This window comes from Muscardinus avellanarius (genome assembly GCF_963383645.1).
Source record: "Muscardinus avellanarius genome assembly, chromosome: 2".
In the NCBI taxonomy this organism is placed as follows: domain Eukaryota; kingdom Metazoa; phylum Chordata; class Mammalia; order Rodentia; family Gliridae; genus Muscardinus; species Muscardinus avellanarius.
In genome coordinates, this window is record NC_137787.1 from 38,493,386 (window position 1) to 38,565,474 (window position 72,089).

The window sequence follows — 72,089 nt, forward strand, 5'->3', positions numbered from 1 at the left end:
TGGACAAATGCTAACCTTTGGGTGTGTTCCCCAAAGCCAAAAACTGCCTTAAAGTATTTAATGATAACTGAAATATGTGACTGCTTATGTGGCATGCTTTTAAATTAATTTTAAAAGTTTTGTTTTAGTCTCTTTTTAAAAAAATTATTAATTTAGGGCTGGAATGTAGCTCAGTGGCAAAGCGCTTGCCTGGCAAGGACATCACTCTGGGTTCGATCCCTAGTCCAAAAGACAAAAAATAAAATAAAAAGGACCCCCTTTAAAAAATTATTCATTTATTTTGTGGTACTGGGGATTGAACCCAGGGGTGTTCTAACTCTGAGCTACATCCCCAGCCCTATTTTAGTTTTTGTTTTTTGAAAAAGGATCTCATTGAGCTGGGCGTAGCAGTGCACACTTGTAATCCCAGCATCCGGGAGGCTGAATCTGGAGGATCACGGTTCACAGACAGCCTCAGCTACTTAGTGAGGCCCTCTGCAACTCAATGAGACCCTGTTTCAAAATAAAGAATAAAAAATAGGGCAAGGGGTGTAGCTTGGAGGTCAAATGCCCCTGGGTTCCACCCCCAGACCAACACACACAACACACACACACACACACACACACACACACACACACACACACACATCTCATTAAATTGGTGAAAGCCATGTTAAGTTGCTGAAGTTGGCCTCAAACCTGTGATCCTCCTTTCTCAGCCTCCCAAATACTGTGCCACCATGCCTGGCCCTTTTATTATGTTTTTGTTGTTTGGCTTTAAGGAGTATTAACAGGAAGTTTTCTTCCTAGCAGTGAATTGGTTATAAGGTTGGTTATTGAATTTGGTTACTTCATGTTTAAAATAAAGCCATGTGTTGTCTTCCTGATCTCTGAAATATAGAGGGGTATTCAGATGCAATATTACAAGAAGGAAGTTCAAAAGATAAGAGAGCAGAACACAGTCCTTTTGCCTTGTTGAAGCTTCTCAGCTGCCCGAGGTCTCTGCTCCCGATCAGATATTGTATTGCAACGTGCCTTTGAGAATCAGTAAGTGCAGAATGGAGGGTGGTGGGCTGGGCCGGCCTGTGTCCTCTTAAACTCATACACCTTTGCCGAGGCCACTCTGTGCCACCATGTGGGAGATTAAGTGTGTTTAGCCAGCCTTCCATTATAATAATTTATAAGCAAATTATAAAGAGAAAAGTATGGTGGTGCTCGCTTGTAATCCCAGCATTTGGGAGGCTGAGACAGGAACAACTCAGTGAGATCCTGTTTCAAAACAAAGAATAAAAAATAGAGCTTGGGGTGTCCCTAGAAGGTAGAATGCCCCTGGGTTCCATCCCCAGGAAGAGTCTATTGGCTCACAGTTTTGGAAGCCTCAGGCCACAAGTGTTGCCCTTCTTGCTTCTGGGCCCGTGGCGAGAAAGCACATTGTGGAGATGCTCAACTCATGGCAGGGATGAGGGAAAAAAGAGGAAGAGACAGGCATCCTACAGTCCCCTTTAGGGCACATCTCATTGACCCTAGACCTTCCAACAGGCAGCATTCCCTAAAGTTTCCATCACCTCTCAAGAGCACCAAGTGGGCATCCTCCCCTTTAACACTCGGGCCTTTGGAGGACATTTACTTATATAAACTATAGACTAAGGAAGAAGCCATTGAAGGAACTGATCGTGGAATCCCCACTGTGCCTGGTGGATTTCTTTACATGAGAGTAAACAGTATGGCAGGCTGCTCTGCCTATAACATGACAGGATGGCAGTCACCGAGAACCATGCCGACCTCACATAGGGTGAGCCAGAGCGGCAACTCAGTAAGCAACACATCTTAAACGAATATTCAATAGACTAGTTGGTTTATAAAATGGGAGGAGGGCAGAAGGATGTTTCTAGTTTTGACGATGGGATCAACTCTATCCAGGGTTTTCCAGGCAGGAGCGTATATTGTAAAACAATAGGAGACAAACCATCAGAAATCTGGACATTTTATTTGAAATGATCCTTAAATGGTTCTGGAATCAAAGTTTTCTTTGGGTGCTCTATTTCATTTAAGTTTTAAAAATTAGCTGAGCACTATTTGGGATTATTATCAGACTGACTCCAGTTAGACACCAGCAAGAAATCTCTAAGAGCTTGCCTCAGTGAATCTAGGAGCCAGTGATCTATCAGGGTCTGCACTGGCTCAGGAATTGAAACCCAAATGGGGCAGAGTGTTAATTATCTACATCTGATAGCATCTCTCCCACATCTTTACTTTTATTTGGGGCAGCAAGATGTACTCAACTAAAAGAATATTTCCTAGCCTCACCAATTTTTTTTGTTTGTTTGTTTGTTTGTTTTGGTGGTACTGGGGATGGAACCCTTCTTGGGCTATACTCTTGTAGGAATGTTGTAAAAGAAAACTCCCCATCAATAGAATTCAGTTAGAAAAGCCCTCTCCCCTGATAGGATTAAGATGGTAGGATATAGAGTTAAGATGTAGAATTAAGTTAGAATGAGGTCTTATTTGTTTTAGGTAATGTTAGGATTGACTTTAAAAGAATTGAGACATTTGGATTTAGGATTTAGAATATAGTTAACCTGTAAATTCCTGTTTTTCTATAACTGCCTGCTCAAGTTTTCATATGTCTGGCATCTGTCCTATAGTTCCTGTTTTTATTAATAATTTGCTTGCTCTAAGCAGTAAGTGGTAGGATTTTAGTTGATTGACAAGTTCCTGTTTTTATTAATAATTTGCTTGCTCTTGGCTTCTGTAAATTGCTTACACATAGAATTAGAGAATGTCCGGACATAGTTCCTTTTCATAAAAATGTTAAGAGTAACCTTTCATGTTTGAAATGCTTTAAAAGTGTCTGATGTTTAAAGTGCTTTTGGAATATATATGAATGCTATAGAAAGTTTAAATAGTTTTATAAGTTCCTTTGCTCTGAGAGGCTTGTAACTTCCTTAATTTATTAGAAAATATCTGTCAGGCAGCCCCTGAAGCACGGGTGCATACCCTGCCTCAGATTCTTGGCGGGCTCTGATGTATGTAACCACTCCCTATTCTGACTATAAACTCAGAGCCCTCAGTGAGCTCGGGGTGGAGCCTCGACCACACCCCCTCACCTGCTTAAGGGACTGCGGCTTGGCCAGGGCAACTCTCTGGCAGCCTACAACTCCCTGAAGGGTGCTGGGTGGTTAGTGTCTTGGTCTTGACCCCTGGCTTGCCGGGACAGAGCTGCAGCACAATAAACCCTGCTTGATTTTACATCTCTTGTGAGTCCTTCGTTATTTGGGTTGGTGGGCGAGTCTCGAACCCTTCACTCCCAGACCTATTTTATATTTTTCTTTGGAAACAGGGTCTCTTAAGCCAATGCGGCTGGCTTCGAACCTGCGTGATCCTCCTGTCTCTGCCTCCCAGGCACAGGGATTACAAGCATGTGCCACCATGCCTGGCTAAAATTTATATTTTTTAAATCACCATTTAAAGTTTTTGTTTCAAGTCAGGTGTGGTGGCACAGGCTTGTAATCCCAGTACTCGGGAGGCTGAGACAGGAGGATTTGCATATTCGCAGCCAGCCTCAGCTAAGTGAGGCCCTCTGCAACTTAGTGAAACCCTGTTTCAAAATAAAAAAAATAGGACTGGGGATATAGCTCAGAGGTAGAATACCCCTGAGTTTAATCCCAAGTACCATACACACACATACACACAAAAAAATAGTTGTTTTGAAATAACAATTTATAATCAGACATGCAATGTCTTAGGTGACCATTTTTTTTATTCTTTATTTTGAAACAGGGTCTCACTGAGTTGCATAGGGCCTCACTCACTAAGTATCTGAGGCTGGCCATGAACCGTGATCCTCCTGTCTCAGCCTCCCAAATGCTGGGATTACAAGTGTGCGCCACCACACCCGGCTTTAGGTGACCAATTTTGATGTCATATGGCACCCGCATTCATCTAAGCAGTATTTTGATGCACCTTGGCAGATCTCATCAAATAAAGAGACTGAATTTCAAGTGTCCTATGGCTTTTTTTTTTCCTCTAAAACTAGTGTAAAACATCTGCAATCACTGGTATACAGGAAGAAAGATTCTCATCCTCAGGGTCCTGTAACATAGTATTCATTAATTCACAACTAAAAACACATTATAAAAATATTTAGAAGGTGTCTCTTCTTCCTGGATCTCCTGATATCTTTGATAAGGTAGTATGTGCTGACTAGCTTCTAAAGTTAAAACAAGAGAAATGGTTACCCTCTGCATGTGGTAATTATTATTGCTATTCACCAAGTACTTCTCTACCTTCCAGAAACATGATAGAATTGTACTTCTGGATCCTCAGGGCTGAGTAGGACCCTTTTTTAGCTAGTGAACTGTATTGCTTTAAAGTTCAGCATTTAATTGCTTATGTGAGGCCCTTAAGAGTTGTATTTTTTTCATTCATCACAGTACCAAGTAATGGCTACCCATCAGCCTGCATCCAGGAAGAAAGAAAAACTACCACCCAGGTGTCTCCTATTGGACATTTAATAGGAATCAGAGCTAACGTTTCCTCCCCTTGTTTAAGTCCACTGAGATTTAGAGGTTGTTGCTGTAGCATAATCAGTGTTGTCCTAATACATCATATGATCCAGAAAAGGCCTTCTAAGGATGGGAGAAGTCACAGACACTGAATGGCATCAGCTGTGGTCCCAGCGATGATCAAAGAGTTGTGAGTTAAGTCTCCTGTACTTTGCCCATGCATGTCAACGTTTTACTGTTAACAAATTATATTCATTAGACCTTTCTGTGAAGCAATTTCTTATTACTTATCTATGAAAATCTGTCAGTAGGCAAAGCAATCCTCCCACTCTTCAGTGGCTGTGGACCCTATCAAACTTACTGCCAATGCTGACATTTAGATTCCACATGTATCAGTGGCTTCAGACCCTATCTCGCTAGGGCCAATACTGACATTTAGATTCCACACACAGTTAGCTCCACCATGTGGTATTTAGAGTAAATGACATTTATTATAGGATTAGAAAAGGAGGTCACATATCCAATACCTTATAATCCTTGAGGGAGGGAGTAGACATGATAAAAAATCACATCCAGCTTGCTCGGGTATCAAATCCAAAGCACCAGGGAAAATGTTCCTATTGTGTGAGCTAGGAAATTCAACAAAAGTAAAGCACTCATTTATGTATTCATCCAACTAATATTTACTGAGCTCTACCGTGTACCAGATACTGTTCTAAGACCTGGGAATACAGCAGTGAGTGAGATAGACCAGGTTGCCACCTTCATTTATAAGACAGACAGTGGAACAAAGTAAAACATTGTGCAATGTTAGAAGATGACAAGTGATATAAACAAACAAACATCAGGCTTGGAGCATAGACAGGGATGGGGGGAGGATTATTTTAAATAGAATTTGCAGAAAGAAAGGCAAAGCATCCCCATTTCCATCTTCCAAAGTTGTTTTACATAAATATACATACATCGCAGACTTGAACTATGAGCACTCTTCAAGATGTGCAAATCTTGGTTTTGAAACTTCATCATGCTGAAAAGCCAGGATTCATTGGAGAAGTGGCTGACTCCAGGTTTGAGACAGGAAATGGACAAGAATATCCTCAGATGTATTTTTATGCCAAGATAACATGGTTCTCAAAGACTAACATCAGGTCACTTTAGACTTTAATCTGTTGTGCAGATAGGTGATAGGAACATAGAGCCAAAACTAGGGGATATATAGCATCAAGAATAATAATAAACTTTAACTGATATTACATCAAGTGAATAAAAGTTCATGAGGTCACAGTAATATTTAACAAGAACAAAGGTTCAGGTTTCTGTTTTAAAGAAAAATGCCAAGTGTGGTGATGCAGGCTTATAATCTCAGTATTGGAGGCTGAGACAGGAGGATGCAGGTTCCCAGCCAGCCTCGGCTACTTGGTGAGGCCCTCCGCAACTTAGTGAGATCCTGTTTCAAACTAAAAAATAAATAGGGCTGAGGGTATAGTTTAGAGATAGAATGTCCCTGGCTTCAATCCCCAGCCTCACTAAATAATTAAATATAAAAATAAATGTTATAGAATTAAAGAATTACAATTTTCACAAACTATGATGCAACATTGATTCACACAAGGAACATCTTGTGTATTAATTTCTTGTTGCTTACAAACTAACTGGCTTACCACAATATAGACGGTCATTTTGCAAGTCTGGAGACTATAAGTCTGAAATGGGTCAACAGGGCTTCATTCCTTCATGAGGCTTTAGGGGAAAACCTGATTCTCATCTTTTCCAGCTTCTAGATGCTGTTGACATGCCTTCAATCTCATGGCATCACGTCGCTTCAACCTCTGCCTTCATCAGGACATCTCCTAACTCTGAACCTCCCATTTCCCTCTTATAAGGACACTTATACTCTCATTGGACTCACCCAAGTAACCCAGGATAACCTCCCCATCACCAGAGCTTTAGTCAAACCCGCAAAGTCTCATTTTGCCATGTAAAGCAACGTATTTACAGGTTTCAGGGATTAGGTTGTGGACTCTTTGGGGTGAAGGGTAGGGATTATTTAGCTTACCACAATTTGTGAAAGGCTGCATGTGAGCAAAGTATTTACAAAGTATTAAAGCATCGCTCACAGATTATTAGATTATTATTATAAAGGGCAATTCCTTTTATAACTAAGGACTCTCATTATCACTTCCTCAAAAATGCAAAATTATGTACCACCTGTTATATGAGGCACACAAATAATTTATAAAATATTCCTGCTCCAACTTTGTAATATGAATCTAATCAAGCTTTACCCCTAACGTCTAGCTTATATGAATGATGCCATAATAATCAAACGCAGGCAATGGAATATGCACTACATCTACTGCTCTAGACTCCTCAAAACTATACATTCTTCCAAAGGGATCGAAGAAGCCGGGCATGGTGGCGCACGCTTGTCATCCCCGCGCTTGGGAGGCTGAGACAGGAGGATCGCGCAGGTTCGAAGCCAGCCTTGGCTACTTAGTGAGGTTCTCAGCAACTTAGTGAGACCCTGTTTCCAAATAAAGTAAAAAATAGGTCTGGGAGTATAGTCCGGAGGTAGAAAAGCCTCTGAGTTCCATTCCCAGTACCCCACTCCACACACAGAGAGATTGAAGTTATTTCTAATCCTTAAAAAGGTACTAAAGATACATAACTAAGTTCAACATACAAACCTTAAGTAAATCTTGATTAAAAGTCATTTCATCTGGGCGTGGTGGCACACGCTTGTAATCCCAGCATTTGAGAGGCTGACAGGATTGCAGTTCGTGGACAGTTTCAGCTACTACTTAGTGAGGCCCTTTGCAACTCAGTGAGACCCTGTTCCAAAATAAAGAATACAAATAAAATACAGTTGGGGGTGTCACTTGGAGGTAGACTGCCCTGGGTGTTCCATTGCCAGTACCTACCGCAAAAAAAAAAAAAAAAAAAAAAAAAAAAAAATATATATATATATATATATATATATATATATATGCATTTCAAAGACAATTGGTGGAGCAGGCATGGTAGCGCACATCTATAATCCTTGCACTTGGGAGGCTGAGACAGTAGGATCACAGGTTTGAGGCCAGCTTTTGCAATTTAACACAACATCGGTTCAAAATAAAAAATAAAATAGGGCTGGGGGTGCAGTTCAGTGGTAGAAATCCCCTGGGTTCAACCCCCAATAATGTGTATGTGTGCACACACATGCAACACACACAAAACACTCAGTACAGCGTTAAATATGGCTTAAGTATTAGATGGTATTATGAAATAGATTTAGTAGCATCATTTTCTTATGTTTATATAGAATAAGGTACTTATTCTTTGGAAACACACATTGAAATTTTTAGGATTGAAGTATATGATGAGATGCTATCAAGCTGAGCAAAGACTGATACAGAGCTGTGTGCTAAACAGTTTGCAGAGATCCTATAGCTCAGAGAATTTGTCTGAGTTCCTTCTAGCCAGAATAGACATGTTTGTACTATTTGACCCATTTTAGACTTCTGGTCTTCAGAATTGCAAAATAATAAATCTATGTTGGGGCAAGCCACTAGGTCTGGGTTGTTTGTTACATCAGCAACACAAGTTAAAACACATTGCCGGGCGTGGTGGCGCATGCTTGTAATCCTCGTGCTTGGGAGGCGGAGACAGGAGGATCGAAGCCAGCCACGCTGGCTTAAGAGACCCTGTTTCCAAATAAAAAAAAAATATATATAAATAGGTCTGGGAGTGCAGCCCGGAGGTAGAAGGGCTTCCAGGAACCCCAGTACCACCAAAAAACAAACAACAACAAAAAACCCACAAAAAACACAAGAGATCCTTTTATGAATCATGGTTTGCAAAATGATTCTAGTTCTATACTACTTCTATTGGTATTCTTCTATATACAGAGCCCTGAACCTTCATTTTCCTTAAATAATATTACAAATTAATGGATTTTAGTCATATATAGCATATGAATTACAGTTATTATGTAAAGATCCGATACATGCTAATCTTTAAAATTGGAAGTACACTCTTGATAGAGTAACACCTACTGTACAAGACCTTATCAAAGTTCAGTACGAGCTTCAAAATGAACTACAAGTGATCCTAGTCAATGTAGCATGGAAATATTTGCCGAGTCAAACTCTGCCCAAATTCCCAATAGATTCATAATATCAAATTGTCATTTAGCCTACTAAATTTTGGATTTATCATATAACAATAATTAGAACAATTTTGTACATAGAAGGTATAACAAATGCTTGACTTTTAATCCTTATCAGTTTTCATATTAATGAAATTAGTTAGTGCCCTCACAAGTGTCAAAGCTATCCCCAAACATTTTTGTTTGGAGTTTCATTAGGAGCTGCTGGCTTCTCAAAACGTGTGCTGTACTCCGGTCTCTGTTACCTTTACTCCTTGATGCTCACAGTGGCCCTCTTCCCCAGCGGAGCCCTTTTGAGGCAGCCCCCAAAGTCCTTTCAACATTGTTCTCGCTATCTTTGGTAGTGTCTGCTTTCTCCCAAGAACATCCCTCAGGCTAATCTTGCTTATTTTCTGCACAAACCTGAAATTGATCCCAAAGATTGGTTCCTTTATTGAAAAAACACAAAGACCATAATCTAGGCATTAGACACTCTCCCTTCCAGCTTTACTGAGGTATAATCGACAAAAATTCACACTGATTCTAAATCACATATCCTCTGTCCATTTTGGAATCTTTGACTTAGAGATGCATCTTTAAATTGATACCAAGTGATAATTGGGTTTGCATTCTTATTTCTAATAATATGTGGCTTGCCTATTATTTTACGCATTTCATCTAGCATGTATTACGTCTGAGATTAAGTTACATGAAGATTAGACCTAAATTAGAATACCTATTAGCTTTTTATGCTTTATTAGAAATAGAATATTTCAGCTTATTTTTCTGTAACTTACTTTTCTTGCTATAAATCTTATCTAGATATAATTTGCATAAAACACATGAAATAACAAATTGATCCCATTTCAGCCGGACGTGGTGGCACATGCCTGTAATCCCTTCGCTTGGGAGGCTGAGACAGGAAGATTGCACAGGTTCGAAGCCAGCCTCAGCTACTTAGTGAGGCTACCAGCAACTTTGTGAGACCCTGTTTCCAAATAAATTTTTTTTTTAAAAAAAGGGCTGGGAGTATAGCCCAGAGGTGGAAAGCTGCTGGGTTCCACCCCCAGTACCACCAAAATGATCCCATTTCAAGTCCAGTTTGAAGAGTCACAACTGTGTAACGCCATGTAGCATTAAATCAAGATACCATTATGCTCAAGATTCATGTAATTTGAAGGTAATTCATTACCTTCAAACTTCCCTTATGTATCTAGTAGTCAAACCTCCCCACCTCATACACATCCCTCCCACTCTACTCAATCACAGGCAACCACCTATTTGTCATTACTGACTAGCTTTGCCTTTCCTAAAATGTCACAGAAGTAAACTTATACAATAAGTACAGTAATTACTTTTTTCAGGCTTCATGAACTGGTTTGTATATACTTTCATCTACTGAACATTTGGGATCTTTCCAGTTTGGCATCATTAAGAAAAAAACCTGCTATGAACATTTATATATGTCTTTATGTGTACATTTTACCCTCTCTTGGGTAAATATCTAGGAACAGAATTGCTGGATCCTGTGACAAGTGTATATTTAACTTTATAAAAATTTGCCAAGCTATTTCCCAAAGTGGCTACACTATTTTGCATTCCTACCATCAATGTGGGAGAATTCCAGTTCTGTATCTTTATCGAAATTTGGTACTGGCAGTTATGATGATTGGTATATGGTTTGAATGTCCCCCAAAGCTTCATGTGTTGGAATTTAACTTCATTGTGAGGTATTGAGAGGGTGGAAACTTAATCTATGATCTTTGAAGATGGGTGCTGGATATGGTCATAGGGTGTAGCCCCCGTGACTAAGTCCTAGTGGTTTTATCATAAGAGACAACACACCTACACTTGGGTGCTCCCTACAGCTAGCCATGTGGTGTCCTACAAGGCCACTCCCAAAGACAGTCTCTCAATCTTGTTCCTCCAGAACCAAGTCAAAATAAATCTTTTCTTGATAACTCTCCCATCTACGGTTGCATTATAAGCAAAACAAGATTAATTCGGCAGTTGCCATCATTGTCAAAATTTTAATCTACTTAGTGAATTTATAACAGATTTTTGTGATTTGTTTTCCTAATGGCTTGGGGCTTTGAGCTTCCCTGACAACTGAATTCTTTTACAAAGAATCGATTTGGATCTTTTGCCCAATATTTACCGTGCAATTTGATCTTTATTATTTAGCTTTATGCATTATGTACATGTTCTGAGTATAGGTCCTCAACCAGATATACGTATTACAAATGTTTTCTCCCAATTTTTGAACTACTTCTTGATTCTTACTAGTGTCTTTCAAATAGTTTTAATAAGTTCCAATTTAAATTCTAATGGTATTATTTTTATGTCCTAAGAAATTTTGCCTATCCCACAAGAACCTCCTGCTTTTTTCTAGAATTTCTAATTTTAGTTTTTGTTTTGGCCTATGACCCATTCTGTAATCTAAATTTTGTGCTAAAATTATGTTTGATATGGGTTAAGAGTAAAAGTTTGTTTCTTACATGTGGACATATCATATTCCACTTGTTGAAAAGATCACCTTTTCCACATTGAATTACTTTGGCACTGTTATACAACAAATCAACTGTCCATATAAGCATGGGTTCATTTCTGAACTCTCTTCTTTCCATGGATCATTAACAGTTGTCGTGTAAGATGTCTATTGGTAACAATTCTCTTATATTTTATCTCTTAAAAGCCCTTCATCTTCATTTTTGAATACTACTACTAAATGTAGAATTCTGGTTGACAGGTGTTTTTTTTAACTTTCTTTCAGGACTTTAACAATGTTGTGCCAAGCAAGGTCTCTCATTTGCAGAAGTATGTGGTCATTCTTATCTTGGTTTCTCTGTAAGGAATGTCTTTTTTTACTCACCAACTGCTTTTACAATTTTGTCTGGCTTTCAACGATCTTATTTTGATGTACCTTGTTTAGAACTTTTTATATGTACTGCCTTGATGGTTGAATTCACTGAATCTGCGTGTTTACAGTTTTCACCAACTAGAAAATTTTTCGGCCATTTTTCCTTAACATGTCACTTTTGTCTCCTTATTCCAACTCTATAACTCCAAATGCACAGAGACAACTATTTCCTCACAGGCAACTGAGGTACTGGTCTATTTTTTTTTCTTCCTCTTTGTGCTCTATTAGGGTTGAGTTCCCTAATCTTTAGTTCTGCAAAGGATAATCTGTTACAATTCTGGCCATCCTTCTTATCTTGCTAGTTCCAGAAAGTACCAAACAGCAGCAACGATTTTTAAAAATAAATCTTACACATTCTTGGATTAATGGTATAAATGTTTTGGCTATAATAAAATATTTAAGGACTATTAATATAGATTATAAAAAGTTTTTCAGTACCATATATCTGTAAAATCTGTATATGTACACATATAACATCAGAAATAATACTAAATATGATAACAATAATGTGCTGTTGTAGTTGGTTTTTTTTTTTTTACCTCCTTTAAAAAAGGTAATAACACTCTGTGGAAAATGCTTTATTATACCATGCCAATATACCGCAAAGAGTATTTCAAAATACAAAAGTAATCCACAGACTTGATTAAATGGAGATCAAATAATCTAAAATTTTTCTTCCTTAGTTTTTCACAGCAATTGTTAAAAGTTCATAAGCTGATTTTCCCAAGAAAGATTATTCTAGTAACTTTGAGTGTTCAATCCGAGAAATGGTCCAGTCAGGCTTTACTCCTTGTGTAAACTCCCTCTGAAATCTAGGAAAAAATGACACATAATGTGAATCTTACATATGCTCAAACACCTCTTGGAATACTACATAAATTGTAGATTAGAGGCAATTTTTAATGATAAGCTAATTCAATAGTTAACAGTAAATCAAAACAAAACATTAAATCTGCTAATTCAGTCACAAAAATATAACACTGAAATTTGTAGTATTTTTTTTTTTTTGGTGGTACTAGGGGTGGAACCGAGGGGATACTCCCAGACCTATTTTTTTTTACTTTATTTGGAAACAGAGTCTCACTAAGTTGCTGAGAACCTCACTAAGTAGCTAAGGCTGGCTTTGAAACTGTGCGATCCTCCTGTCTCAGCCTCCCAAGAACTGGGATTACAAGCGTGTGCCACCACGCCCTGCTCTAAAGTGAGTATTTTTAATGGACCGCTCTACTTTCAACATCTGCCAGCTCCTGAAAGAACATTAGATGTAATTCTGTTATTAAATACTAGCCAAAGCACATGCCGCATGTGAACAAAAATAAAGAGAACTCTACTGATGCAAAAAGCATTTTAAATGTATACTCTATTTGGGGGGGGGCAGGTCTGGGGATGGAACCCAGGGGCATTTGACCTCCGAGCTACACCCCTGCCCTGTTTTTTGTTCTTTATTTTGAAACAGCGTCTCACTAAGTTGTGAAGAGCCTCACTAAGTAGCTGAGGTGGTCCGTGAACAGTGATCCTCCGGTCTCAGCCTCCCAAACGCTGGGATTAGAAGCATGCGCCACCACACCCAGCTTAAATATATAATCTAGAATGCACAAAAACTCTTCTTCAAATAACTCTGCTACCAATTTAGTAATAAGTAGTGGAATTTGATTTACAGACATTAGATTAATCTTTAAGATATCAGTATTTTAATATCAGAAGAGATATAATTTAGTATTGGTAGTGATCTTTAATTATAAAGATGTCTTTACAAAGACAATACAGTAGATTTAACTTAAGTATTTAAATATGTAGAATATTTTGAGTAATTACAAATAAAGCAAACTTAAAAAACAACATATTTAGGATGAATGAAAAGAATAAGGATATAATTCTCTTTAGCCTTAGTGAAACAATTTTCTTTCTTAGCAATTTTGGGGATTTGTTATTTTAAGGCAAATCTGTATAATTTTTGCAATATTATAATAGTATTTTTATAATTATTATATTATGCCTCCACTGGTTTGCTCCAGTTGTTTCCTCTTCCAAATTTTACTAGCACAGAAATATAATTATTTTTTTTAAATAACCTGCTAACTTCCAACTAGAAGAATCTCTTTAAGGGCAGTATCCTTTCAATATTGCATCTGAACCCTACCAGAGTACTTGGCATCTAGGAGATGATGAATAAATGTCTAGTGACTGAATGGTCCACATGCCAATTAGGGCAGATTCTACTTTCCAAAGATGGCTGCACATTCCCCTCCCATGTGTTCTACAATGTGAAATTGCTCTTTGCTGCTCCATAAAGCGGTGGGTCTCTTCACATTCTTTAAATTGTGCAGATCCTGTGACTCTGACCAGCAGGATAGCAGAAATAATGCTATTTTTAATTGAGTGTGTGTGTGTGTATATATATACACACACATACACATATACACATATATACATATATATATACACATGTATTCACACTCTGAATATATATGTATTTATATTTACTGGTTTAGCAGTTCCCATTTTCTGCCCTTGAAATCCAATCAGGTAAAAGAAATGACTAGTCTGAAACTACCATAAGCCGGGTACAGAAACTACAGAAAGAAGTCCTGGAGAGTGAGATGTGGAGAAGCCAAGGAGCCACAGGTGAGGAAGAATCCACCACAGAAATAAATCCTCCTGCCCTACCACCATAGGTGATGTCAGGTGAGGCAGAGAAAACCCCACAGCTGAACCTTTCCATAGTTCCTGAGCAGTGATATAGCAGGCAAAATAAATGGCTGCTTGAAGTCACTGACTTGTTAGGAATAGTTTTTTATGCAGCAATAATAGCTGAAATAGTTTGATTAAACTCAGCAATATTACCTCTTTTTAGTTCTCAACACTACTAGTTTAATATCCAGTGTGTCTTTATGACCTTTTCTCTTCAATAAATAACTTGTCAAATTTCAATCCTTTTTCTTCCTAAAGCTCCCTTTAGTTTTCATACCTTCACATCGCCTTCCATTCTAGAGAAAGGAAACAATGAAGCGTGATTACACTTACTCATAGCTTGCACTAAGAAGTTGTTTAGTTTCCACGCTTTGATCCCCCAACTTAACCTGGAATACACTGGCTCCACTTATAGTTTCACTGGGGATGTTGGCACTGGTTAGATACCAAAAGCACATCAGGATGTTAACAAACTTCCTTCCTTAGAGAAAAAACACACACACACATACAAATACAAATCACAATAATCTATCATTCATAAATCCAAAATGAAATCAGAAATTGGCAAAAGTTATATATAGTTGTGTTATACATCAAACTTTGTATACAATCTGGTGTAAGATAATGATACAGTTTTTCTTTTTGGACACTTTTCTTAGAGTTTATGACATATTTGTCCTCTTCTCTGCATGTCCATACTAAAGCAGCTATTTACCAAAACATACTTTTCTAAGTGTGCTACATGGATTATTTTCAATTTATAGCATTTTCTAAAATTATATTAATCTATGGCAGATATCTGTTGTTAAGACAAAACAAAAAGGAGAAAACACCTTTCAATTTACCAACTACCCCCCAAAAAGAAGGCTTCTATTCTACCCTGATTTACTCTAGTGTGCCAGGCAATTCTGACAACATCCCATAAAGTATTCACCATGGTGCTGAGATGGAATTTGGCATTTTAGGGGAAAAGAAAATATTTATCAACAAAAATACCTTTACAAATGTTTCAAATTAGTAAGTATATGAAAAATGTTCAAATTATTAAGAGTCCTCTATCATTACTACCTTGGGAAGTATTAAGCAAAGGCTAGATTTCCTGTGTGCCTATACACAATACATATGCAAATATATGTAAAAGGAAACAATCAGTAAATTTTCAGGAATGACATAGGGAATGTGTATGCATTAGACAAAGAAAAGAACCAACAACCACTAATGTTCCTTCCAATGTTTTTCATTACCCCCAATTTTAATCTGGGAGTTCTACAGTTAATCTTTTTTTCACATTAGTCTTGAGCTAGTATTCTCTATTTTGATTTTCTTTTACTCTTTACTCTTTCTGCAAATAGGCAGTTAGAAATTGAAAATGTTCAATTATTTCTTCCAAGTTAGGAAATCTAAAGCATATTTTTTCTTTTAAATTTTGAGACATGGGAGCAGCTTCTCCTAAACAGATGTTCATCAACGTAAGTGATAATTTTCTTGACTGTGTAGGGGAAAAAAAATACATAGAGAAGCATTAGAAACTATCACCACACCTCAACTGCCTCACACTTGCGAGGCAAGCACTCCAACGCTAAGCTACACTCCTGCCCCAGAACTAGGTCTTTAAAGCACAGAAATATCATTTCAAGTTTTATAAATATCTTCTTGGACACACAAAACTCGACTACTTTGAGATTAATCACTACTTTGGCTTCTCTGAACAACGAATGATCATTTAAGGTTGACTATATGCCAACATTACCTTTCTCATCGTAGTAAATGGAGATGTCTCCTGTTGATGTATAAACAATTTCATCTATGTCAGCAGCAAGAGCATTTTTATGGTTATTAGGCAGTGAAGTGACCTTTTCTTTCAATACATGTAGCACCTAAGTTTGAAAAAAGCAAACTATTAGTGCACTAATCCAATTTTTGAAAGTATTTCAAAAAGTAACCTTTATCATGGAATGTATTTTTTAATCCTATTTTTAAAATTTACTACCATATCTAATGATCCTCAAAAGCAAGGCTGAAAGGCATCTAATTCTTTAATGAGGCAATTACCAATAGAACCTTATATATAAGAACATTATATTACATATAAATAAATGTAAAACATCACATTTACTTCTTATGCACTACATAGTAGGAATGAGTTTAGCTCTTATGTGACTATTAGTCACATACTTTTCTAAGTGTGCTACATGTGACCCAAAGTACTCATAAGGACAAACGGACTCTACTTTGGCTGCTGGCACACACACTGTTTTTAAGCACAGATAAGAATATACATCATTCTATTGCAAGAGAGTCATACATTTACTTTTAAAGAAAAATTAAATGTATACTTCACCTCTTTGGCCACAAGTTCTTCCAATAGATCGAATTTACACTGTGATAGCAACTTGGATACATGAGCAAAAGCCTTGAAAAAATAGTAGGAAGAGGGTGACAATTACTATTTCAAAATGCCATATAAAAAAATCATACAATACCCATGCAGAAATGGCTAAGTGTAATAAACACCATTTTATGGTAAAGGTGATAAATAATGTCAAATACTAATATATCGGGTGGGTGTGGTGGTGCATGCCTGTAATCCTGTATTTGGGAGAATGAGATAGGAGATCGACAGGCAATCCCCTCAGCAGCTTAGCAAGGCCCTCCACAATTTAGTGAGACCTTGTTTTTTTTTTGTTTTTTTTTTTTAAATAAGAGCCATGTGTGGTGGCGCACGCTTGTAATTTCAGCATTTGGGAGGCTGAGAGAGGAGGATCATGGTTTGTGAACAGCCTCAGCTACATAGTGAAGCTCTTTGCAACTCAGTGAGACCCTGTTTCTAAATAAAGAATAAAAATTAGGGCTGGGGGTGTAGTTCAGAGGTAGAATGTTCCTAGGTTCCATCCCCAATACCCCCTCTCCCCAAAATAGGGCTGGGTGTGTAACTAAGAGGTAGAATAACCCTAGGTTCATTCCCTAGTACCATGAAAACAAAACACTTGGTATATCAATATTAGGCATGACTCCTTTGAAGTCAGTTGACTTTTCTTATATGGCCTTTCCACAAATATAGTAGTGAGCCAGTTGCTAATTATGTATCTACTCTTAGGACCTGAGAAATGGTAATGTGCAATGTACACGCTAGATGCCTCAGTAAATGCTCTTATATGTTCTGTTTTAAAATAATGATGAACAACCATTTGAAAATCCCATGTTACTCATGCAGAAAGTGTGTGGGAAGCAAGACACTCTAGACTGTACTGGGAGACCGGAGATCTGAACTGCAGTCTGAATCTCATTAAGAGAGATAAGGTAGCCAGGCATAGTGGCACCCGCTTGTGATACCAGTATTTAGGAGGCTGAAACAGGAGGATCATACTTTGTAGCCAGTCTCAGCTACTTAGTGAGGCCCTCCACAACTTAGTGAGATGTTGTTTCAAAGTAAGGAATAAAAAATAAGGCGAGAGAGAGAGGAGAGAAAAGAAGGAGAAAAATTACAGTCTATAATAGTGGATCCCAACTTTAAAGTATAAGTCCTCACAGATAAGCACAGATAAGAATATAGATCATGCAGGGCGTGGTGGCGCACGCTTGTAATCCCCGCGCTTGGGAGGCGGAGACAGGAGGATCGCGCAGGTTCGAAGCCAGCTGGGCGCGCTGGCTTAGGAGACCCTGTTTCCAAATATAAAATGTAAAAATAGGTCTGGGAGTGTAGCCCGGAGGTAGAAGGGCTTCCAGGAACCCCAGTACCACCAAAAAAAAAAAAAAAAGATTATACATCATTCTATTGAAAGTATAAGGATGTATACTTATCCAAAGTATAAGGATGACTGTAATTCTTCACTTACCTAGCAATAAAAATGAAACTGTGAATTAAGGCCCTCCCTGTCTTCCAGGAACTTTTAGTCTACCTGGGTAGAGAGAGAAGTTAACTACCAAGTCAGGAATTATGACAGAGTTAAGAACAGGATGATGCTTTAGGAGCAAACAGAAAAGTCACCTAACCTATTATAGGAGGACAAGAGAAAGCCTCCTAAGATAGCAACATCTAAGCTAAAATGTGAAGAACTGGCAGGAGAAAGGACAAGCACAGGCTCATCAGACAGAGGATACTATATAATTGTTGTGGGGTGGGGTGAATCATGCCCTTCCTCCCTGCCACTTTTTTTTTTTTTTTTTGAAGCTCTAACTCCTCAGTACTTTGGAATGTTTTTGGAGATAAGGCCTTTAAAGAAGTGATTAAGCTAAAATGAGGCTGTTAAAGTAGACTGACTCATGTCCTCATAAGAGGTAGAAATGAAAATACACACATATACCAGGGGCCCAAAAAACAAAGAAGGATCATGCAAAAACATGGCAACAACACAGTCATCTACAAGACAACGTGAGAGGCTCAGGAGCCAACCAGTCCATGTATTCTGCTATAACAGCTCCAGTAAACTAATGAAGCTGCATTCTAAGAAAATGCACACATCCAATTAGATTCAAGACTCTTTCCAAACACCTTAGAGGCACTCAAGATTCAGAGATATGTTTTGGTAAGCATTTGTGTGGAAGATGGATGATAATTTAGGCAAAAGAAATAACAACCATATCCATCATGTTGAAACCCAACCATCAGACTCCAGTTTATGTGGCCAAAGAAGATTATAATTGAGCAAATAATTCTAAAAAGTAATAATGCACCGTTTAAGAGACTGCCCTGATAAGGCCCTCCTTGACATAGGAGTGTTTAATCTTCAGAGGCTTCTAGGAAATCACCTTCCTTTTCATAGGAAAGGCTAAAATATTTCCAAGTAAAAAATAAAACAGGGCTGGGGGTGTAGCTTGGAATTAGAATGCTGAGTTCAAGTCCTAGGAACACACACACACACACACACAGAGGATCAAAACTAACAAAGCTAAGTATTCCCAGTGTGGAGGGTGCTGTGCACTTATCAGCAACCAGGTAGTCTTAGCAAACTTTGAAGGGTAAAACCGCTCATCTTCTGGTCACCCTTTAAGGAGGGGGCGGGCTGAGGGTGGTGCAACCACAATGGTGCTGTTAAATAGGAAGTTCTGCCTTTGAGATGACATTATAGTACTTTGACAATGTCATCTCATGCCTCATCATAATCTTATCCAATTTATCCGGCAAATATTTATGGAGTGCCTACTATGTGCCAAGCACTGTCTTCCCCAGTTTGCAGACTTGGAATATCACTCCTAGAAAAAGGTCGAATCACATTAAGTGGCGGATATGGACGTTGAATGCCTTCCTCTTTGATGCAAAACCTGTGGAGATTGAAAAACAATTGGGGTACTTCACCCGGGTCTCTTGTTGGAATCCTTTCTTTTCCGCGATGGTGAGAACACAACCATAAAGTTTAAGTCGAGAAGTGGCTGGAAAGCTCAGTGTCTGGGTCACTCTATACCAACACCTGACAACTTAAGAGCGGGTGAAGAAAGCTCACTGCTAAACCCTTCTGCGTGCACCAGCTGAATGCAGAAGGCGCGGACAGGTCAACTAAGGAGACAGACAAACCTGCTTGGCCCCCTCCGAGAACTCGGCGAGGTTAAACTCTCTGTCGAAATAGGCCCAGATAAGGAAGGCGTAAATTCGAGTCCGAACCCAGTTGAGGGGGTTGGAGAATCCCAGAATGATCATCTTGGTTTTCTGCCGCTGCTGGGGCTGCTCCTCGGAGCTGTAGCTGCGCCGAGCGCTGGCCGGGAGCGAGGCCCGGGCGGCGGGGAGGCCCGTGGGGCTGAGCAGAGGCGGCCGGGGGCCCCGAGCCCGCAGCGCCAGGGCGGCCCCCGGCCCAGCGCCGCGAGGAAGCCCGGCCGCTCCCGAGCCCAGGCGGCGGCGGCAGAAGCAACAGAGTCCCGCCAGCGGCAGCCGCGCCTCGGCCGCATCGGGCCTCCGGGGTCGGAAGGCTCCGCGAAGCAGAGACGGAGAGAGCAGCGGCCGGGGAAGCAGGCGGACGGCCAGCGCCATGCTTGTGACCTTTCACCTGCTTAGCCGGTGCCCAGTGGAAAGGAAGTCGGGGGGAAACCACCTCCGCGGCTTCAGAGGCCTGGAGGGCTCAGTTGGACGGTTGCTGCCACCTCTGGTGAGTCCGCCCATCCCGCCTCTCCAGCACGCAGCCGGAGCCGAGGCCGCAGTTCAGAACCCGCTCTCCCTGGGAACCCGTCCTCCCGCTCGCCGGCCTCGCGGACCTTTTCTCCTCGGGTCGTGTTTCCGAGAGGATCACAAAGCGGACGGACGCATTGCAGCCAAAGTTCCAAGGCCCCGGAAGAAGGCTAGCGAGAGCGACCATGGCCGGGCAGCGCCTCGCGGTTCCCCGGCTCCAGGGCGTATCGCGGGAGCAGTTCCTGCAGCACCTCTACCCACAGGTGAGGCCCGGACGGCCCGGACGGCGGGGAGCGCGGGGACCCGGGTCTGGGCGGCTGGGGAGAGGCGGCTGCTGCAGCCGCAAATGCTGGGGGCCCTTCCAAGGCAGAGGGCTCCCGCGGCGTGTCGCCTGGCTCCAGTATTAAAAATACCGGCGAAAGCAGGTGCGCGGTTCTGGAGAGCGGGATGGCAGTGGAGATGTGAGTGCGAGAGGCATTTTGCCTGACCCCTAGAGAAGAGCGGCTTTGGAGAGAGCCCTGTGAAAAAGACGTCTGGCCAGCTGTGGTTGGCGGACGCCTGTAATATTAGTACTTGGAAAGCTGAGACCCGAGGATCACAAGTTCAATGCCAGCCCCGTCAACTTAGCAAGACCCTGTTTAAAAAAAAAAAAATACACCCCGGAGGGGTGTAGCTCAGTGGCAGAGTGCCCCTGGGTTCAATCCCCAGTAACACCCCTTCCCCACACAAAGTCGGCCGTTTCTCTTGCCTTGCGTGCCCATCTTTTGCTGGGTTTCCTGAAGTTTAGGGCAGGACTCGCGGCTTCCTTGTTAGTGCCAAGAGCATTTGTCAGTTTATACTGAGTTACTAGATTTGAAGGTGCAATATTTCACTCCATTGAGACTACAGGGAAAGCAATGGAAATCCCCGGAGAAAATTCCCACTGATAGTGGATTTTAACTAATTGGATTGTAGTGCCATTATTGGAGGCCTTAGAGTGCCCCTGGGTTCTGCCTTGAGTTACCACCACCAACACCACTCCTCAAAAAAGTAAGAAAATAATTAATGGTTTGGCCGTGGTGTAATGTGTGTGTGTGTGGGGGGGGGGGGTACTGGGGTTCCTGGAAGCCCTTCTACCTCTGGGCTACACTCTTAGACCTATTTTATATTTTGAAACAGGATCTCTTAAGCCAGCGCGGGTAGCTTCAAACCTGCGGGATCCTCCTCTCTCCACCTCCCAAGCTCGGGGATTACAAGCATGTGCCACCACGCCAGGTGCTTGTGTGATGTAATTTGTAATCGCAGTATTTTAGAGACTGATCTGAGGATCCCAGATTCAACGCCAGCCTCAGCAACTTAGTGGGACCTAGTTTCAAAACATAAACTAAGGTAGCGCTGAGGCCGAGGGTATAGATCTGAGATAAAATGCCCCTGGGTTCTGTCCCCAGTATGAAAAGGAAAGAAAAACATTAATGAACTGAGTGTGGTGGTACACATCTCTAATCCCAGGATTTGGGAGGCTGAGACAACAGAATCACAGGTTTGAGGCCAGCCTCAGCAACTTAGCAAGGCCCTCAGTAAATTAGACCCTATTTCAAAACAGAAAGACAAATAAAATAGGGTTGGGGGTGTACCTCAGAGGTAGAATGCCCCTGGGTTCAGTAAGTAAGTAAGTAAATAAGTAAGAAAGAAAGAGAAAGAAGGAAAGAAAATATTTCTTAAGGGGTGTGTATGAGGTGTAAGTATAAAGTGACTGAGCTTTTCCGATAGTTTTGACTTTAGAGAAACACTGTTTTTTATTTGTTTGTTTGTTTGCTTTTGGTGGTACTGGGGTTCCTGAAAACCCTTTTATCTCCAGGCTACACTCCCAGACCTATTTTATATTTTTTATTTATTTGGAAACAGGGTCTCTTAAGCCAGTGAGACTGGCTTCGAACCTATGTGATTCTCCTGTCTCCGCCTCCCAGGCACGGGGATTGCAAGTGTGCGCCACCACACCTGGCATCACATGTTATTAATGAGGATGAAGAATTATTTTTTTAAAAAAGAGAAACAAAACCCTAAAGTAGTCAACAAATAACAAATGATCTGGGCATGGTAGTTTACACTGGAAATTCCAGTACTGGGAGCCTCAGACCAGAGAATCAAAGGCTCAAAGCCAGTATCAGCAATTTAGGGAGACTCTATTTCAGAGTTTTTTTTTTTTTTTTTTTTTTTTTTTTTTTTTAAGGGGCTGAGAGGTCTAGCCATAGGTAGAGTGTCCCTGGGTTCAATCCTTAATACCAAGAGAGGGTAGGGTAACAAATGAATCTATCTAAGAGAAAGAGGGAGAAGTAACTGACTTTTTAAAAAATACAGTACTTATATATTATCAGTCTAAAGGTAAAGAGAGCTGAAAACTGAATTCTAGTTAGTAGACTTTTTTTTTTTTTTTAACAGTGGTATGACCTAGCAATTTATTTGTGTGTTTGTGTGTTTGTGTGTGTGTGGCACTGGGGATTGAGCCCAGAGGTGTTCTACATCTGAGCTAAACCCCCAGCCCAGTTTTATTTCTTATTTGGAAACAGGTCTCACTAAGTTTAAAACCTGCTATCTGCTGGGTTGGGAGGTGCACACTTGTAATCCCCGTGCTTGGGAGGTGGAGACAGGAGGATCGTGTACGTTTGAAGCCAGCTGTGCTGGCTTAAGAGACCCTGTTTCAAAAAAAAAAAAAAAAGTATAAAATAGGTCTGGGAGTGTAGCCTGGAGAGAGAAGAACTTCCAGGAACCCCAGTACCACCAAAAAACAAACAAAAAAAAACTAAAAAAAACCACCAAACAACAACAACAACAAAAAAAACCTGCTATCCTCCTGTCTCAGCCTCCCAAATCTGGGTTTACAAGTGTACACCACTATGCCCAGTTAGAAAGTGTTTTCTCTGGGATTTTGCAAATAATTAAACATTGAGGATGATAGGAATTAGATTTCTCATTATTGGGGACTATAGATACAAATATGTAAACCATAATGACTAGAATTAACCTTGAAATATGTATAATGCATACATGAATGCATTAGATATGTGTGTGAAAATAGTACTTATAGAAGTACTTATATACATATGTGGAGGGGTATGTATTTGAGGGTATATATATACCACGTATTTTTCACTTTTTTCCACTGAGAAGGCAAAGTTATAATACCCCATTAACCCATTAAGTCTCAAGTTTTAATTCTGTGGATAGTCCAATGAAATTGACACCGATACATTAAACGAGGTTGGAAATCATAGTCTAGAGGTTATATATAGTAAATAATGTTAATTAAAATAATTATGCTCTTATTATAGTCTTAATTATACACTATATAATTGTGTCATGCTATTTTTAAGTTTTTAGTTGGTATTCCTCATGCTTGCTTCAGCAGCACATATATTAATTTGTGTTCCATATCTAGGGCAATGGGACAAAATGGGGTAAACATTCTCCACTTAACAGAAACTTGTTTTTTTAAACAACTGATTGCAGGGCTGGGCAAGAGGAAGTATGAGAGGATCATGGATTATGTTATTTTGCCATGGAGTAATGACAAGATTAGGTTATTAAAAGGCACAAGAACCAGCTTGAAGGGGTTCTACTGGTTAAATCTGAGATAATTGAGCATCAAAATTGCATGAATAGATTTTTATGCACAGAATAAATGGAGAAGTTGTAACTAGTTTATTTTTTTACATTAGAATGTTAATTGTAGAATAAATGATAGAGTTAAAATACATTTTTGCACTCATGATTTAGGCAGGATTTATCAGTTAATCAAAGTTAACATCACAAATGTTAGCTGATATGGTGCCCTGGGAGGACCAGAACATTTATTTTCCAAAATGCATAACCTGAATCTAATCAAGAAACTTCAAATAAGCCCAAACTGAAGGGTGAATAACCCAAAACTAGGCAATATGCTTCAAAAATGTCAGGATCATGGAAGACAAAAGTTGAAGAACAGTTTCAGGTTAAAAGAGACTGGCAACTGAATGCAGTGTGGCATCTCAGAATAAATTTGGGCCCAGAAAAGAAATAAGTTAATTAAATTATTGGGATAACTAGCAAAATCTGAATATGGACTGTGGATTAGATAATAGTGTTATGTCAGTGTGAAGTATAATTTAATAGTTATGTTTGCATAAGAGAAGTTCTATGGTCCTAGGACTTACACTTGAGTTTTAGAGATTATGGAGCATTTCAGAATGAATTGTCAAAAGTTTTGAGTCTAAGCATCTTGGGATCAAGAATCAAAGCCTAAACCTCTGTTACCAAATACAGCTCCTAATTTATTGTTGGTTTTCACAATTAAAAAAAAATTTTTTTCTGCATTTCTTTCCCACTTACAGAGAAAACCTCTTGTGTTGGAAGGAATTGATTTGGGGTCTTGTACAAGCAAATGGACAGTGGACTACCTAAGCCAAATTGGAGGGAAAAAAGAAGTAAAAATTCATGTTGCTGCAGTTGCACAAATGGACTTCATTAGTAAGAACTTTGTATATAGGTATTTTCTTCTGAGGTTACTCTGGGGATACAAATTTTTTTTAAGACTTTTAAAACAATTTTGTATTAGTATACAAAGACCATATGGCATTCCATCTTTTGGTTAGTCTTATGCAATCATAGAATAGCTTACTGACTTTTGTTTTAAGGAATAGCTTTTAAAAGACAGGAATTCAAGCCAGGTGTGGTGGCACATGTCTGTAATCCCAATACTTGGGAGACTGACACTGGGATCTCAGACTTGAGGTAGCCTCAACAATTTAGTATCACCCTCAGTGACTTAGACCATGTTTCAAAATAAAATAAGGCTGGGGGTGTAGCTTAGCAGTAGAATGCTGCTGGGTTCAATTCTAAGTTTAGATACTTATACAGAGACATTTTTAAAAACTATTTGTTAAGGTGTATATCCAGTACCTTTTGGAGCATGAAAGATCAAATTTCTGTAACTAGAATTAAATTATACCTAAGGTTGGGTGTGCTATATTCATTCAAGGCATGATTAATTGACTTATCCTACCACATTAGTAACTTGTCTAGCAGGAAATTTTCTAAAAGGCTCATATTTCTTTTTCTGCCTTCTCTAAAAGTAGGATAAGTTCTTTTTCACATAATCTTTTATCAACTTGAATAACTTTTTTTAAAAATTGTATTTAATTTTCTCTTTTGATGAAATGACCTTAAATACCTTGATTTCTTTCATGGTTGTCATGCTGTGCAGTCTCTTTTAAGGCTGGGGATGTAGCTCAGTGGTAGAGTACTTGCCTAGCCTGAGTGAGCCTTTGGGTTCATTTCCCAATACTGCCTCCCCAGAAGTAAATAATCAAAAGTTTCTGAACATCTAAACTTGAAAGCTTCCAATGTTGTCCTTCTCTCAGATGTCACAGGCTATTTATTCAAATGAGAGTCATTAAAAATGTTAAACAACTTTCATATTCTGAGCATGTGCAGTTCTCAGCAAATTAAATCTACTGAAAAACCATGTAGTTCATAAAAGGCTTCAGTTTAGAGATGAGTTAAACAGAGTTTCTAATGTCCAGGGCCATTTCACCCTCATTAGAGTTTTTCAGGCTCTTATAGTAGCTGCCAATGCTTTTCTCTATTTTTGATCCTTTGAATATTCACCATTGTAGTTTTGGTTTTTACTAGGCCACAAATTTGATTTAATTGCTGTAAACTTTTGTAAGTGTACAAATTTTTCACTTTTTATTAAATCAGGAGAGTGGAAGAAAGTGCTGGAATGATGACTATTTTTTCAGCCTGCAGTTAATGATGTTTATTTTCCAGAGCCATAATAAATGAGTATTGAAATTTCATCTTGAATTGCCTTGATATTTTGTCCTCTTAATCTTTTCAAAACTTGTTTTGAGGTACATACATTATGTACTTAGTTTCTATCCCAGCTTCCTCAAAGCCTTTTACTGGAGCTACTAATGTTGCAAGATTATTGTTTTAGTTCAAGAAAAAAATAGGTTAATTTTTTTTAAGTACTTATTAGGTAGGAAAGAAGAGAGGCATAAGGCAGAAGAGATTAGAAATAGAAATCCTACAGACACATAGATTGTTTTCATCACTTTGTTTGAGGATGCTTTTCTCCTTGATGAAACATCTGAAGATCAATGCACTAATAAGTATTAACCTCTAGTGTTTTCTTCTTGGAAGCTCTCACAATTCTTCTCAGAGTCAGGATACTATTTACAAGAGAACCTTCTATGGTAAAAGGATATTGTTGATATCTTCTGGTTGTAGATTTAATTTAAAAAAGGAGAGAATCTAAATGTCATATAAGTTTTGCTTTCTACTTCTACTGTTTATTATCCTTTCACCAATCTTGATCCTAATTTTGTAAAGTAACCTTTCCATATTGGGGAATTAGGCACTGAAGACTACCTTCCTTCTTGACTACTTGCATGCTGCTAAAGGGTGGATTATCATTGTTGCTAATTCCAGTATTGTTCCCTTATTCAGCATTTATTGAATATCAGGTACTGTGCCAAATGTTCTAGATTATATTTCTCATTTAAACTACAAAGAAATTTATAAGGTAAATATTGTTTGTAATGATTTTACAAAGGAGAAGAAAGGTTTAAATTTTTTTTTATTGGTGCACTGTATTCATACATCATAATGGGATAAAAAAATACTTTTGTAGACATACATGCACGCATCGCCCAGTTAGCCCCTACTCAATCCCCACCCCGTTCCCTCCCCATCCCTCCTTCCTATGCTTGGCTTAGTGGTTGACATCTAGTATTATAGCACTTTATCCAAAATTAACAATGATAATCTCACAGAACAGTTTCATTTGTCTGATACCAAGCTTTTGATGACTTAAAGATAACATTTCAACATTTCCTTTTGCTTTCTTTCTTACCAGAGGATATTTTTTTCTTTTTGTTTTTTTAGGTGAAACTATCATACATTTATTTATTTATTTTTCTGAAAAAAAATCTATCCTAATATGGAATATGGACTCTAGATACCCAAAACGATTTCGAAAAAGAAAAAAGCTAGAAGATGTATATTTTCTGATTTCAAACCATATAAAGCTACAATAATTGAAACAGTGTAGTACTATTCTAAAGGCAGATATATAAACCATTGGAGTTAAATAAAAGCCTAGAGATAAATTCTTTCATATATTGTCAAGTTATTTTTGACAAGGTTTCCACAAACATTTGGTGGAGGAAATAATAATCTTTTAACTAAATATTGTTGAAAAATAATAATTACATGAAAAAGAATAAAATTGGACCCTTACCTAACACCATATACAAGTATTAACTCAAAATAGATAAAAGACCTAAATATAAATCTTAAGACTATAAACTTTTAGAAGAAAATCTGGTTCATAAAACCCCACAACATTGAAATTGGCAGTGATTTCTTGGATATGATTTCAATGGCATAGGCAACAGAAGAGTATACAAACTCCCTAAAAAATATTGTATATCCAAAGACAATGTAAACAGAGTTAACAGTTACTAATAGAATGGGATAAAATATTTCACAAATGCTATATCTGAAGGTATATTAATATTCCAACTAGAAATCCTAAAAATTAACAACAATAAAGGCAAACAATACCCTTTAGAGATAGGTAAAAGACTAACATAAATAATGAATCTCCACAGATAACCAATCTTAGTTGTCTGTTGGATGGAAAATCTTGTTTCTCTAGTTCTGGAGTGTGTTACCTATTTCTTCTTTGTAGTTAATCTCTTTGAGTATTTTCTCTAGTGCTGGTTTTGAAGACATAAATTCCTTCAGTTTCTGTTTGTCATGGAAGCTTCTTATTTCTCCATCTAATTTGATAGAAAGTTTTGCTGGGTAGGAAATTTTTGGCTGGAAGTTGTTTTCTTTCAGAATTGGGAATATGTTACTCCAAGCCCTTCTGGCTCTCATGACTTGGTTTGGGAAGTCTGGAGTGATTCTAATTGGTTTGCCTCTGAATGTCACTTGGCCCTTTGTTTTTGTTGTCTTTAAGATTCTCTGCTTGGCTTCCACATTGGTCATTTTGACAATTATGTGGCGTGGGGATCCTCTTCTCCAATCCTGTCTAAAGGGAGTTCTATAAGTTTCCTGGACCTGTGTATTGACCTTTTGCTCTATGTTTGCAAAATTTTCTGCTATTACTTCCTTGAAGAGATTGTTGATCCCTTTGGTTTCACTTTCTTTTCCCTCCTCTATTCCAATTATTCTTAGGTTAGCTCTCTTAAAATGGGCCCATATTTCTTCAATGTCAGATTCCTGCTGTTGGATATTTTTTTCTAAACTAGAAACTATGCATTCATTTTTGGAGTGCTCATCTTCTAAGAGCGAGATTCTATTCTCCATGTGGTCTAATCGGTTGTTTGTACTTTGAATTGAGGCCTTTACTTCATTAATTGCATCCTTTATCTCTTTTTGGTTCTCTCTGAGTTCTTTTCGAAACACCACTATTATTTCTACAGTTATTTTCCTGATTTGATCTTCTAGAAATCTCTGAATTTCTGTTTTATCAGGTTCTGGTGTATTTCTTCTCTGGTTTTGAGCTCCGCTCTGAGTCCCTGCAGGGTGTGCTGAGCCCAATCCCTGGGAGCTTTAGATGCTCCCTGCGCTGAGAAATCTGCCGAATTCCTCCCGGCTGATCCTCAGTGGCTCACCTCGGCTCGCTGTCCGCTGCGCCTATCTGGAGCCTGGTGGGCTGTTGAGTGCGTTGGTCTGAAGCCGTCCTGTGAATTCGCCGCTGCCGCCGGCAGTAAGGCGCTGCTGCTGCGTCCTCGGGTGTGAGGCCGGCGTATCTCCTCTCTGGTTCTGAGCTCTGTTCTGAGTCCCCCTCCTCTCTGGGGCCTGGTGCTGCAAGGGAAGATGGCGCCCGGCGCTCCACGCCGCAGCTCTGGCCACAGCACTGCAGTCTGATTTCTTTCTGGTGTCTCGTTTTTCCAGCCCTCTTTTTCTCTGTCCCTTGTAATTAATTACATTTCTTGTTTCTCTGCTAATGGTGTTTTCTGGCTATGTAAGGTGCTGATTTTGTGGTAATTGAGATTGGTTGTTAGCTGGGCTCGTAAGCCCCGCTTTTCTCCATCGCCATCTTCCCGGAAGTCTGGTTTAAAAATATTAAGCAACTTATCTCGGATCATGTAGATCAACCTGTTAGAACCCAGGATATGTATTCAAATTTGCCTGTCTACAGAGTCCTTGATAATCCCTCTTGGATACTGCCTCCCTTTCCTGGTCTGTATGCTAGTGTAGACAAATGGCACTGTAATAGATAGCTGTCTGTTTGGAACTTGCATAAGATATATTAAAACCAAGGAACTTCTCAGTTTATATGCCTCGTTCTCACCCCTACCCTTGGGGGAGATGCTTAACAGAAACTTTAACAGTTTCTGCTACTAAGGGAGAAGGTTGCTAGCAGCACCCATTTCTGCTTCTTTGGATTGAGCTACTTACTTTTTTTGGGGGGGGGGGTACTGGGGTTTCTGGGAGCCCTTCTACCTCTGAGCTACACTCCCAGACCTTTTTTTTATATTTTTTATTTGGAAACAGTCTCTTAAGCCAGTGAGGCTGGCTCTGAACCAGCTCGATCCTCTTGTCTCTACCTCCCAAGAGCGGGGATTACAAGCGTGCACCACCATGCCCGGTCGGATTGAGCTACTTTCTTCTTAGAGGATCACCATTTTGTCCTGTTACTGTAAAGATCTTTAAACACCTTTTTTTCCCCCTCTATGTTCTTCCTAGTAAGAAAACTAAGTCTAGGCAACTACATCAATTACAAGATAGCTATGGGCCAAATGAACTTCTTCAGTGGCCCAAACGCTTCAGAGATGCTTTGGTAGAAATGAACAGATATATATGTTGAGGCCTGAGATGGAAGACATTGAATAGGAGGATGCCGAGTGAATTTGTTGATATAATTGGTTGAAATTATAATAGTAGACACAGTACCTTACATTGATATGAGGAAGTAGTTGGCTCTTCTTTTCTCTTGTGCAGTGCTCAAGCTGCATAATTACCAGCAGTAGCCTCTAGTTTACATTGATGTCCACACAGTACTCTTAATATGATATCAGACTCATTTAGTTCTTTAGAGGAATACAAGGCATGAATCAGCACTTCAGCAAGACAGCATTGATGGGCGACATTATGTGAATCTAGGGGCCATTTCTTGGCTCACCAAGTGTGAGCTTAGGTGTGGGAAACAAAACTATGGAGGTGGTACTGAAATACCTTCACTTAGGTAATCAGTCCCCAGAAACTAATAGCTTAAATAGCCCGTGTAGAGGTCTAGGTTCATCCAAGGGACATAATGCAGTTTTGAGGTGTACTGCATTCAGGAAAGGCATATGTTCTTCTTCCCAACAAGTATTTTTAGTCCATTCATGCAGATCTTCTATCGCAGACATAGTTCACTGATCAAGGGTTTGCTTTTACAGTAAGCAGTGTTGCATGGTATCACAGCCGACATTTCTCATTTACCTAGCATATTTCTGGCAAAGTAGTGCCAGAAAAAACTAAGCCAGCCCAAGGTTGCCTTCTCATAGAGATGAACAGTTGTGTTAACTCTTTCTCCTCATCTCCCCCTTACTGATTTTAAGTGGGAAGATATTTGGTAATAAAACCGAAAAGATCACAAATCTTAACCAGAGGTTTGGAGGCAGTGAGGGAGCAGATAACAGGCATTTGAGAGCATCATTTTTTTTTTTATTAATATGGTATTATCTTCACATATTGGGCAGGACTTTGATTCTAGAAATTTGAGGGGATGAGATGGGACCTGGAGAAAAGATAGCCTTCTTTCTTTTCAAGGTTCGAGAGTATGGTGTAAAGGAAACACACTTTGTTCTTAAAATGTCTAGCCCTGTTTTCCTGGGTAGAAAGAAATAGGCTTTGGGGCAGAATTTCAAAGTAGAGTAGAAATTAGTAATTTCACTGGAATTCTTGAGCTATTCCACAGAATCATTAAAATGACAGAGGGTGGTCCTGGAGGGCAAGAGAAGTAGTACTGGAATGCTGGAGTGTGTTCTGTGATGGCACCAAAAGTCGGGAATACTGGAGAGAGTGGTGTGTCTCACTGGAACATTCACCTACTATCTCTTCCAAAGCATCACTAGTGAGTTTGTCTCACCCATCACAAGATTGTGCTTTGCTATGACACTTGGAATCAGGTAGTAGTCAGAGCCTGAAAGCTTTTGTGTTTCCAAATGTAATCAGTTACCATATGAACATTTTTCTTTCAGTAACTTGGGATAGAAGGATATTGACCTATAAAGATCTGTTAGTACTATATTTTAAAGTCTTTAATTCTAAAATTTCCCAAATAACTTAGGTCAAATATACATAATGCTAAATGAATTTTTAAAATTTGGAATTGCACATAATAAGTCATAATAAAAACTATAGATGCAAAGCCAGGTGTGGTACATGCTTGTAATCCCAGCACTTGGGAGGCTGAGACAGGAGGATCGCGCAGGTTCGAAGCCAGCCTCAGCTACTTAGTGAGGCTCTCAGCAACTTAGTGAGACCCTGTTTCCAAATAAAGTATAAAATAGGTCTGGGAGTGTAGCCCGGAGGTAGAAAGCCTCTGGGTTCCACCCCCAGTACCACCAAAAACAACCACACTATAGATGCAGCCAGACTGCAGTGATTATGTTATTACTAGCAGCTCTGTTATTGAGTAAGGGTTCTTTTGTGTTTGCTTCAGAACTTTACCTTTTGACAAGTTGATCCAGAGGGCAGCTGAAGAAAAGCATGATGAATTCTTTATTTCAGAGGTAATTACTGTTAACATTTTGTAGAACGCATTAATACTTATATGCTAAATGATTTTCTTATAAAAGATATACAAGAGCTATAGCCTCTAATAGTTATTAACATTTGGTTGAATATACTATGGACCCTACCTCTGCCATTTATTATTTCTTAAATTTTGGTTATATTATATTTCTGTGTTTAAATATATTCATATATAAAATGGAGACAGTAGTACCTGTTTCATGGGAATTAAATAAAATGTGTTTAGCAGTGTGCCTGACACAAGTAAACGACTGTTTGCTATTTCTATGACTTCCTCTGAAATTGCTTTGGTTTAAATATGTCAAATTCAGAAAGTAGTGAAGAACTTTATTTTTATGTCTTAGTGTTAGACTGTTTCATATTTTATTTTAGTTATTGTCAGCATTATTTTGTGTATATAGCATTTGTTCAGATTGAGTCAGAATTCTTGTATATGTTATAGTCTAAATAATTCTGCTTAAATACCTTGAAATAAGGCATTGAAGTATATGTTTTTAAAATTCACTGTTCTACTTCAAGCACATTTCATAAACTGTTTTTTAAGCTTTGGCTCAAAAGCTGCTGTCTGCATAAGAGCTGTTTGGGCTGGGCAGTTTAAGCTAAAGTTTGTGCTGCATTTTCAGTTCTTGATAGTTGATTATACTAGACCAACACCACTATTCCTACAAACCCTGGAGGTCTCTGATTCTGTATTGTGGCCAGATGTTTTTTAAACCTGACTCCATTAGCTGTATGAGAACTGTCTTTTAACTTTATAGCCGTGCTTAGAACATGGTGTTCAGTTGCCCTTTGGTACCTTCCCATCTGAGGGTAACAAGTGGCACTGATTTAAATAGCCATGAATGTGAAGGAGAAAAAACAAAAAAGATACCGGGATAAGTCTGAAAATTATGCAAAGTCTATAAACAAGATGAATCTGGCCTTTCAGTTCAGTCCTATGGAAAGCTGACGTTGAGATGAAATTCAGAGTGCATTGGAGAGTAGGCTGTAAAAGGAAAGGTGAGAACCAGGACAGGGTAGAGGAAGCCATCAGATACAGATCTGATGGCGGCCTGGACGGCTGTGAGTACCTGAGCCAGGACTGCCTGTCAGAGGAGCCCTGCTTTTACCATCTTCCTCAGCCACTGGTTGGGGCTGTCCTAAGAATATGATGTTGGTTCAAATTCTAGGCCAATATGAAGGTTACAGCTGGCAGGCTTAAGTAGTAACACTCCTTACAAGTAAGCCATACCTTCTTTCTTGAAGGCGAATCTGACCGGTGCATCTCTATTTGCTACATGAGTTTATTTTTTAAACCCCGAAACAGTAGACTGATAGTGAGCTCTTAGAATTTTGAAGACTATACATTTAAACCTATTTATTTATTTATTTATTTATTTATTCATTTATTTATTTATTGGTGGTACTGGGGATGGAAACCTACCTCTGGGCTACACTCCCAGACCTATTTTATATTTTATTTGGAAACAGGGTCTCCTAAGCCAATGAGGCTGGCTTCAAACCTGCGCAATCCTCCTGTCTCCGCCTCCCAAGCACAGGGATTACAAATGTACGCCACCACGCCCGGCTGTATTTAAACCTATTTAGCCAGTAATAAATTTATGGAACCAGTCTGATAATGGTACTAATACCAAAACAAGTGAATCTGAGCGTTCAATTCATAGATTTATAAAATAGGAGATATTTTGAAGTTTGTGTTGTAAAAGTCTCTACTGGCTTCAGTATAGACTGAATTTGATTGCCCAATTTCTGAATTGGATTGCTCCTGAATTTAACCTGATATATTTTAGTTCTTTAATACTCATAGAAGAAATGTAGGTAATGGTGAATAACATTTCTTTTGTTGTCTTTTTTTCTTCTTTTTTTTTGTCATGCTGGGAATCAAACCTATGGCCTCGTGCATACTAGGCAAGTTTACCATTTAAGTTTACTAGTATGACGTATTTCTAATTCATACATAAGCTGACTTAAGGATTTAGCTTGCAAATTTATATTGTCAGGGATAGGCTTACCTTGACAAAAAGCAGTGTTCCAGATATTTTGAAAACTATAAAAGCATAAGGTATTTTATCTCTTATTTTACATTTGTAGTATCAAGTTTGCTGTTTGCCCTCAGCAATATTTGCGGTCTCATGTCTATACAAATGAGAGTACTCTAAGTGTTAAGATACTATTTTAAGAGTTTTAATAATTGGAGTATGAAGTCTAAATTAATCAGTATGGTTTTAGGTATGGTGTGTGTTCCTTGCCTTTAGAATTTATTGTACTTAATGTTTTGTGGATTTAGGCATTATGAGTAGAAACATAGAAAGACATTTCTTCATATGGCCACCGGAGAGCATTAGTGTAAGATAATTGAACTTATTTAGAAAAATATTTAACTGGGTCAGGTTTTAAGACTTGTTTTCTTTCTTCACTTCCTAATTCTTTTAAATGGATGCTGATTTATTTTTCTTTGGGATGTTTAAGGATGAAAAATACTATTTACGGTCACTCGGAGAAGATCCTAGAAAGGTAATAAAGATTTAAAACAATTGCTTAAAACCTAAATATATGTATGTATGTTATTGATTGTGATTTTCACACTTATTGGCTGATGTGTAATGTTTTATCCTTTTCTCAGTGATTTGTGCCCCTGAATAAGCATAAAATTATTAAAAGTTGGTTACTTAGTTCTCAGGTTGGACCACACAATCTTAGAGTTTAAAGCCATAAGAAATCTCTCCCAGTGAATATTTTATGCATGGTGATTCAGCTAATAAAATACAATATAATACAAAATAATTGTAAAAAGCCTGAATACTTCATCATCTAAGCTTTGACATGTAGTCAAATAAATAGGGCCACATTAGATTAACAGTTGTATAAATCTTGCTTAAAGTAGAAAGATCTGTTGTATTAATGACATTTTTAGTGTAATAATTGTGATATTCTTGAATCTATAATCTTATTACAGTCTGTTATTCCCTTATTTGTAAGATCATGTGTTGACAGTCACATCACAGTATTTTAAAGCACTAAATATCATGTAATCTTCCTTAATATCACATTGGCAGCCTTAGATAAAATAAGCAATGTTTTTGTATTTATTGGTAAAATTCTTTCCAGATATTATTTTTTACCTAGTATTTCTTATTTTTATATTTCTATCAATGCAGGATGTTGCCGATATCAGAAAGCAGTTTCCTTTATTGGAAGGAGATATTAAGTTTCCAAAATTCTTCAAAGAAGAGCAGTTCTTTTCCAGTGTTTTTCGCATTAGTTCACCTGGATTACAGCTTTGGACTCACTATGATGTATGTTACATAAATGAGAAATCTAAAGCTACAGAAAACATTTGGCATTTGTAGATATAATATTTGTAGTTTCAAATTTTTATAAGCTGTCTTAAGGACCTTTTAGCAGTGTAATTTACTGAAACATTGAGTTTGAAATAGGTACTCTGTAAGATATAGGAGTGAATCCTATGGTTTTGTTCTTGATTTATCATTATATATAATATGTTGGGGATTTTTGTTGTTTTGGGGGGTATGTGTGTGTGTGAAACAACTATCATTGATAAAGTGGGCGTGTGGAGAGTTAGTGAAAAGTGTTGTGAATCTCGTGTGAAGGTGTATAATGGGCACACGTGACTGGCCATCCAGTTATGTTATGGAGGAGAAAGGCAGGAGCTTATGGAAGACTTTGCAGTTGAAAGAATTTGAAGGTATCAAAGGTCTTAGGATTTACATCCCTGAGTTCTTCAAATGTCTACTGAATTTGTAAGGCAGCAAGAAGTGTAGAATATTGATGTTGATTATATGGTCTGTGGTATTTATAACTTTATTTGCTTAAATATGTGTACATATACAAGTATTTAAAATATTAAAAATGCTAATATTGTGTATGGTTTGGTGTTGGGAGGTGGTGAAACAGGAAACTAAGGCAATACTTATTAAGTTTCCAAAGATAAAATAATTTTTAAGTTCTAAATCAAACTGTTATGTTTTATACATGTATTTTATAATTCATTTCAAGACCTCTTGGGAAGATTTTAGCATAGTCAGTAAATCTATAATTAAATGAGACAGACATGAAATCTTAGCATATTTTTTAAGGTTTTACATGAATTACATGGTGAGAAAAGGATGTGGTGATTCATACATTTTTAACTATATTCTATGTTTTAAATTTTAAGCAGTTTGCCTTTTACCTTGAGTTAAAATAGAATATATAAAGCTTTTCTTAAAAATAAGTCAGGAAAGCTGGTTATAGAGTTAAGGTTTACATAAGTAAAGAGTTAGTGCTAAAAGGAGAAATGCTGCAGTAGTAGTCTGTGAACAGTCATGAATAAATCGTGCTTAATGTATATCTGAATTCCTTAGCTGAGAATCATATGGCTCTACCTTTTAACATTTTTCATTGTCAGTACCAAGAAAGTATGCCCTTGCATACACAGGAAAAGTTAAGATTGTTCTATTAAAGAGCATATTAAGAAAACTTGCCAGATTATATCCCTGCACAAATAATTAGATAATCAATATATCAATAGCCAATATATGTTAGGAGTTTTACTGGCTGCCACCGTACCTGTTTCCCAACACTTAAATGCTTTCAGTCTGTTCTCTAATCTTGGTCTTAGATTATTCCTTGACCAATAAGTAAAATAAAGTATTCATCAAGAGGAGCCTCAAGCACTTTAACTGTCCTGCCAGTTAATGGTGGAGAAAGAGCAGATCGTTTCCTTTTAATATGGTACTTGGGATTGAACCCAGAGGCACTACCTCTGAGCTGCATTCCTAGCCCTGTTTTATTTTTTATTTTGAAATGAGGTCTCACTGAGTTTCAGAGGGCCTCACAAGGTTGCTGAGGCTGGCTGGGAACTTGCAGTCCTCAGCCTCCCAAGTACTGGGATTATAAGCATGCACCACATGCCTTGGCTGAAGCAGTTTCTAGTGCCCTATTTTTGCATTAGCCAATCCTTCTCATTTTAAGGCAGAAATATTTTCAGTAAAGGAATAGGTATATGTGGAATACAAATGCTTGCATTGATTAGAATATTACTATAAGAGCTTTAGGCAATGTCAACAGGTCTTATAAAAGAAGAGGGTTTAAGCTGAGCCCAGTAGCATGTACTTGTAATCTCAGCAACTCAGGACCCTGAGGCAAGAGGATTGCAAGCTTGAGGCCAGCCCAGGCAAAAAGTAAGATCTTGTCTAAAAGTGAGTAAATATCTGAAAGAGTAAGGTTAACTACTTAGAGTGTCATTGGTTTTATTTGAATTTTTGATGCTGCTTATCCATAAGTTCTTATTGGTCTTCAGGTAATGGATAACTTCTTAATTCAAGTGACAGGAAAAAAGCGTGTTACGCTGTTCAGTCCTCGAGATGCCCAGTATTTATATTTATCAGGTATGTGGGGTTTTTAAGTTGATATTTCTAATATCTATTCAGTTACTCCTTTTGAGAAATTGCTTCATTCATACAGAAAAAGAAACCAAACCAATTTTAAGGCATTTCATAGTTATGTATTGAACACATTGAATGTATAACATATTCAGTGACAGGCAATGTGAAGAGTGAGACTTTCAGATTATCTTGATTACACCACATGGGTATCTGGTCATCATTAAAGAGTGGCTCATTGAAAACTGGCTTAGGCTTCAAAAGAATAGTCATTGTTCTGACAGTATGGATACAGTTATTGAACAGAAAAGAATTAGTTTTCAAATTTATATTTTAGGTTACATTTTAATGCTAACTTTACTTAATCTGTATTATACCTTTTTGGAATTTTTCAGGTACTAAATCGGAAGTGTTGAATATAGATAACCCAGACTTAACTAAGTACCCACTCTTTTCCAAGGCTAGAAGGTATGAATGTTCCCTTGAAGCTGGCGATGTATTATTCATTCCCGGTAAGATTTCTAGACCTCAGTAATGTGCTATATATAAAATCTGTAATCTGTGACTCATTCTTCATGTGATTTTTTTTTTTTTTTTTTTTTTTTTTTTTTTTGCGGGTCTGGGGATGGAATCCAGGGGCATTCTACCTCCGAGCTACACCCCCTGCCCTATTTTTTATTATTTTGAAACCGGGTCTCACTGAGTTACAAAGGACCTCACTAACTAGCTGAGGCTGTCCGCGAACCACGATCCTCTGGTCTCAGCCTCCTGAATGCTGGGATTTCAAGCGTGCGCCACCATGCCCAGCTCAAAAATATATTTCTTATATACATCCTGTCTTGGATAAGATGACTTCTATATATAACTCTCTGTGTGTTTTTTTTTGTTTTGTTGTTGTTGTTGTTGTTTGTGTGGTACTAGGGATGGAACCCAGGGGCATTCTACCTCCAACCGACACCCTCAGCCTTATTGTATTTGAAACAGAGTCTTGCTAAGTTATTCAGTCTCACTGATAACTGAGGCTGTCCTCGAACTTGTGATCCTGCTGTCTCAGCCTCCCAAGTAGTTGGATTATGAGCATGCACTACCATGCCTAGCTTTCTCTGTGTGTTTTTTAAAGTATACTAGGTAAACTCTTAAATTGTCCTATTTTTCAAAAACAGTCTATATGGCACATACAATTACATATTGCATATGATACTTGATAATAAACAGCTGTTTTCTGTATTTACTGTACTATAAATTATTTTAGCATCTATTTCTACATATATATTACCTATAATGCATATATTACATATAAAACAGCCTAAGGCAGGTCCCTCATGAAGTATTCCAGAAGGCGGCACTGTTATCATAGGACATGGCAATTTCTTGTATTTATTATTCCCCTGAATACTTTCCAGTGGGCCTAGGTGGGGAGGTGGGAGCAGTGATATTATGCTCCTGACCCAGCGTAGGTATAGGCAAATGTGTATGTTTATGTCTTCTTTTGGGGCAAGAAAAGTTAAATAAGTAAAAATAAAAATTTTAAAAATAGGAAAAATGCTTAGAAGGATAGAAAGAAAGTAGTTTTATACAGCTATATAATATTTGTGTTTTATGCTAAGTAATACTTTAAGAGTCAAAAATTCAAAAAGATTGACGTTTATAGTTACAGTAAACAGATTACTTTATTATTAGAGGAAAAATTTTATCACCTTCATGTAGCCTAAGGGTAGTGTTTATACGGTGGACAGCAGTGCGCAGTGTGTCCTAGGCCCTCCTATTCACTCACCACTCACTGAGTCATCCAGAACTGCTTCTAGTCCTGCAGGTTCCGTTTATGGAAGGTCCCTATACAGGTGTACCATCTTTATTATTTTTTTTTTCATCTTTTGAAGCATTGGGAATTGAAGTAGGGCCATTCTATGTCTGAGTTACAACCCCAATCCTTTTTTTTTTTTTTTCAAACAGTCTTGCTAAGTTGCTGAGGGCCTAAGTTGCTGAGGCTGGCCTTCAACCTACAATCCTCTTGTCTCAGCTTCCCAAATACTGTAATTACAGGTATGTACCAGCACACTCTTTTTTATCTTTTATGCCTTTTTTTTTTTTTTAAAGAAAGGCAGACTGCCACGTGCAGCGCCTCATTTGGATGTGTCTGGAGTCTTGGAAGCTTGACTACCTTACGTTTGCCTACAAATGGACCTTGAGAGCTTGTTTGGAGGTTCTAGCAGGGGAGTGCAGCTACTCGTATACCCTTGACCAAGGACCAGTCCTCCTCTATTAGGGCAAGGTCGTCCTCTTCGACCGAGCGCGCAGCTTCGGGAGGGACGCACATGGAGCGGTGAGGGAGGAACTCGCCTAGCCAGCCAGACCAGCCGAATCAACCCTGGTGATCAACGGGGTGACAGATATGGCAGCCAGATCGCCCTCACATCATCTTTTATGCCTTATTTTTACTGTAGCTCGTCTGTTTTAGATATGTCTAGGTGGTGGATACTTATCATTGTGTTTCAGTTGCCTACAGTATTCAGCATAGTAACATGCTGTACAGTTTGTAGCAGTAGGCTGTGCCATATAGCCTAGGTGATGCATTTCTCAGAATGTACTAAAAGTTATTGGCTAATATCAAGGAAGATACTTTATATCTTGGAAAAGATTATACCTGGTGATTGAACCCAGGAGCATTCTAACTCTAAACTACAGCTGCCAGCTTTTTAAATTTTTATTTTGAAATAGGATCTCACTGAATTGCAGAGGTCCTGAGCTGAAGCTCGTCTCAAATCTGCAGTCCTCCTGGCTCAGCCTCCCAAGTACTGGGATTATAAGTAAGTGCCATGATACCTAGCTTCAATCATTTTATCTTTAAAATATTTAAGTATTCACCAAGAAGTGGTGAATATTTAAAAGTCAAAATTGGTTAAATATTTCATTATTATTAAAGTATTACAATCTCAACACCTGTGATATCTTTTGTGTGCATTGTGTATAGAGTCAGAATTAGTGTCACTTAATTTCCTTGTTTAGTAAATAGGCATTAGTTTGAATTTTTGTAAAATTTCCATAGGGTAGCCGGGTGTTGTACCTATAATCTTAGTATGGGAGACAGAGACAGGAAGATATCAGGTTTGAAGCCAGCCTCAGCAACTTGGCAGGTCTGTTTTAGAATAAAAATTAAAGGGCTGAGGGTGTAGCTTAGATATAGAATCTGAGTCCCGGTACTAAAAAAATGATTTTTCCAAGTTGTTAGTAACCACAGTGATGTAATTAATATGTATAATGAATACTTTAAAGTGAACCTGAAGATTATAGAAAGCATCTGTAAATAGGAGCAAAGGAATGACCAGGTGTGCTGGTACACTTCTGTCATCCCAGTCACTTAGGCTGAGACAGGAGGATCACAAATTTGAAGCTAGCCTCTGCAACTTACTGAGACCCTTCCTCAAAATTTTTTTTTTTTTTTTGCGGGTTTGGGGATGGAACCCAGGGGCATTCGACCTCCGAGCTATACCCCCTGCCCTATTTTTTATTCTTATTCTTTATTTTGAAACCGGGTCTCACTGAGTTGCAGAGGGCCTCACTAAGTAGCTGAGGCTGTCCGCGAACCGCGATCCTCTGGTCTCAGCCTCCCAAATGCTGGGATTACAAGCATGCACCACCATGCCCGGCCCCTTCCTCAAAATTAAGGATAAAAAACCAGTATGAATGTATCACTTCAAATCTTACTATGATATATAATCATAATGTCCTATAAAGTATAAAAACATAGAAAGAACTGGAGATGTATCTCAATGGTAGGGCACTCCTAGGTTTATTCTACAAAAAAACCAAAGTAAATAGCTACATTAATAAGTTTGTAGTATAGCTATATTTGTACAGCTATGTTTTCAATAGGTACATTAATATACTAGTCATTAATACTGATATTTAGTATTAAAATTAAATTTAAAATATTAGTGAAGAATAGGAATGGCTGGGTGTAGTGGCACATACCTATAATCCCAGTACTTGTGAGGCTGAGACAGGAGGATCACAGGTTTGAGACCAGCCTCAGCAATATAGCAGCAACTTAGTGAGACCATGTTTCAAAATAAAAAATAAAAAGGGCTTGGGTGTTGCCTGGAGTTAGAATGTCCCTGATTCAATACCCATACCAAAAAAAAGTGATCTAATATCCTTTATATGATTGTTCATCCATAAAAATTTGATATATTATTTTACTCTTATTCAATGAAACCCACAACTACATTAATCTAAAATTTGTTGCCATGTTTTAAATTTATATTTAAATTTTGGGGTTTAATAGCTTCAGAACATGGTTAAGGACTATGCAGTTTTTCCTTATTCTATATACAAAAATTTTTAAAGGAAAGAGCCAAAAATACTAAACATTTGCTTATATTTTTAAACAAAAGCAAATTAAATTTAACTGAGTGGTTAGGTTTTTCTTCTTAAATATCGAATAAAGGAACAAAGATTCTGTAAGAAATTGTAATTGACATTAAAAGTAAAGACCACTTTTGCAAATCAGAATATTTTTTCTTTCCTCAAGCACTCAGACTATACAGTTTGGTTCTAAAATTTAAGCCTTCCTTTCTCCCTGTCATAAGAGTAAATATTTTTTTAGCATGATTAGTACTCTGTCTATGTTACATTGTGGTGTCATGTTAGCTCTAGCACTTATATTTTGAAAATATTTAGACTCAAGTGAAAGCAAAGTAAACTTTCTAGTGAAAGTAAAAAAATTAGGTATATAATATGAGAAAGTTTACTCATTATTTCCAACACCAAAATATTTGTTGTAGTTTTATGTACTTATTGTAAAGGAGCTAAAAGAAATCTAAGATGATTATAGTTGTGTTAGATAAAACTGAAGAAGCTACAATGAATACAAATTTAAGCTAGTTAAAAAGCCAAATTGTTTTAACAGGAAGTCTTTGAGAACAAAAGTACTATACTGAATCAGAAAAGGTCAAACATAAGTCCTCAAATAATTGAAATGTTCTGCATACAAAAAAAAATTAAGGAGACTTCCGGGAAGATGGCGACGGAGGAAAGCGGCACTTACAAGTCCCGCTAACAATCCAACTCTACTACCTCAAAACCAGCGCCTTTCAGAGCCAGAAAACACCACAGCAAAGAAATAAAAACGGTAAATACAAGGGACAGAGAAAAAGGGCTGGAAAAACAAGTCACCGGAAAAAAACCAGCCCGAAGTGCCGCGCCTGCGCGGCGCGGAGTGGCCGGAGCAGCCGGAGCGGCCAGAGCCGCAGCGCGGATTGGGGGGAGCCGCTGAGCGGAGCGGCCTGAGCAGCCGGAGCAGCCAGAGCCGCGGTGCGGAACGGCCGGAGCGGCCAGAGTGGCCAGACCCGCGGTACAGAGCAGCTGGAGTCGCGGTTCCGAGCAGCTGAGCAGAGCGGCCAGAGCAGCCGAGCGGAGCGGCCAGAACAGCCGGAGCAGTCAGAGCTGCAGCGCGGATTGGCTGGAGCGGCGGCGCGAAGTGGCCGGAGCCGCGGAGTGGAGCGGCCGGAGCAGCCGGAGCAGAGTGCCCAGAACAGCTGAGCGGAGCTGCCAGAGCAGCCGGAGCAGAGCGGCCAGAACAGCCAGAGCAGCCAGAGCCGCGTCGCGGAACGGCCGGAGCGGCCGGAGTGGCCAGACCCACGGTGCAGAGCAGCCAGAGCCGCGGTGCAGAGCGGCCGGAGCAGCCGGAGCGGCCAGAACCGTGGTGCGGAGCAGCCAGAGCCGCGGCGCAGAGCGGCCGGAGCGGCGCGGCCTACATCTCCCCTAGCAACACCAGGCTCCAGAGAGGAGGGAGACTCAAAACAGAGCTCAAATCCAGAGAGGAGGTACTCTGGCCTCGCGGCCTAGGATGCAGAAGCAGCGTCTTACTGCTGGCGGCAGCGGCGAGTTCACCGGACAGCCCTAGACCAACCCACTCAACCAGCCACCAGTCGCCTGAGAGGAGGGGTGGACAGCGAGCCGAGGTGAGCAGGTGCTGAACAGCCGGGCGGCAGTCAGCAGTTTTGTTGGTGCAGGGAACATCTAAAGCTCCCAAGGGCTGGGCGCAGCACAACTGGCAAGGACTCAGAGCAGAGATCAAAACCAGAGAAGAAATACGCCGCATCACGGCCGAGGGTGTGGCAGTGGTGCCATATTGCCAGTGGCGGCAGCAGCGAATCCACCGAGTTCACTACAGCTCCATCAGCGCACTCAACAACCGTGAGTCAAATTGCGGCCCGTAGGGGAGAAATCCCAGTACTGCACTCCCAGGGACTTGCGCAGATAGTCTCCCTGGGTCGGAGATTTTGGCAGTGCAGCCCAGTGGGGGAGTGGCAGTGGCAGAGATATCATACCATAGTCACAACTCCCCACTGGAGAACGCCCAACTTGGCACCCCCCACGGTCTAAGCAGCCTTGATTGACTCCCTGGGTCTGAGACTTTGTGATACAACACAGTAAAGGAGTAGTGGTGACTGAGATACCATAGACTAGAGATCCAGAGCATCTTAAGTGAACTTGTAGTGACTCAGGGAAGAACCCAGAGAAGGCACAAACTTCCAAAATCATGGGAAAGAGAAATAACAATGGAGCAGTGAATGCCAACAACACCACAACATCAGAATCTGATAACACAGAAACCCAAAGATCTCTAGAAGATCAAATTAGGAAAATAACTTTAGAAATAATAGAGGACTTTCGAAAAGAATTTAGAGAGAGTCAAAAAGAGATAAAGGATGCAATTAATGAAGTAAAGGCCTCAATTCAAAGTATAAACAACAGATTAGACCACATGGAGAATAGAATCTCGCTTCTTGAAGATGATCATTCTAAAAATGAACGCATAGTTTCTAATTTAGAAAAAAAAACCCGACAGCAGGAATCTGACATTGAAGAAATATGGGCCCATTTCAAGAGAGCTAACCTAAGAATAATTGGAATAGAGGAGGGAAAAGAAGGTGAAACCAAAGGGATCAACAATCTCTTCAGGGAAGTAATAGCAGAAAATTTTCCAAACATAGAGCAAGAGGTCGATACACAGGTCCAGGAAACTTATAGAACTCCCTTTAGACAGGATCAGAGAAGAGGATCCCCACGCCACATAATTGTCAAAATGACTAATGTGGAAGCCAAGGAGAGAATCTTAAAGGCAACAAAAACAAAAGGCCATGTGACATACAGAGGCAAACCAATTAGAATCACTCCAGACTTCCCAAACCAAGTTATGAAAGCCAGAAGGGCTTGGAGTAACATATTCCAAACTCTGAAAGAAAACAACTTCCAGCCAAAAATTTCCTACCCAGCAAAACTATCCATCAAATTAGATGGGGAAATAAGAAGCTTCCATGACAAACAGCAACTGAAGGAATTTATGTCTTCAAAACCAGCGCTAGAGAAAATACTCAAGGAGATTAACTGCAAAGAGGAAATGGGTAATTCACGCCAGAACCAAAGAAACAAGAATTCCCATCCAGCAGACAACTAAGCAAAGAAGAATAAACAGTATCTCAAACAGAAATAAGATCTTAACATGTTGGGAATTAAAAATTATCTCTCTATAATCACACTGAATGTAAACGGCCTCAACTCCCCAATAAAAAGACATAAAGTGGCAAAATGGATTAAAAGCCAGAATCCATCCATCTGCTGCTTACAAGAAACACACCTCACAAGTAAAGATAGGAACAAACTCAAGGTAAAGGGCTGGAGCAAGGTAATCCATGCTAATGGTACTCGAAGACAAGCAGGAGTAGCAACTATGATATCAGACAAGTTAGACTTCAAACCCAAACTTATTAGAAGAGACAAAGAAGGTCACATTTTACTGGTAAAAGGAATAGTCCAGCAAGAGGAAATAACAATAATCAACATCTATGCCCCAAACATAGGGGCAGCTACTTTCATAAATCAAACTCTTTGTGACATGAAGCCACACATAAATCCCAACACAATAATACTGGGAGACTTCAACACACCACTCACAATACTAGACCGATCTTCCAGACAAAGGGTCAGTAAAGATGTCTCAGAACTAAAGAACACCATTAACCAAATGGACCTCTTGGACACATATAGAATATTTCACCCAACTACAGCAGAGTTTACATTTTTCTCAGCTGCTCATGGAACCTTCTCCAAAATAGATCACATCCTGGGACACAAAATGAGCACTAGCAAATTTAAAAAATGTTACATACTTCCCTGTGTCATTTCAGACCATAATGGAATGAAACTAGAAATCAACTATAAGAAGACCCAGAGAAACAACATAAACATGTGGAGACTGAACACCACACTTCTGAATGAAGAATGGGTCATAGAAGATGTAAGAGGTGAAATCAAGAAATTTCTAGAAACAAATGAAAATAAAGAAACAACATATCAAAACCTCTGGGACACTTTGAAGGCAGTATTAAGAGGAAAATTTATAGCACTGAGTGCTCACATAAGAAAAACAGAAAATCTTCAAATAAATAGCCTTATGACACACCTCAAAGCCCTTGAAAAGCAGGAACAATTGAACCCCAAAGCCAGCAGAAGACGGGAAATTATTAAAATTAGAGCAGAAATTAATGAAATAGAGAATAAAAAAACAATACAGAAAATCAACAAAACCAAAAGCTGGTTTCTTGAAAAAATTAACAAGATTGATAAACCACTAGCCAACCTAACTAAAAAAAAGAGAGAATCAACCCAAATTATGAAGATAAGGGATGAAAAAGGAGACATTACTACTGACAGCGTAGAAATCCAGAGGATTATCAGAAACTACTTTGAAAAACTATACTCCAACAAAATGGAAAATCTGGAGGAAATCGACAACTTCCTAGATAAATACAACCTTCCTAAACTGAGTCAAGAAGATATAGAACACTTAAACCAACCAATAACAATCAAAGAGATTGAAATAGCAATAAAGAGCTTACCATCAAAGAAAAGCCCAGGACCAGATGGTTTCCCAAGTGAATTCTATAAAACCTTTATAGGAGAACTAATCCCAATACTACTCAAACTATTTCGGGAAATAGAAAAAACCGGGACTCTCCCAAATACATTCTATGAAGCCAACATCACACTAATACCCAAACCGAATAAAGACAGTTCAAGGAAGGAAAACTACAGGCCTATATCTCTGATGAACTTGGATGCAAAACTATTAAACAAAATACTAGCAACACGCATTCAAAACCACATCAAGAAAATCATTCACCATGACCAGGTAGGGTTCATCCCAGGGATGCAAGGCTGGTTCAATATACGAAAAACAATCCATGTAATTCATCACATAAACAGAATCAAAGACAAAAACCACATGATCATCTCAATAGATGCTGAAAAAGCATTTGATAAAATTCAACATCCATTTATGATAAAAACACTGCAGAGAATTGGAATAGAAGGAACATATCTCAACATTATTAAGGCAATCTACAATAAGCCCACTGCCAACATCATATTAAATGGGGAAAAACTTCAAGAATTTCCCCTAAAAACTGGAACGAGACAAGGATGTCCACTATCACCACTTCTCTTCAATATAGTACTAGAGACTCTAGCCAGAGCAATAAGGCAAGAAAAGGAAATCAAAGGAGTACAAATAGGAAAAGAAGAACTTAAGCTTTCACTATTTGCAGATGACATGATACTATATTTAGAAAACCCAACAAACTCAACCAAAAGGCTTATAGAACTGATCAACAAATTCAGCAAGGTATCTGGATACAAAATCAATCTTAAAAAGTCAGAAGCTTTCCTGTACACCAACCATAAATCCAATGAAAAAGAAATTCAGAAAACACTTCCACTCAGGATCTCCCACAAAAAAATAAAATACCTAGGAATAAACCTGACCAAGGAAGTAAAAGATCTACAAAGAAAATTATAAAACACTGAAAAAAGAAATCGAAGAAGATCTTAGAAGATGGAAAGACCTTCCATGTTCATGGATTGGCAGAATTAATATCATTAAAATGGCCATCCTCCCAAAAGTGATCTACAGATTTAATGCAATGCCCATTAAACTACCAAGATCATTCCTCACAGACATAGAAAAATCAGTCCTTAAATTTATCTGGAATAACAAAAAGCCCAGAATAGCCAAGGTAGTTCTCAGCAACAAAACCACGCAGGAGGAATCACAATACCTGACTTTAAACTATACTACAAAGCCATTGTAATAAAAACAGCATGGTACTGGCAAAAGAACAGATATATAGACCAATGGAGCAGAATAGAAGACCCAGAAACAAGTCCACACACTTTCAGCCAATTGATTTTTGACAAAGGGGCCAAAAACATACACTGGAGAAAAGATAGCCTGTTCAACAAATGGTGTTGGCAAAACTGGTTAACCATATGCAGAAAATTGGAAATTAATCCCACTTTCTCACCCTGTACAAGAGTCAATTCACGATGGATCAGAGACTTGAAAATCAAACCAGAGACCTTGAAGCTCCTTGAAGAGGGCATAGGTCCAACACTGCAACACATAGGCACAGATAAACACTTTCTCAACAAGACCCCAAAGGCACAACAAATTAAAAGGCAAATCAATACATGGGATTGCATGAAACTGAAGAGCTTCTGTTCAGCAAAGGAAACTATCAAGAATCTCAATCGAGAGCCAACAGAATGGGAGAAGATTTTTACCACCTACACCACCGATAGAGGACTAATATCTAGAATATACAGAGAACTCAAGAAACTCAACACTAAGAAAACAAAGCATCCAATAACAAAATGGGTAAAAGAACTAAATAGACACTTCACAAAAGAAGAAATTCAAATGGCCAATAAATGCATGAAAAAATGCTCAGCATCACTGGCAATCAGAAAGATGCAAATCAAAACTACCCTGAGATTTCACCTAACTCCAACTAGAATGGCCATCATTCAAAACACAAACAACAACAGATGCTGGCGAGGATGTGGAGAAGTGGGAACTCTAAGACATTGTTGGTGGGATTGCAAATTAGTGCAACCACTTTGGAAAACAGTATGGAGAATCCTCAGAAGAATGGGAACAAATCTTCCATTTGATCCAGCAATACCACTGTTGGGTATCTACCCAAAAGAAAAGAAACCAAACTACCAAACTAATGCATGTGTATCTATGTTCATAGCTGCACAATTCACCATAGCCAAACTATGGAACCAGCCAAGATGTCCATCAACAGATGAATGGATTACAAAACTGTGGGATATGTACACAATGGAATTTTACTCAGCCATCAAAAAAAACTCAATTACATCATTTTCAGGGAAATGGATGGAACTGGAGGACATTATGCTAAGTGAGATTAGTCAGGCACAAAAAATAAGAAATCAGATGCTTTCCCTAATATGTGAGAGTTAGGGAGAAATGGGTCATAGGAGGAACTCTTGGAAGAGGATCAGTAACTTTTAACTCTGTTTACATTGTCTTTGGATATACAATATTTTTTTTTTATTTTTTAGGGAGTTTATTTACTCTTTTGTTGCCTGTGCCATTGAAATCATATCCAAGAAATCACTTCCAATTTCAATGTTGTGAGGTTTTATGACCCAGATTTTCTTCTAAAAGCTTATAGTATTAAGATTTATATTTAGGTCTTTTATCTATTTTGAGTTAATATTTGTATATGTGTTAGATAAGGGTCCAATTTTATTCTTTTTCATTTATTATTATTTTTCAACAATATTTAGTTAAAAGACTAGTATTTCCTCCACCAAAAGTTCATGGAAACCTTGTCAAAAATAACTTGACAATGTATGGAAGAATTTATCTCTAGGCTTTTATTTAGCTCCAATGGTTTATATATCTGCCTTTAGAACAGTACTACATTGTTTCAATTATTGTAGCTTTATATGGTTTGAAATCAGAAAACATACATCTTCTAGCTTTGTTCTCCTTTGAGACTGTTTTGGGTATCTAGAGTCCATATTCCATATCAGGATAGATTTTTTCTGAAAAATAAATAAATAAATGTATGATAGTTTCACCTAAAAAAAAAAAAAAAAGAAAAAATATTCTCTGGTAAGAAAGAAAGCAAAAAGAAATATTGAAATGTTATCTTTAAGTCATCAAAAGTTTGGTACCAGACAAATGAAACTGTTATGTGAGATTATCAATGTTAATATTGTATAAATTGTTATAATACTAGATGTCAACCAGTAAGCCAAGCGTGGGAAGGAGGGATGGGGAGGGAATGGGGTGGGGATCGTGGTAGGGGCTAACTGGGCGAGATGTGCATGTATGTCTACAAAAGTATTTTCTTTATACCACTATGATGTGTAAATACATTGCACCAATAAAAAATAAATAAAAAAAAAATTAATGCTGTTGATGTGGTCATATGGCTCTGGAAGTGTAAACAAATAAAACACAGCCCCAAATTGAAGAACTACAAAACAAATGAACTTTATTATGTCTTTCAAGTTAAAAGGAAAAATTGCAGTTTCTGAAGGTTTTAAAGTAAGGGCTGTGCTATTAACACTTTAAATTAGTTGGCAATTCATAAAAGTTTAAATGATTCTGTTAAAAGCTGGGAGTGTGCTAACGAAGGGATCTGGTAGCAAGAATTATTTCTTATGTTGGCTATATGCAATTTGTGATATTTCAATGACATTTTGGTTTTTTTTTAACAGTAGGTTTTATTTTTAACTTGTTTTTTAAAACTTTTTCCAGCTTTGTGGTTCCATAATGTAATTTCTGAAGAGTTTGGAGTGGGAGTGAATATTTTTTGGAAGCACCTTCCATCTGAATGCTATGATCAGACAGACACCTATGGAAACAAAGATCCAAAGGCAGCATCAAGAGCTGCACAGATTTTAGACAGAGCCTTAAAGACGCTGGCTGAATTACCAGAGGAGTACAGGGACTTCTATGCCCGGCGGATGGTCTTACACATTCAAGACAAAGCCTACAGCAAGAACTTTGAGTAAACAATGAGGGGGAAACAATGAATACAAACATTTTAATAAAATTTACCTCAAACACTGGGAAAGCATAATAAGATGTCAATTTTTAAAGATTCACTGATAAAGTAGGAAAGGTAAATCAACCTCAGATTTATAGATTGTTATTGAGGTGTTTGTATAATTTTTACTTGATATAGATTTGTAAGAGTTTAGAGAATATTGTACTAGGAAAACTCTAGCTTTAAGGTGCAAATAACTGGGATGGGGATTGTAGCTTAGTGGTAGAGTAGCTGACCAGCATACTTGAGGCCTCAGTTTGATCCCCAGTATAAAGTGTGGGTACAAGTAACAAAAATTTTTTCATCAAAAAGGAACTATATCAAATCTCATCACATGAAGTCTACTGATAGATTTCAGTGTTTCCATTTTGTTGATTTGATTGTCATCAAAAACTTTAGGGTGTTTCCCTTTTATTCAGCTACAGCATTGGCATCATCCTCAGGCTGGCTACCATTGTGGTCATGCGCTGATTGCCAGTAGCAGTTAGGGCCCTGCACGTCTTCATTTACATGCAGTGGAAGAGTCTGGCTGGATTCTAGAGGCCCTTTTTTAATTTGAGCTTTACCAGAATTTACTACCAAATGCTTGTGGCTTAGACCTGTCTTATGTCTGAGCTAGTCATTGGCAAAGGGTATGAAATAATCCTTAGGCTCATCAGATCTCTAGAATCTTTTTCCTTGGAAGCACATGAGGTGTATATGGGGACAGAATGGATAATTTTTTAAAAAATTTCTGATGGGAAAGGAAAAAAAGGTGGGCAACTAATAATTTGCCTATAATTAGAATCTTTTGAGACTCCTTTTTGATCTGTGGATCCTAGGCCTCTACTTTGTAGGCTTTGATTCAGTATGTTTAGGATTTTGTATAAGTATCTAATAGACCTTACATAGTACTATGATGCATAATCAACTTAAATCTTGTGATTTGAATTAAGTTTTTTAATTTGTCCTTAACAAAAGTTTAATCAGGTCTGGTTTTTCTTCCCACCCAAGTCTGCCTGGAAAGATATATTGAAGTTGTGGAAATTGATAAAGGTGAAAAAAATGTGTCAGAAAAGGACTGTTTTAACATATTAGCCAAACCTTAATCTTTAGATTTTGATTTTTGGTTATTTTAGACTAAGCAAAGAATTCCTTTAATGATTGATTTCAGGAAGGAAAATGATAAAACTCCTTTTAATTTGCACAGTAGTTATAGTCACCTTTTATGCTTTGGGGCACAATGTAATACATCATAGTAAGTTTCAAAGTGGGATATTTACACATGCACACAATATCCTTCCATATATATCCCCCTCCTTCCCCTTACACTGTGAGATTGAGGCTGTGCATGAATGTAACCTTATTTGAACTGTTCCCATCTTCAACCCTTGTTATTCACCTCCCCATGCCCCTCCCCCAGCCCCTTCCATTTTATTTTTTCTCCATTTGACTGAAGTCCTTTCTACTTCCTGTTTTTTGTTCTAGTTTCCACATATGACCCTTGACTTTTTGAGACTGGCTGATTGCACTTAGCATAATATTCTCTAGTTCCATCTATTTTTCTGCAAGTGAAATAATTTTGTTCTTTTTATTTGAGTAAAATTCCATTTTGTGTTTATACCACATTTGTCTTTGGTAGATGCCTAGGTTGGGTACATGTATAGTCAGCTTTTAATAATTCTTTTTCTTAAGCAGTAAGAGAATCAGTACAAAGTGTGTTTTATTTCTTGCAGTACTGGGGATTGAACCCAGGGGCATTCTACATCCAAGATACAACCTCAGCCCTATTTTTTATTCTCTAATTTTGAAACAGGGTCTCACTAAGTTGCAGAGTGCTTCACTAAGTAGCTGAGGCTGGTTGAGAATGTGCAATCCTCTCAAGTACTGGGATTATAAGCATAGTTTACCATGCCTGGATGGTGTAAAGTATAAATCCAGGGTTATGTAGAAAACCTGGAAGTAACAGTTACAAATGGCCCACAAAATATTTGAGTTTGGTTAGTGAGGAAGCAAAATGGATGATCTTAGGCAAGTTAACCTATGAAATTTATTTTCCTTCTCTTTAAAGTAGAACATACTTCATATGGTAGCTACAAAGTATACATGGAGATAGTTAAGGATTACTCCATTTAATTATAGTCCTTTGATGAGAGGTTTGAGATAGTTCCTCATATTAAGCTATGCTTAGAAAGATAGAGATGAATCCTTTGAGATATTTTAAAGTTGTTTCTTTGGTCATAATTTTTAAAGTTAGGGTCTATTTATTTAAAATAAAAATACTTTAATCTTTTTTTGCCTTCTAGATTAAGGCAAAGTATAGCACAGAGGTAGAGTGCCTCTGGATCCAACCTCTGGTACTTAGAAAATGGGAACAACATTCCAAATAGTAATTTGAGTTTTAACAATGTTAATGTAGAAAGCACACCCAAACACACTTCTGTAGATTATTAATTTTAATATAATTATACATTCATGCTGTGGTGATAGCTTTCACATTTGTGAGACTATTCTCAATTGACTCATCACAAAGGCACAATCAAAGAACATACAGTAACATTTACAATTAAGTTTTAAATGTGGAGAATGAACCATTTGGGAATATTAAACAAAATATCTGTATATGAATTAATTTGAATATATTTTCATTCTGAAAATATTTTTATTTGGTCAACATTGTCTCACTTTGATGTGAGGCAGTTCTAGGTGCCCAGAAAGTATTTTCTAAATATCTATTCAGCATATAACATTCACATAACGATACCTGAAAAACTCAGATTTTTTAAATGAAATTTTTTTTCTGTTAAAAGTCTTTATCTGTTTCAGTGAATCCTCTAAAAATAAAAACCTTCCTTCTCCCCTACTTAGAATCATTCAATTATTTTACATGACAGCTTAAAGGAAGATTATTACACAAACTGAAAACAGCCATCCAGTCATGGTGCTTAAAGGCAGGGTAATATATAAAATGTTAGACTCAAGCTGACTTGTTTCTGTAATGAGAATAAGAAGGTATTTAAAGAAACTGGAGCAATATAAAAAAAATTTAGCAATACTTTTCTGTGGTTTATAGAATTAAATGTTCATTTTTAAGCATCTGGTAAGAATCCTTTCTCATGAATTATCTGAATATCTGCCATTTATTTTATAGTAAGTAAAACATAATCCTGGGAAGAAACCAAGAAGTTAATATTTTTATTCTATTTTAATAAGTTTAGGTCCTCTGGGTCATTAAGATACTATTCTTCGGTGTCTTATTTTTTCAAAAGTCCTAAAGCAGCATGTTATTTCCCTGCTTAGTAACTTCATGTTTTGCAAAAGCTATTAATAAACTACCAAAAAAGTGACTGATCATCTTTTGTAATCACACAGCTATGTGTGAATGTTGGTTAAAATTCATTAGATCCTGGTTTCTCCAAATGTATTTATCTAGATCAAGAAAAATGGGCAGAAGGAAATCTCACCCAAATTATGTAGCAGTGTTAAGCAAATTCAATATGTGAGCCAAAATTAAATCATTTGTATCTTCAAACTTTTCCTTGAAACTTTTCTTATAGCAATGTAGTTTTACATTTTGGCCAAAGACAGCTATTTTCTTTTGGCAGACAAAATCATGCTTCTGAAGAAACACTGATTTAGATTTGTGGAATCTGTTTCCACAGAGCACTAACAAACAGCATAATATATTTTACCTAAGGTGATCATTTTAAAAGACTGATAAAATGAAAATCAGAAATCTGCTCTGGAGTATATTTTATCAAGCATATATAATTAAAATAATTTTCAAAAACAACTGGGTTTTGGCCAAGATTTAATAAACCCCACGGTAATCAATGGCTGTCAAAAATTAGGCCAATTAATATGGTTTTTAAAACTATACTGTTGCACATTTTTAAGATTTGGAAATCCATTTCGACTTTAAAGAGGGAAAAAAAATACTTGGTGGCACATTAAGAATGAATCCGTGAATTTATGAAACAGAGGCAGAGGTTAAAGTTATTCCAAAATAATGGAAAACATCAGGGTACCATTCCTTTGAAAAGTTTTGAGTACCAAAATAACTAATTACTGTTATATTACCAAAATTTAAACTAATTTAAACAACATTAACTCAGAAAACCAACTATTTCCAATAATAACCTCAGTTACCTCTTAGAGGACTATTATCACTAACTTTCATCTTTAAGGATCTTTTAGCTTTTCTTAAGATTAGCACAAACTATACCTTTTTAGATTTCAGATTAACTGATTCTAACCCAATCCAAATTACAAACTGCTTACATTCATAAAAAAGGAGTACTATTGCATATTACACTCATATTTTAGGAATGCGTGCTTCTTTCTAACCCCCAAACTGACAATGTATCTATGAATTACATCTTATATCTCATTATCCAAATTTATGGCATTCGAAGTGCTTATGTTTTTCCTCTAGACAAGTACATTAATCTTGTAGTCTCAAAAAACTTCATGAACCCGGAAGTGATTCTCTATGGAAGGTGCTTCCTTTGCAAAATGAAGTTGGCTAGTTACCTGCATACCGAAATCCTCAAGCATTTGAACAAATTTCTTGTGCTCTTTTCCAATCCAAGATCTCATTGGATCCTGTACTTGGTACGGTGTTACATGAGTGTGAACAATAATCCCCGTTTGTGCAAATTCTTTCAAGACTTCTGGATATGTAACCCAAGTATTGCTTCCTCCAGAATGACCACCATCCAGCCAATACATTGCTCTTATGCTTTTAATGAAAGCATCTATGTTCTTGTCTTTCTTGGCTTCTTTCAGTTCAAAAAGCAGCTGATTCAAAACAACACAACCTTTACTGAATCCAATCAACGTAAAAGATGCACCATTTAGTGATGGTGGATAAAAACTGATGGCAGACTTGTCAGATTTTTCACAGGTCCTCTCTTTTTCTCCCTGGCAACCATTACTAGTAGGAGAAGAATTAGAATTGCAGTTAGATGCTTTAGAGTTTTTATTCCAAACATTGCCATTCTTTGACAGCAAACCATTCTGAGTTAAGTTAAAAGCATTAACTAATAACATATAAAGGTGCTTAAAAGCTCCAAAGTCAGAATTATGTTCTGGGGCACCAAACATGTTGCTTTTCACAAAATTGTCGTAGCAGCTGAATTTGTGCAAATGCATTCGGGAACACTTTATCACCCAAATATAACTATTAGGGAACCGGCAGGCTAAAATGGTGGCAACATTTTCTAAACTCCAGTTTTCCCACTGATAGTTCTCAGGATGACGAGTCATAATTTCATGGTAATTCTGAAAGGTAAGAAAGATGACATAAGCATAAGTACACATATCCATAAAACTACTTCCACAAAAGTGTTTCGCATTTTTATTGAGGAGGAAGTTAAGTTAAAACAACCTTTGGTTAACTAGAAATGAAAACCATTAATCTGTCATTACTTTCTGGCTATAAGACTTTGAACAAATAATTTCTTCAGTTTAAGAGTCAATTCCATTAAAAGCTTAATAAGCTATACCTACACTGAATGGTGAAAATAAAGCAACTTAGAAGGATAATAGATATGTTTAACAAATTTTATTTAATATATATAATCAAGTTTCCTTCAATAATATATATATAATCATGAATATATATAATCAATAATATATATAATCAAGTTTCCATCAGCTGAAAATAGAAATCTGGCTCATTACAGACTTTCTGAGCATGACAAATTTTTAAAAATACCTTTTTAATGACGTGCCATCATGCACCCCCTCCCTCTCTAGATTCTTTTAGGAAACTAAATGCTATGTTTGATTTCAATTTTGGTGTTACAAAGCTATTCCAAGTGAATATCACAGGAAAAAAATCTTTGTATCCATCTGTGATTACATCTTTAAAATTATATTCCTAGAAATGGAAAAACTAGGTTGAAAATATTCATATTTCTAGGTTAGACTATAAAAGTGACTCCCACAGAGGTATGTATATATTTTTGTAACATTTTGTAGATACAGGATAACTCAAATTTGAATTTACAAAAAAGTAGAATGAAATGGAAGCATGCTGGATAAACCAGAACCCAGCCATGGGGCCAGTGTGGCTCCAGTGGAGTAAACAGGAGCAAGAGACTGGGAATGTGTGTGTAGGGGTGGGGTAGTGTTGATCAAACACTCTAAGACAACTTAAGGTTTTGGCTTTGAAAAAGGGTCTAGAGCAGAGGGCTGGTTTCCAGAGTGCTAGCAGAAGTACTAAGAAGTCAGATTGAATATACTTTGGAGGTAGAGTAGATAGGATTTGCTGATGGACTGAATGAGCATTGAGTATGAGAAAGGAAAGAGGGTTGCTATGCTATGTGTGTGTGTGTGTGTGTGCGCGCGCGCGCGCGCGCGCGTGCGGGGGGTGTGTTTCGTTGTATTGTGGTACTGAGGACTGTACCCAAGAGGCTTCTACCTCTGAGCTACACCCTCAGCCCTTCTTTTTTAAATAGGATCTCACTAGGTATCACTAAATTCCTGAGGCTTGCCTCAAGCTTGTGATCCTCCTGTCTAGGCCTCTCAGGTACTGACCTATAGGTGTGTGCCACCACACCTGGCCCATTGTTTTTAAAGAACTGCATAAGCATAGAATGTCTCTGGAAGGCTACACAGTCGTTGCCTTGGGGAAAGGAAATGGCAAACTGGAGGGAATGGGGTAAGATACTGACTTTTAATGTATAATCTTATACAATCTGAAATTTAAGCAATATGCCTATTTTTCCTACTTAAAAATTGAAATACTGTAAAATTTAGTCTACATACAAAGACATAAGAAATATCAAAAAAATCATCCATAAAGCCACTAGAAATAATCATTAAAATTTTGGTGTCCAGCAGTTCAGCTTTCTCTAATATACATTTACATATACAGGAAAATATTCTTTACTTCTCCCAATAAGCAACCACAAGTTTATACAGTTTTCACCTAAAAATATATTAAAGGCATGATTACATGCCAATGTAGATTTGCATCATAATCTTTAGAGGTTAGATTAATACCATTTATACTTCCACTAGATGTATTTGAGTGCCTATTTTCCCACAGCTTTGCCTATCCTTAATGCTAATGGTTATCTGCATTAACTTTTAAAAATCTTTGCTACTAGCCCTGCATGGTGGCACACCCTTATAATCCCAGTACTTGGGAGGCTGAGACAGGAGGATCGCGCAGGTTCGAAGCCAGCCTTAGTTACTTAGTGAGGCTCTCAGCAACTTAGTGAGACCCTGTTTCCAAATAAAATATAAACTAGGTCTGGGAGTGTAGCTCAGAGGTAGAAAGCCCATGGGTTCCACCCTCAGGACCACACACACATACACACACACAAAATCTTTGCTACTATGTCTTACTTTTTATTTAATTTGCATGTTTTGATTCTGAATAGGTCAAACATTTTCTGTTTATTGGCAATTTTCTTTTTTCTGTTAATTTCTGTTCATGTCTTTTGATAATTTTCACACTGAAATGCTCAACTCCTTAATAGTTATATCATTAATATTACTAATTTCCATATATATTAAAAACATTCAGTTCCGGATTATTCTTTGATGTTCCAGAATTTTGCTATTACCTTGTGCACATCCAGATTTATGATATAATTATCATAATCATAGGTGCTTAGATTTGGAAAGGCTTATTTAAATCCTTTTTATAGTTAAGAACCTGAGGTCCTAGACACTATAGTTATCTACATTATACAGAAATTTAGTTAACAAACCAAAATGAACCCAGATCTTATTCTCAGTTTAGATTCAATTACATAGAAAGTACTACAAAACTAAACAGTATTTCCCTAACTGGATTACAAGATGAGATGGGAGAAAATGTTAATACTAAGAACTATGTGTATTAAAATAAATAAATAAATAAATAAATAAATCTGTTACTATTGTATGAAAACGAAGATTGAGGGCAATGAATAATCCATATTCTGAAAAGACACCAGACATTCCTATAGGACTGGCTAAGAGGTAATAAAAAATTGGTTCTGTATCTTAGGGTATTACCTACAGCCACACTATAGAAAAGGGCTTTCTTTGGAGAGGGTTTCTATCCCCTTTGGGAATGCAATGCATTTCCTACCCTTGAAGGAGGTGAAGGTTTGAAGCCAGGTTTCTCCTCATCCCCAATGAGGCAGGCAACGAAAGACCCTCTTGGAGAGATTAAAGGGTGCTCATTTCATAGTTAGAAGCTAGTGGAGGACGGAGCCTCTTTAAAACGCAGGAGGTACATAAACGAATGTATCAAAGTTAATCACCAAACAAGCATGGTATGGATGGAGGGAGGGGGAGGGAATGGGATGGGGGCTGGATGAGGGCTAATTGGATGATGTGTGCTTATATATCCTCTCAAGTCTTGTACTCCAATGTGATTGATATATGACTACAATGCACCAATTTAAAAAAATAAATAAAATTACATAGAAATAGCAAAAAAAAAAAAAAAAAAGAAGAAGAAGAAGAAGAAGAAGCTTGCTAACCTGCAAAAGCTTATAGGACCAGGCTGGGATGTAGCTCAGTGGTAAAGTGCTTGCCTTACACACACAAGGCCCTGGGTTTGATTCCCAGTACCAAAGGGGGGGGGGGATTACAGGACAACCCCATACTGCTATTGGAGTAAGGGTCAAAGTATTTTGGCTAAGTTTAACATGTGTCTTCAAGAGTTTGGAAACATTCATAATAGATTTAAATGATGTGATCTACCTTTGGAGCAGAGTGAGGAGAGCTCTATTAGGTAAAATAAACTTCCATCAAAAATGTGCCAAGGGAACATCTTTGCTGAGTGAGCATGAAATGCTCATGCCAAGTAAGCAGGGTAGAATGCCAGAACAAATTTGCCAGCCTAAAAGCGCTTCCTGATACCACACGGGAGGCCCCAGGGTTCATGACCAGGTCATCCTGCTTAGACTGTATATCTCTATATCCTACCCTTTAGAAAAGCAAATTTTTAAAGAAGTTAAAATTGGAAATGATTCAAGTATCACAAAGCACTGAACTGATTAGTATATTATGTATCCATACATAGGATACTACTTGGCAATATTCTGGATTTTTTGATATGTAGATAAGAAGTATGAAACAGGTCTAAAGAATAACTTCAAGATTTCTAACTCGAGCAACTGAAAAAGTAAATTTCTACTAGCTAATGAGGGAGACTGCACTGAGGTAAATATTCAGAGACTTAAGGTTTGCACCATCTACTAAATATCCAAAACTGCATGCAATTTGTGAATCCACAAATGTCAAGAGTTGTTAGGTACAGGTGATAATGTAAAACCACAAGACTGAAAGAGATCACTAATGGAGTGAAGATAGAAGGAAAGTCTAAGCACAGAACACTGGGGTACTCATAACATTAAAAGTCCCCAGAAAGATGAGAAGAAATCATTAGGTAGTCACACATTTAATCTCTTAACTCCCTAGAAGCTATCGTTCCCATTTTATAGCTGAAATACAGAGAAATTGGTAATTCCCCAGAAATTTCACAGCTTAAAAAAATGCAGAATCAGGGTTCAAATATAGGCAATCTAGCCTCAAACCCTTTTAATGAATTTCCTTCTGTTTATTTTCTGAAAGACATAGGATTTCAAGAGTACTTCACACTGCACAAATTAACAATGATCACTATCTAAAAAGCAAATGGAATCTGAGGCTAAAGGAATGGATGATGCCAAAATGAAAGAAGATAATATTCAAATATTTGAAGAATTCTAAATTGTACTATAGTCTAGCTGGCACACTTTAAAAATTCTTAGTAACAACAAATGTTATCACTAGTTATCATTACTGTCATCATCATTACAGGCATGCCTGAAGTAGTTAATTACAATTCTCTAGACAGTATCAGAAATGCCACATGCTGTTTTCCCAATCTGAGCAAATTTTCTTTTCTTAAACCTAAATACTACTCTTTTGTAGTTTTTATTAGCAGTCAACCAGACCAGACAATTGTTTTGAAAATAAAAAAATATATATTTTATCATTATTTGATTTGGAGCACAGAGTTAAGTATATCATTTTACAGCATCAATTACAAAAACAATAATTTGTTTCTTGATATAAAGAACACCTCTAGCTATATTTTAGCCTTACCTGTCTACAGGTAGTTCTAGTACTAATAGAACTTTTTGTGATGATACAAAGTTTCATATTCTAGGGAAATGCTGTATCCGTGCATAAGCCATCTGTAGTGACAAAGCACTTCCAATGCTAATAATAGTATGATTTACAAGCTGGATTTTTAAATTAATTTGGATAGCTTCATATGGCTTATGGCTAATGTATTGGACAAGGCAGCTTAAAATGAAACCCAGCTTACAGGACAATAAGTGCCTGCAGCTATAAAGTTAATAATAAAGATATGCCTACAGCTATCACATTAACAATAAACCTAAAATACAAAAGCAGTAAAGTACAGAATTTAGATAAACATCAAAATGCTGACATTTAGCAATTACTGTCCCTTCCGCCTCCACGAACTTTTTTTTTTTAGGATTAGTGAAACTGTCATACCTTTGTAATAAGTTCTTTGTTTTTTAGTGTTTTCTGAACACTATTTGCTGTGCTAATTTAAAAGCCATCTCTGTCCCCTGCCAAACACACACACACACACACACACACACACACACACACACACACACACACACACCCCTCTAAGAAACCAAGCTAAAGATGAACCCTTAGGCGTCTGCCTGTATATCGCAAATTCCACTCTGATGCTGATGCCGGACTGACAGCTGGTTTCTTGGGGATGGTCCTCCCAAGGACGCCTCCCCGGGGTGCTCGGTGGAAGGGGCGGTTTGATTTCAGAGTGCCGGAGGCGCCAGCCCATGAATGGGTGTGTTCAGGGCGGGCCAGGAAGGCGGGAGCCTCCGCCCCGGGACTCCACCGGGGACGGCGCTCGGGCCCCGGGTTACCTGAACATCCCCGGGGAAGTAGAGGACGTGATGCTGGGGCGGCGGCCGCTGCTCCGCGGCCGGGTCCTCGGGGAGGCTCCGGCGCTCGGGCCCCTCCGTCGCCGCGGCCAGCAGGAGCAGGTCGTTGCTGCGCTGCGGGTCGGCCCCGGGCACGCCGGGCAGGCGCAGGCTCGGCGGGCGGCGGCCCTCGGCCGGGGAGGCGCACCGCGCGCCGCCGCTGCCGCCCGGGTCCATGGCTCTGGCCTGCAAGCTTAACGCGGCGTCTCCGATTCCCAGCTGCAGCAGCAGGAGCAGCAGCCGCGGGGAGCGCGGAAGCCTGAACCCCAACATGGGTCGCCGCCGCGAGAGCGGCTCCCGGGGGCCCGAGGGCGGGGCTTCGGCGGCCGCCAACCGCCCCGACTGGCCCCCGCGGGAGCCGGCGCCGGACCCGCCGGCGTCAGGGTCGACGTCTGCGCGCGCGTGCGTAAAGAGGGGAAGGGTGTGCGCGAATCCGCATTCGGGTTTCGGAGGAGGCGGGGCAGGGCGGGGCCAGAGGAAGGACGCTTGTGATTGGTGGGTTCTGAGACAGCCGGGAAGTTCGAACAGAAGTCTGGGAAAGAGCGAAGGAGCGCCAGGAGCGAGAACACACGCCTCCAGCCGGCACCGGCGGCGCGTAGGGCGCATGCTCAGCAAAGGCCTGCAGGTCGCTGTCCACTAGCTCGGTAGCGCGTGCCGCTGAGACTCTCGCTTCTAGTACCTTCTTGAGTTTCCCGAGTAGATTAGATATACAAAGATTTGCAGGTTCCTGGGGGAATTCGCGGTTCTAGAGTAAGTCTAGTGCACCTCTAGTTTGTAGCGGGGCGCAGGACACGCAGCGTAGAACAAGAAAGATGGGAACATGGCATTATTGGCACTTTTGCTGTGGGTGGTGTTTTCAGCAAAGAAATTTGCTGTTTTAGTTTTCAAAAAACAAGTTGAACCGCGTAGGGAATATAGGTGTCCAACTATCTTACGGCTAGTTGTGTAGGGAGACAGTTTGGCAAAATATATGCCAAAGAGAGGGAAGGAAGGGGTGAATGGCTCCAGTATTCTATCTCGCTTGTGAGGCAAGGCTCTGTAAAGAAGCGTCTACGAGAGAATATAACTGAGAATTATATATATATATAAAATAGAGCCAACATTTGCTGAGGGTTTGCTATAGTTCAGGAATCTAAGCATTTTATATATAATTTTCCTGTGTCTTTATGTATGTAAGCAGACATGGTTTTTTATTAACATTTTTACAAATGTTAATAGCTTGACATAGGGATATAAATAAGCAAAAGATAAAATATAATTTTCTTATTAGATACTTCATAAAGTGTAATATGCCAAACTACTTTGATCTAAATTACTGGATTCTATCTAACATCATAATATTGTAGCCAATAAAAGTTACTCAATTACTAAGTTGATCAGCTTTCTAAAAATAACTGGCTAAAAATTACAGGTTAATTGTATAATAATGAGTATGCAGCCACATTAAGGCAAGCAGCCTTCATTCTTATTTAGCAAATTCTACCTGTTACGTTTTGTCATTAAGCAGAAGATTGACAAAAAGTGATCCAGTGGTCAAAACAGATACATATATTGCTAACACAGCTTTTAATATTTGTGGTCTTGTTTTTCCATTAATTTTTAATGAAATCTTTTTTTATTTGAAAGTTATATGGAATTCTTGTGATTAAAAGAAATTTTAGTAAAATTAAGTACTAAAAAGCTGTCTCAGTATCTATAAATTGAGGTCTTTGAGAAATACAAGTAAAACTTTAAAGTTCAGAGTAAAGAGACAGTGAAGTAAGCACAATTTTTTTTCTACAGTCAAGGATTTTTACAATGCTACTTCCCAAAGTAACAGTGCTTAATTCATCATTTGAGATATGCATGTTATTTATGGCAAGTCATTGACACTGCAATTCATTCTCATCAGTCCTCTTGATATTACTGTTCTATTTATTTTCTCTCTCCATCTTTGTCTTCTGAAGGACCACTTTATTAATGTATTTTTTTCCGACAGCTATGAGCACAAATGGCCCATCACTCCCTTTTTATTCTTTCTTGTAGCTGGGCTTTCCGTCCTGCAAGAGGTCTTAAATGAACAAAATTATTGTAACCAGTTGTGTGAATTTCCCCCTTTTCTAACTTATAATTATCTAGGGATATATTGCTTTTAGCGCCCAAATGCTACAGCTCATCTCTGGCTTCTTGTCATTTCTCAGAAAATCCCATTGACTCTCAGCACTTTTGTTTTGCCATTCAATACAAAAGATAGAAAAAGTTGCAAGATTTAGAAAGAATCTGAGAAATACTGATTTATCTCAGAAAAGACAACATTAAAGGGCACAAACTTCGATATTTATAGAAGCCATATCTATTTCACAAATAGTAAAATTAGCCATATGTAAAACAATAGGAAGTGGTACAAAGTGCAGCAAACTAAGGGGAAGTTTAATATTTGAAAAAGTCAGTCACTATTCATCACTAGCCAGTTGTAAAATAAAAGTAACATTTTTCCAACCCTTCAAATTTTTATTTCTCTTGAAAAAATATATTTATACTTCAAAATATAAATATTTTGTGCTGTTTGCCAACTTTAAATGTTGGCTTCTAATTATACTGATTTATGAAATGTATGAGCTGTGCTTGGTGGTGCATCCCTGTAATCCCAGCACTTGGGAGGCTAAGTCAAGAGGAGCACAGGTTTCAAGGACAGTCTCAGCAACAAAGGAAGACTCTCCATAACCTAGTGAGACCCTGTTTTAAAACAAAAAATAAAATGGGCCGGGGATGTAGCTCAGACATAGAATGGTCCTGGTTTCAATCCCCAGTACTACAAATACTACTACTACTACTAATAATAATAATTATACACTATGATAGAGTGGGATTTATACCAGGAATACAAGGTTAGTTTTACATCTGAAAATTAGCATTCTATGCCATATCAGTAGCATAAAAACTAAAAGTTACATAATCACCTTAGTAAATACAAAAGCACTTGACAAAATCCAAGTTTCATCATAAAAATTTAATTTTCATCATAAAAGTACTCAACAAACTAGGAATAGGAGGGATGGTGGCATATATCTCTAATCCCAGCTACTCCAGCTATTTCAAGACCAATATAGGCAACTTAACAAGAGCCTGTCTCAAAAAAAAAAAAAAAAAAGAGCTAGAGTTCTTGTTCAGTAGAGCACATGCCTAGCATATATAAGTACCTTGGTTCAACCCTCAGTACTTCAAACAAAACTTCCTCAGCCTAAAAAAGGGCATTATGAAAACCAAACTAACATGATTAGTGCTTTAATGACTGTTTCCCCCCTAGGAACAGGTGTAAGATAAAGATGTCTATTCTTGCCACCTCTACTCAACATTGTACTAGAAGTTCTAGCCAGGGTAACTGGGCAAGAAAAACAAATACAAAACAGACTGAAGCAGAAATAAATCCAGGCAGATAACATGATATTGTATAAAGAGCCTCCTAAGGATTCCACTATAAAACTATTAAATATAATAAATGATTTCAGCAAGGTTATAGGATACGAAATCAATATGTAGAAGTCACTTGTATTTCTATATACTGGCAATAAATAAGCCAAAAATAAAATTGAAAAACAATTTCATTTAAAATAGTATTTGCACCAGGCATGGTGGTGCACTCTTGTAATCCCAGCATTTGGGAGGCTGAGACAGGAAGATCGTGGTTTGTGGCCAGCCTCAGCTACTACTTAGTGAGGCCCTATACAACTCACTGAGACCCTGTTTCTAAATAAAGAATAAAAACTAGGGCTGTAGCTCAGATGTAGAATGCTTCTTGGTTTCATCCCTAGTACCTCAAAAAATATAAATAAAATAGTATAAAATACTTTGGAATAAATGTAATAAAAGAAAAACAGAACTTATATATTGAACGCTATTGTTTTAGATACAAAATATCCCCTAAAGAGCTCATTTCATGTTTTGGAGCTGATGTAATTGAGTCATGAAGACTGTAATACCAGAAGTAGATAATTCCATTGTACTGGAATATCTGGATGGTACTTGGTTGGCCAGTAGGGTGTGGCTGAAGGTGGGTCCCTGGGGGTACAGCCTTGGCGATTATGTAAAGCATTCCTCCTCCTCCTGCTTACTCTCACTTGCTTCTAGCCTCCGTGATGTGAACACAAACTATATGCTCTTTTTCTACTATGCCCTGAGATCTGAGGTCCCCAGCTTCGCATGGACTGAGCCGGAAACTCTTTTAAGAAATGTGGTCAGAGCCGGGCGTGGTGGCGCTCACTTGTAAGTAATCTAAGTAATCCCCGCGCTTGGGAGGCGGAGACAGGAGGATCGCCCTGGTTCAAAGCCATCCTTGCTGGCTTAAGAGACCCTGTTTCCAAATAATAATTAAAAAAAATATATATATATATATATATGTGTATGTCTGGGAGTGTAACCCGGAGGTAGAAGAGTTTCCAGGGACCCCAGTACCACCACCAAAAAGAAAAAAAAGAAATATGGTCAATACTTAAAATTATGGCTGCAAGAATGCTGATGGATGTAGCTACAAAACTGTTTTTCAGAGAAATTAAAACCTAGCCAGGTATGGTCATACATACCTGCAATTTCCAGTACTTGGGAGGCTGAGACAGGAAGATCACAGGTTTAAGGACAGCCTCAGTAAGTATCAAGACTCAACAACCGAATGAGACCCTGTTTCAAAACAAAAATAAAATAGGGATGTAGCACAGAGGTTAATGACCCTGGGTTCTATACCCAGTACTGAAAAAAGAAAAAAAAAAAAAGAAAACCTAAATAAATAGAAAGACATGTATGGGTCAGAAGACAATGTTAAGATACCATTTCTTTCCAAATTGATATGCAGATTCAATAAAATCCATATAAAAATCCCAGCTGCTTTGTTTTGCAAAAATGTTCAAGCTGATTGTAAGATACAAATGGAAATGCAAGAAACCCAGAATACAAAGCAGTCTTGAAAAGGATGATAAGAGTTGGAGAATTTGCACTTCCCCATTTCAAAATCAACTACTAAAGGTATGGTAATGAAGTCTGTGTGTGTACTGGCATAAAGATAGTTGTGTACCACAGTGTGATAGGATCGAGGGTCCAGAAATAAAGTATTTATGGTCAATTGCAAAACAGTGAAGTTGGACCTCTTCCATATTATATATACAAAAACTAAATTAAAATGGATCATTGACTTAAATGTATAAGCTAAAACTAAAAATTTATTAAAAGAAAAAAAGTAATTTTCAAGACCTTGTATTTGCCAAAGCTTTTTATATAGACAACTAAATATAGAAGAGTAAAGCAATAATAATAATAATAATAATAATAATAATAACAGCAGATAAATTGGATTTTTTTCTAAATAAAAAAGATGTGGAAATATTTCTTCCTTTTTTTTTTTTGGCAGTACTGGGGATTGACCCTTGGGCATTCTACCTCCAAGCTATACCTCCAGCACTATTTTTTATTCTTTATTTTGAAACAGGGTCTCACTAAGTTGCAGAGGACCTCACTAAGCAGCTTCTTGTGGGAGAAATACCACTAACTGACATATAATTTCTCATCAGATACTGTAGTGGAATAACACAATGGAATTCAACCTAGCAATAAAGAACAAAACTATGTAATTTCCAAGAAGATGGAAGGACTTGGAGAACATTATGTTGAGATTAGCCAATCATAGAAGTGAAGGGTCATATGTTTTCTTTAATATATGCAGAATAGGGAGTAACTGGGATACAAGAGGGAGTCCAGATAACGGATGAGAAACCTCAGTGGAGCCAGGGAGGAGATCTAAAGGTAGGGAAGGAGGAAGACTAAGGTTCATTAATAGAAATAATGCCATTGGCTATGTGTATACATGTGAATATACCATTGTCAATCTTGTACTCTGTGTTGGGAGGGAGGAAAATGGGGAGGCAGGGTGGGGCACCAAGTGCTGTGTGCATGTATGTTATTGTCAACATGATTTACATTATGATGTGAAACTATAATGCACCAATAAAAACACATTTTTTTAAAGTGTGGTGGCAGAAGGAAGAAGAAATATTTTTCAAGTGCTAAAAGAAGGAACTATGAACCCAGAATCCTATACCCAGCAAAAAGATTATTCAATAAGGTTATTTGTTTTGCTAGTGTAGAGTCTTTTGACTCTAACTCTATCAGAGAGGTAACTGGTAAAGATCTTCTCCCATTCTATTAGGCTTTCTCTTTAGATTCTTGATGATTTCCTTTGATGAGCAGAAACATTTTAGTTTGATGCCATCCCACTTGTTGATTCCTGCACATGGTAAGAGGAATTAGTTCCATCTTTCTACAAATGGAAACCTAGTTCTCTCAGCACCATTTGTTGAAAAGGCTGTCTTTTCTTCTTCTATGAATTTGGCCCCTTTGTCAAAGATCAATTGACTGTAAGTGTGTGGGTTTGTTTCTGTAACTTCTTTTCTGTTCCATTGGTCTGTGTGCCTGTTGTTGTGCCAATACCATGATGTTTTAACTATTATTGCTCTGTAGTATAATTTTTTTTTTTTTGGTGGTACTGGGGTTCCTGGAAGCCCTTCTACCTCCGGGCTACACTCCCAGACCTATTTTTGCATTTTTATTTGGAAACAGGGTCTCCTAAGCCAGCGCGCGGGGCTAGCTTCGAACCTGCGCGATCCTCCTGTCTCTGCCTCCCAAGCGCGGGGATTACAAGCGTGCGCCACCACGCCCGGCTTGTAGTATAATTTAAGTCAGGAATTGTGATGCCTCTTGCATGGTTCTTATTGCTGAGAATTTCTTTGACTATTCTGGGTCTTTTGTTTCTCCATATGAAATTCATGATTGATTTTTCTAGGAAGAATGTTGTTGTTATTTTGATAGGAATTGCATTGAATCTGTAGATTCCTTTTGGCAGAATGGTCATTTTAATGGCATTTATTCTGCCTAACTATGAACAAGGGAGATCTTTCATTCTTCCAAGGTCTTTTCAATATCTTTCTTTAAAGTTTTAAAGTTTTCATTATAGAGGTCTTTTATCGCTTTGGTTAGGTTTATCCCTAGGTATTTTATTGGTTTTGAGGTTATTGTGAATGGAATTGTTTTCTTTATTTTTTCTTTGTGGATTCATTGTTGTCAGTTTTAAATGAGCTGTCTTCTAACAGTTATATTCTATTTTTCATTGCATCTAATATTTGAGAATTTTTTATTGCTGTCTTTATTTCATTTATTGATTCTTTCATTTCATCCCAGGCCTCTTTCTGATTTTATTAATGTCTCAATTTCCTCTTTCATTTTCTGTACACTTACTCTGAGGCCTTTCATCATATTGAAGGTCAGGGTTTGAAATTCTCCTTCTTGCATTTCTTGTAGGTCAGTATTCATGATTTCTCTTATTTACTCACTGCTCCTCATTCTCATGTTTCAGAACTCTTGTGTTTGTGTTTCTGTTTTCTTGGCATCTTCTTTTTTGTCACTTATTGTTGATAGATGCTGTTCCATATCTCTATTGGGAGAGATGGTTCCAGCTGCCACTCACAATTTATGTTAATCCTAAAGACTGTGCCTACAATCACTCCACTGTTGTTTTACCTGTAGATTGTCAAAACTGGGTTGCTCTGGGGTACCTTCTGATTGCTGTTATGGTGGCAGCATTAATGAGTTTCAGATGTTAAGGTCAGGTGTTCTGTCTGCCACTGCCTTTATAAAGAGTCAGCGCAGCTGTGTGGGCAGAATAGTTTGTGTCCTATGTGTGTTTTAAACCTTGATGTGCAGTCATTCTGTTGAGTGCTTCTTTCTAATGGTGACTGTGGTTAGTTTATCTGGTTGTCCTTTGCTGTGGATCACATCTCTGATCCAATTCTAGCTGTAAGGATTTAGAGGTAGTAGCAGGTTTATGCATGGGTAAGTAGTGTTGTTTTCAATGATGAGGGTTAGGTGAGGGGGGAGGAGCTGGGGTGATGTGTACAGGAATAGGGTAAAGTAGAGGATATGATTAGGTTGAGTAAGAATTTAAGTATAATAAGGTAGTATCTGGTTGAGATGAGAGATAGTGATATAGTATGACTTTTGTAATTAGTGTATTTAGATATGGAGATATGAAAAAGCTTGAATATAAAACAAGGAGATACAGAAAGAGAGAAACATTTTGAGAGAAGAGAGTGGATAGGATAAAGGGAGGAAGCTTATAAAAGGATTGGGAGAGGGAGCAAACAAACATGCATAAAATAACAAAACAAGCAACAAAAATTATCAATAATGAGAACAAATCAAAGACAAAACCAACCAAAAGAAAAAAAGAAAACTAGTGACAGTGAAAAAAAAAAAAAAACCAATACTGCCAATTTACATATATAGGGGCCATGTAATGTCTGTTCACTCTAGTGAATTCTGGAGCATATTCCAATATTTCTCATTTGCTCCATAACCTATTGTCAGTTTTTGGACCCACTTTATGATTATTTGTGCCTCTCTCTAGCCTCTTACTGCATTGTGCTCAGGTGTCAGGGTGGTAGATGTCACTGTAAATGAGTTCTGTGTAAGCACAGGTTCTGTGTTTTCTGGTCTTGGGCTCTGCGCTTTCTGGCTCTTGGCTTTGCATTTTTCTGCCCTGGGCTCTATGTTTTCCGGCCTTGGGCTCTGTGCTTTTCAGGCCTGGGCTCTGCACTTTCTGGCCCTGGGCCTGCACCTCCCTACCCAGACTGGCAGAGGATGTCTAGTGTAATCTTGGAGTGACCCCTGTGACCCTGTGCAGGTACTGCGTCCTGAGCACCTATGAGCCTTTTGTGTCTCGGTAAGTTATAACCCGACCACCTCAGAGGTGGGCAGCCAGACCTTAGCCTGCTGGGGTCCCTGGGGCTGCTCTAGGCAGTCGTCTGCTGAGAAACAGTCACCTTCATGTCCTGCAGGCCTGAGTCTCTGGAGGGTACAGTGCGCCACTGCAGGTGCCAACTTCTGGTGAGCACATGGGCTTTTGGATCTTTTACTCCATCCCTGAAGCGTGGTGCTGGTCACTTGAGATGTTAGAGTTCTGCTGCTGTTTACTTCACCTCAAGTCATGGTTTTCTTGTCAGGATTTTTTTGCGCTCCGGAGCCAGCTGTTGCAGTTCAGGTCGATGGCGTGAGATGGTGCTGGCCACCACACCAGGTCAGTAGCGCTCTCGGGCCCTTTGCCATCAATCTCGTGTTCTGGCTATAGGATATTATGCTGCCATGGTTCCCTTTTTTGTGTTTTCTTTTGTATGTATCATCACTGTTTTATTTTTCTTGTCAAGGAGCTGCCTTCTCAGTAGTTGATTTTTGTTTGTTACAGCTACTGAGTGTGCTGTGTCCCACAGTTGCCATTTTTTCCTCTCTCCTTCCCTTGGAGTTTTAAAGCAATTACCAACACCATGCTTCATATCCTCTGTGTACTTCAAGGTCACTTCTGTTAAAATGCCCCACACTCTAGATTTTTCTGTTTTCTTTTTATAATGTCATTTAATTCATTTTGTATTATTTCATATTTCCTGTAAATTATGAGAGCTTTATACATTTCATTGTATTCATATAACTCTAAACATAAGTATTTTTAACAGGTATGTTGGTTAATTTTATGTGATAAATTGGTTGAGCCACAGTGTGCCCAGATATATGGTTAGACATATTTTAGAATGTGTCTGTGAGATCATTTCTGGATGATATTAACATTTCTATCAGTTGATTGAGTTAAATGAATTATTCTTCCTTTGGGTGGGCTTCATCCAATCTTATGAAGACCTAAATAGAAACAAAAGGCTGGGTGGAGAGAGTACTCAGCCTACCTTTGAGTGAGACCTTGGTCTTCTGCCTTCAGACTTGGAACTGGACTGTTATTTACCAACCTCTGGCTGTCCTGGGTTTTAGGACTTCAGACTCAGACTAGAGCTAATATACCTTGGCTCTCCCACAGTTTGCCTGTTGTAGATCTTAGAACTTTACAGCCTCTATAATTGTGTGAGCCAATTCCTTATAATATTATAATAAATATTAATATAATAATTATAACTCCTTATAATACATGTATTTGTCTCTATATATCTATTTATAGCTAATCTATCTTTATGTTATTTAATTTTTTAAATTTATGCTGTATTGTTTTTATTTCTCTGGAGAACCCTAATATAAAAGGTATTGTTTTTTTATTATAGTAATCTTCTGTTTTTGGTATAATATGCCACTTAATAATTTCTGCTTCATTTTCAATAGCTTTTAATGTACATGCAACATGTTTTTCAACTGATGTAATGCAGGGCTCTACCAAATCAGAGATTTACGTTTGTAAAAATAGAAATAAATAACAATGCCAATGTTCTTTACTTACCATATAGGGAAATCTGGAAACTTCAGGGTTAAATTTAAATGTATAGGTTTCTATTCTAAATAAGAAGAAAACACAAAAACAAAAAAAAAGATCTTGCTGGATGTGGTGGCACACGCTTGTAATCCCCGGGCTTGGGAGGCTGAGACAGGAGGATCACACAGGTTCAAAGCCAGCCTCAGCTACTTTGTGAGGCTCTCAGCAACTTAGTGAGACCCTGTTTCCAAATAAAATATAAAATATAAAATATAAAATAGGTCTGGGAGTATAGTCCGGAGGTAGAAAAGCCCCTGGGTTCCATCCCCAGTACGACCACCAAAAAAAAAAAAAAGGGATCTGGTTCATTGTCTAGTTTCAACACCTGACTTAAGAATTAATTTGTCATATATAGTTTCGTGATGGTATAAAGTAATCCCTTGAGATCT

At 38.2% G+C, this 72,089-nt stretch overlaps 3 protein-coding genes across 4 annotated transcripts; 1 reads left to right on the plus strand and 2 right to left on the minus strand.

Annotated features, from left to right (window-relative positions):
- Nucleotides 1–12,269: 12,269 nt before the first annotated feature.
- MAIP1 (matrix AAA peptidase interacting protein 1) lies at nt 12,270–20,189 on the minus strand (the record flags this gene model as incomplete). The annotated part of the gene is made up of 5 exons (XM_080688830.1): nt 12,270–12,348; nt 14,561–14,708; nt 15,978–16,104; nt 16,569–16,640; nt 19,740–20,189. The coding sequence occupies 5 exons, from the start codon at nt 20,187–20,189 to the stop codon at nt 12,270–12,272; spliced, it is 876 nt and encodes a 291-aa protein (XP_080544956.1).
- Nucleotides 20,190–20,509: 320 nt separating this feature from the next.
- Nucleotides 20,510–50,383, plus strand: TYW5 (tRNA-yW synthesizing protein 5; the record flags this gene model as incomplete). 2 transcript variants are annotated; one of them, XM_080690248.1, is made up of 8 exons in its annotated part: nt 20,510–20,587; nt 24,671–24,825; nt 32,008–32,077; nt 34,569–34,613; nt 35,258–35,395; nt 37,402–37,489; nt 37,879–37,995; nt 50,127–50,383. In XM_080690248.1, 8 exons carry the CDS (start codon nt 20,510–20,512, stop codon nt 50,381–50,383), a joined length of 948 nt encoding a protein of 315 aa, XP_080546374.1. The 2 variants fall into 2 exon arrangements, with proteins under 2 accessions (XP_080546374.1, XP_080546373.1); XM_080690247.1 differs by having other exon boundaries at nt 24,671–24,806; nt 31,986–32,077.
- Nucleotides 50,384–54,855: 4,472 nt separating this feature from the next.
- LOC308259267 (mitochondrial protein C2orf69) lies at nt 54,856–61,652 on the minus strand (the record flags this gene model as incomplete). The annotated part of the gene is made up of 2 exons (XM_080690153.1): nt 54,856–55,680; nt 61,323–61,652. 2 exons carry the CDS (start codon nt 61,650–61,652, stop codon nt 54,856–54,858), a joined length of 1,155 nt encoding a protein of 384 aa, XP_080546279.1.
- Nucleotides 61,653–72,089: the final 10,437 nt, after the last annotated feature.